This window comes from Panthera uncia (genome assembly GCF_023721935.1).
Source record: "Panthera uncia isolate 11264 chromosome A3 unlocalized genomic scaffold, Puncia_PCG_1.0 HiC_scaffold_11, whole genome shotgun sequence".
Taxonomy (NCBI): domain Eukaryota; kingdom Metazoa; phylum Chordata; class Mammalia; order Carnivora; family Felidae; genus Panthera; species Panthera uncia.
The window spans coordinates 27,653,786-27,710,958 of record NW_026057578.1 but is presented as its reverse complement, the minus strand read 5'-3'; the positions used below and the strand labels follow the sequence as shown (position 1 = coordinate 27,710,958).

The 57,173-nt window shown below is 55.7% G+C and overlaps 2 protein-coding genes across 3 annotated transcripts; one reads left to right on the top strand and one right to left on the bottom strand.

Annotated features, from left to right (window-relative positions):
* Window positions 1–11,380: 11,380 nt before the first annotated feature.
* On the top strand, window positions 11,381–33,258 carry SDCBP2 (syndecan binding protein 2). Of its 2 annotated transcripts, XM_049651027.1 has the most exons (9): window positions 11,381–13,686; window positions 21,313–21,385; window positions 22,043–22,097; window positions 22,788–22,888; window positions 27,486–27,644; window positions 28,232–28,407; window positions 28,481–28,652; window positions 30,764–30,855; window positions 31,095–33,258. In XM_049651027.1, exons 2-9 carry the CDS (start codon window positions 21,332–21,334, stop codon window positions 31,147–31,149), a joined length of 864 nt encoding a protein of 287 aa, XP_049506984.1. In that variant the 5' UTR covers window positions 11,381–13,686; window positions 21,313–21,331; the 3' UTR covers window positions 31,150–33,258. The 2 variants fall into 2 exon arrangements, with proteins under 2 accessions (XP_049506984.1, XP_049506985.1); XM_049651028.1 differs by lacking the exons at window positions 11,381–13,686; window positions 21,313–21,385; window positions 22,788–22,888.
* A 24-nt stretch (window positions 33,259–33,282) lies between these two features.
* On the bottom strand, window positions 33,283–44,386 carry SNPH (syntaphilin). The gene is made up of 4 exons (XM_049651026.1): window positions 43,955–44,386; window positions 43,160–43,366; window positions 39,575–39,724; window positions 33,283–36,555 (listed from the first exon to the last, which is right to left on the bottom strand). Exons 1-4 carry the CDS (start codon window positions 44,134–44,136, stop codon window positions 35,385–35,387), a joined length of 1,710 nt encoding a protein of 569 aa, XP_049506983.1. The 5' UTR covers window positions 44,137–44,386; the 3' UTR covers window positions 33,283–35,384.
* Between the last annotated feature and the right edge of the window lie 12,787 nt (window positions 44,387–57,173).

Sequence of the window (57,173 nt, the reverse complement as noted above, 5' to 3'; positions counted from 1 at the left end):
AATGTGACTTAGAAGTATTAATTCATTACTGTTTTCCTTTTCCTATTTACAAAAGTATAATTTTGTGGCATTTAGTTTATTTATTTTTTAAAATTTTTTCATGTTCATTTATTTTTGAGAGAGAGACAGAAACAGAGCATGAGCAGGGGAGGGGCAGAGAGAGAGGGAGACAACAGAGTTTGAAGCAGGCTCCAGGCTGCGAGCTGTCAGCACAGAGACCGACGCGGAGCTCGAACTCAACAAACTGTGAGATCATGACCTGAGCCCAAATAGGTCGCTCAACCGACTGAGCCACCCAGGTGCCCCGCATTTAGTTTATTTTTGACTGCCACCATTATATATGTGTGAAGTCCAATAAAAAAATGTCACAATCTGCTTTTTTTTTTCTGCCCATTTTCCTTATTATTCATTTTATTTCGTGATTATTAAGGTCAATAATTATGTCGCATAGGGGCAAGGGAGGGAGGAAATGGCTGTTGCACAAAGGCTCTATGCCAGGTTGTGATCAGCCCTGACCTTTCCAGAAACTTCACGCTGACCCCATGAGATGGGCTTTTGTAGCCCGTTTTACAAGGGAGGACGCTAAGTGGCAGAAGGGGGATTCAAACCCAAGGTCGGCCTGACTCCAAAGTGCACGTCCGAAATGCCAGCAAACGTTGAGATCCTGCCGGAGCAAGGTGTGGGGAGGTGGGTGGTCAGGGACAGCTTCTCGGAGGATGCGGCGGCGGGAGAGATGCCCACAGGGGCGGGCAGTGAAGCATGAGGACATGTGAAGAGTCAGGGAACAGGCACTTCCAGCCTGAGCTCTGTCACTCCCTGGCTACATGGCCTTGGACAAGTCCTATCTCTTCCGAGGCCTTGGTGTTTTCTCTCTGGAGTTTTCAAAGACCCAGGGTTCCACAAATCAGACCAAGACACTGAGTGTCTGGGCAGTGAGCTTGGCTGGTGAGTGAGCTTGACATTACCCTGCCCCATGTCTAAGAACTGGGCCCCCAAGTCCCCCTGGCCCAGCCCAGCCTACACCCTTGGAGGTGACCTAGGACATGCCCCCTTCTTGCCTCTGATGTCAGGGTCCTAAACCACCAAGTAGGATTATCCTGTTGACCTCCAAGGGTAGTTGTGAGAATTAAAATATCAATAGCTGATACATATCGGACAATCCTTATATGCCAACGCTGTGCTAAGAGTTTTACACTGATGTTTCTCAATAAATCTTCCCAGCACCTCTGTGAAGTTGTTATTCTCACTGACAGATGTGGCAACAACAGAACCAGAGTGGTGATATTACTTGCCCAAGGTCATATCTCTGTCCTGCTTAGCTTGGTGCCTGTCCCGCAGGAAATGGTAACTCCATCGGAACTAGTTCTGACACATGGGCCCCACACTGGCATCTTAACATTTCTGGAATGAGGATGTTGCCCCACAACTGATGTCCGAGGAACATGTGAGTCAGCGGGCGGAGGGTGACCAGGGGACTTCGCTGTCTGCTGTCCGGTTGTTCAGGGAGCTGCAGTCAAGCCTGATGGAATTTTACCAGATTGGGTCCTTAGATGTCACTTGACGTGACTTCTAAATTGATGCCGCGTGGAAATACAAGGCTATGAAGTATACAGAAGGCTATGGCCAGACAGACAGTACAATTGGAAGTACAACGTGCCGAATGGACCCAAAGAAAGTTTAGACTCTGGATGTGAAGAACTTTGATCCGATCACCAAAGGAGACGATTTCATAAATAAAAACATACTACTGTCAGTCTTTGAAGGGCTTTGATACGCTTTTGTCATCAAAAAAGCTCTTATTTAAATGGGTATCATATTTGCCTTGAAAAAATGACCTTCCTATTGATGGCGCCATAGAGTCAAGAAAAATCCAACAAAGCAGTCGTGATGCTTCCGGTTGTGAGCAACAGAAAACCCACTTCAAACTGGCTGGAAGTGACAAAGGCGTATTGGCTCCCGGTCATGAAAAGCCCAGGGCAGTTGGCTTCAGGCACAGCTGGACTGGCGGAGGAAGCGAATGGCAGCAGGTAGATCTCTCGGCCCCCAAGCTCTGCCTTCTCTGCCGCGGCTCCAGTCCCCGTGGAGGCAGAACGGATGCCAGCGACGCCAGCCGCCAACCCTCCCAGGTTTTACGCTTCCAGACTCCTCAGCATTTGGGACCAAACCTGAACCTGACGCCGTTGGCTGGCATTGGGTCACATGACTACCCTGGACAGCTCAGGGAACGGAAGGTAGGCATTGCCCCGTCTGGTCACCTTCCTCCCAATGGACTCAGGCATGGAGTCCACTCCACTCACTGTACCTGGCCAAGGTGGAGGAGGGAGGCTCCTCCCAAGGAAACTTGGGGGCTGCTACCCTAAAGACGGGAAAGTGGATGCTGGGTGACCCCCAAGTAGCAGCCGTCCTTGGAAGGCAGTAATTACCGGTGAAAGGAAATTTCGGAGAGGTGACTTCTACCAGATCATCCCCCTGACAGCTCAGGTGACCCCAGAAAGAAAAAGCACCACTGCCAGAGCACCCATCAGAGCGGGAAGAGCCCTTGGAGGTCCCTGCCGAGGTAGGATTGGGAAGCTAGAGGAGGGAAGGACTGGTCCAAGGCCATAAGACGGCCCATAGTTGGGAATGAAACCAGAACACAAATCTCAGGTTTCCTGGTTCCACACCCAGTGCTCCCAGCTGGCCTGTGAGGGCCAAAGGGGGCTCTGGAAGGGGACCTCAGCTGGTTCATCACTCTTGGATGAGAAGCCCCTCCACCTCTCCCGAGAGTTTCTCCCAGCAGCCTTAGTGGAGTGTCTTTAACAAGTCTCCTGGGGCACCTGGATGGCCAAGTCAGTTGAGCATCAGACTCTTAATCCCAGGGTCGTGAGATCGAGCCCCGAGTTGGGCTCTGTGCTGAGTGTGGAGCCTGCTTAAGATTCTCTCTCTCTCTCTCTCTCTCTCTCTCTCTCTCTCTTTCTCTCTATCTCTCTATCTCTCACTCTCTCTCTCCCTCTGCCCTTCTTCCCCAACTCGTGCACTCTCTCTCTAAAATAAAAATAACAGGGACGCCTGGGTGGCTCAGTTAAGCATCCGACTTCGGCTCAGGTCATGATCTCGCAGTTGGTGGGTTCAGGCCCCACATCAGGCTCTGTGCTGACAGCTCAGAGCCTGGAGCCTGCTTCAGATTCCCTCTCTGCACCTCCCCTGTTTGTGCTCTGTCTCTCAACAATAAATAAGTGTTAAAAAAATTAATAAAATAAAAATAACAATAATAAAAGTAAATGAAAAATAAATAAAAAGCCTCCTGCTCTCCCCCCGCCCCCACGGCACTGGGGTCTCCCAGTCTGCCTCAGATGGAAGGGTGAGAAGTGCCCTAGATTTGCTCAGGCATTCTCTGTCATCGATGGCGCTGATCTAAGCCCTTGATCTTACGTAAAATGCAGGAAGCACAGCCCCTCTTCCAGCTCCAGCTGTCCCATCCTTTCTGGAGCTTCTGGACCCCCCCACCACCCAGCCAGGCTGGGCCTTTATGGGTCTTCCGTGGCCCTGGGCCGGACCCGATTCTAAGAAACCTTCAGTGTGTCCACATATTGTGTTCAAAGCAGGACACCTGGTGAGCATGAACCCACCAGCCAGGCTGTCTCCAGAACTCCTCTGGGGGAGGGGCTTGGACGCAGCAATCTCATGTGGGTGCGGGAGGGGGCCTGCCTTTAAGCCTCCTTTGCATAGTAAGCAACTTCTATCCAGAAGATGCATCTGTTTGGCTGGCAGAAGGGCTTTTCTGATGGACATGAGGAGGGGGTTAAGCACCCATCCGTCCACCCCTTGGCGCCACCATGGTCATCATCAATTTAGATTAGAGGAAGCCTACCTTAACTCGATGACAGGGTGCCAGTGGTGGGAATCCAAGTCCCTTAGCGGGTGGGGAAGATGGGGTGGGGCGGGGTACAGGACGAGATCTTCCCTAGCACGTCAGGACTTTGAACAAGGATCGCTGAGGGCTGTATTTATGACACAGAAAGCTGTCAATGATGTAAGTGAAAAGGAAAAATATGAGAAAGTACATATATATATATATATATACACCATGAGTGTGTGTGTGGGTGGGTGTGTGTGGGTGTGGGTGCGTGCACGCGCGTGCAATAACTAAGAGCTCAGGATCTGGAGCCAGATTGTCTAGGTTCAGATCTCACTTTCACCTCTTCCTTACCTTGGGCATTTTACTTAAAACTCTGTGCCTGCATTGCTTCATCTGTAAACTGGGGCTAAATCATAGGGGTAAGAGGAGGATCCCATGAGATAAACCAGGTACGGTGGAGGCAGGTCCCGGAAGACAGTAAGGGCTCAGACGGTGACATCCGATAATCTCGTTCGTCCCCTGAGCAGGGACCCCGTTCTCAGAGTGCCGGTGGCGGGGCGGGCCGCACCCTGGCTCCGGAACCGGGGCTCCCCGCCGCTGTCGGCCCCCCATTGTTGCGCCTTCCTGCTCTGCGAATCCGCCGCCGGGGGCAGCTCGGGGCCGGGGCAGGGGAGCATCCGGCCCGGGCGCCCTCCCCGCGCCGTTCTGGGCGCTCCGCCAAGCCCCTCCCGCCGCCAGCGCCCGGGGACAGAGCACTGGACTGCGAGTCCTGGGGCCTCAGTCCTACTCGGCCCAGCGTCTCTGGCCACCCGGAAAACAGCGGAAAAGCCTACCCTCCAGGGCCGCCCGCGGGTTAAGTGAGATCGCGGGTGCACCGGGGCGGGCACCTGCCCTGGCTCCCCACCTTGAGCACGTCTGTCCTCAGATACTGTCTTGCTCGCGTGGACTTTGAGAATGCTGCTCGCCCGCCCCCCGGGGTGCAAGGGGGACCGATGCAGCTCCTGGTGTCTGGGCCTGAGTGAATTTCTCAGAATATCCTGCCTCTGCTAACCCCGCTCAACCTCTTCCCGGCACAAGGCAAAAAGTGGGTGAAAGGGCTGGGCAGCTTTCCCAGGCTGGCAGCCGGCAGAGACCAGGATCTGGAGTCCTTGCATCCTGGCTCTGCTGCTGAATTGCTGTGTGACCTTGAGCAAGGCCTTCCCTCTCTGAGTCCCAGCCTCCCTCCTCTAATGCTACGGGAGGACAGGTGTGGCCCCTCACCCTGGCTGCCCCGCTGGCTGCCTGGGGCACCACGGGAAAGTAGTTTGATCCCCTGGGCTCAGTTTATCTTTTCTGCAAAATTGTTATGCCCACACAGATTCAGCAGATAACACCTGATCTTGAGATGCCTCTTTCTGCTGCTCTCTGCCCTGTTTCTCTGCTCAGAAAGCGATTTGAGTCTTCCAAAGGGGAACCCCAGCCTCAGGATTGTCCCTCTGCACTGGGCAGGACCACGTCTGGCTTTTGATATGGGTTCTCCCCACCCCCCAGCCCCAGGAGGCAGAGGGGCTTCTGTGGCCACAGGTTGGCTTTCAGTGCTGATGGTGCAGGAGTGAGCCACCCGTCAACAGAGGAAGTTTACTCGGGATTTAAGGAATGAGAAGGAATCGGGGCTTACAAAACCTGTTCCTAGAGTACCCTCTTGCTGCCTTCCTTCCCCCTGCTCCCTTTTCTATCTGCCCCCTGGTCTTGTGGACTGCCACAGAAACCCCCAAACCCTCTCTGTTATGCCAAACGGTTGATCTGTTCCCAGTTTCTATGGGGGCAGCGGGGGTTGCTTGGATACCCCCATAATCGCCATCAACCCTTTCAAAGCCGTCCCAAATAAAGTCACTCCCAAAGAAATCTTAGGAATATATTGTGATTTTGTAACTGCCCCCCATAACGCCTCCCCCCAAGCCACTCTCAGCCGAGCTTCTGTTCTCACATTTACCCTAATTCATCAAAGGGCTTAGTAGGGCAAAAAGTTCTTCCACCAAAAAAGTATCACCTTCCAGGGACAGCCACTGGGAGTATAAAGGCACATTTCCCCATGTGATCTTCACTAAAATTCCACCTTTTGGGAAATGCTGTTCCGATTTTTACGGAAGTGGCTGGAACTGGAAGGTAGGACTGTCAGGCACCACAGCCCCGGGCTCTGGAACGTCGTGTCTTTCCTTCTCTCCAGTTCCCCCTCGCCCTAGGTAGGTTCAGCTGGGCTGTGTGCCGCACCCCAGGGCACAGCTGCTCCCCCTGCCCGAGCTCTGGTGGTCACAGCTGCCTGGCAGACACCCCAGACGGAGGCCTGAGGTCCTTGTTAATGTCATTCTCCATATTCCTTCCCATGCTCTGCCCTTCATGCATGTGGTGGGACTACGCCTTTCTGTCCCCTGAGATTAGGTGGGGTCATGTGACTAGCCATGGCCAAGGAAGTGTGAGAAGTGACATCTGTCACCTCAGGGTGGGACATTATTGCCAGGTGGAGACCCCGTGACTACTGACAGCTTTTGAGATGGTGGCTGCTCCATTGCCCTGGGCCCCGGAATGGGAAGCGGTTGAGAGCCCTCCAGCCCTATGTGGACATGCCATGTACATGAGAAATAGTGTTAGGAGCCACTAGGATGTGGGGCTGTTTGTTAGTGCAGTGTGACCCAGCCTACCGAGACTGGCAGAAATCTCCAGAAAGCAAAACCAAAGTGGAAGGGAGAAACAGTGTGGGGGACATTCTGTCCCTAAAGACCTGTTTTGTGTTCTTTCACGAGATGGTCAGTCTGGTGAGAACACAGAGGAGACTTGTTATTTATTATTATTATTTTTTAAGTAATCTCTACACCGTGTGGGGCTCGAACTCACAACCCCAAGATCAAGAGTCGCACGCTTTCCCAACTGAGCCAGCCAGGCGCCCCAGAGGAGTTTCTAACACTCACAGGTCCTAGAGACAGGAGGCAGGAGGCACACAGGCCATGCAGGACCTCGTGGAAATACACCAGGGTAGGCGGGAGGCAGAAGACAGGAGGGGGTGTATCTTGGACCACGGCATTTATTGGGGTTTCCATGGGAAAGGCAAGACGGGGCAAGGCGGACAGTTTAGGATTGGCTAGTTTGAATGATTTCGGGGGGCTCTGAGCTGTATGGGTGGTCTCTGTTTGCCTGATAGCTGGCTCTGGGGTGATCGAGGAGACGAATACTGCCTCCTGGGGCTCACAGGCCTGAGAGAGGAGGTCTGGCACGGGTCTAGAATACCAAATGCCCAAACCGACTCTACATGGTGCCCCAGGACCGGCAGGGACCGGGGTGACACTGGGCTGGCCCTTTGTTGGATCTTAGCACGTTGGGCATGAGCGGCTGAGACGGATCGCTGCCCACCCAATATCCATGTTCCCCCTTTTCCTTCATAACAGAACCCCAGTGTTACCTGGCAGCATGCCCAGCCCGCGGACTCCATTCCCAGATCCGCATGCAGCTGTGTAGCTGTGTATCTAGATTCTTGCCTAAGTAAGTTGAGGTCTGCTTCCAGGTGGGCTTCCTGTAGGAGGCTGACCCAGCGGGAGGTGTCGTTCTTGTCCCGCCCCCTCCCTCCTGCCGTCTGGACTGTAGCTGTCGTGTCCGCAGCACTGGCCGCCGTCCTGGACAGTGTAGGTCCTACGCAGTGAGCGTGACAATTGTGAAGGGCAGGGAGACGTGGCATAGGATGAATGCTTCACAAAACATCCTATAAAAACGGACTCCCCGGGAAGGTGTGCCACATGTCTCACGTGGTTTGGGGCCCAGCTAGAGAAGGCCCGCGGTATCAGGTATGTCACAGAAGGGCCTTGACAAGAGGGATCTCTGGGCAGGTTGAGGGGACTGGGATCATTTTCTCCAGGAGCAACTGGACAGCCCGGGGAGTGGGGCTCTGAACATGCCTTCTAGAACTTTCTTCACCTTCATTTCTGCCCCAGTCCCCCAGACCTCCACCCCACAGCCATCCCCAGGACTACTGCTCTGCCAGGCAAACATTCGTTGTAGGGGGTGGTTTTCCCACCTGGGTTTCCATGCAGGTTGCAGAAGGGCGGCCAGGATGTGAGGCAGAGAGAGCTGCCCAGTGGGGAGAGACCCCAGCTCTGCACTGACTCCACCGTGAGCCAGATAAGCACCCCAACTGTACTCAGGTTTCCCGTCTATAAAATGGGGCAATAATACCAGCCCCACGCCCCTCCCAGAGTGCTGGGGGATCATCCTCCTCTGTGCGAGGAGGCAGGCTGGAGGCAAGGGTCAGGCAAGCGTGCAGTCGGGCTTTGTGGGCTAGTCTCAGTCCCAGGAGGCACAAGGCAATGACACATGCGTGGGTGGTCAGGAGCCCTGGCCACGTGTCTGATGGACTTGGGGTCAATAGTGTGACCCGCCACTCGCACGAGCCTGAGCTTTCTCACGTGTAAACGGGGCATTATTCCTGTAGACAGGATTAAAGTAACGGATGTGAACCACTTAATGCAGTGGCTGGTGCACAGAAGCCCTCAGTGACTGGTGGGTCAGCCCCACCCCTGGTCTTAGTGGACACCTGTCATTTTTATTGGCTGCCCTATTTTCAAAGCCCCTTCCCGTATCAGATGAGTCCCCCACCTAATGATGCTTCCAATAGAGGAGCCCCAGTGTACCAGCATGCTTTGCGGTGAGGGCCTGGGCACATGACCCAGGTGCGACCAGCCACAGGCCCCTGCACAGACCTTTGGAGGAATCCGTGACCCAAGGAGGCAGGGGCACATAGGCCCATTCTGGTGGTGCCTCCGTCCAGTTTCTGGAGTCATCAGGGACAGAGGTCTGCAGGGACTGACCACGGCTGGGTGTCAGCGGGATGGGCTGCCCACTCAGTGCCCCACGCAGGGGGCCGAAGCCATGAGAACTCCAAGCTGGGCCCTCTGACTCTTCTAGCCCGTTGACTCCCCAGTGGTGTTCGGTAAGTTCCTTTCCTGCTTAAGTAACCCGCGGCCGGTCTCTGCTGACCGCAGCCACAAACCCCCGCTGGCTCTGCTCCCTGCGCCCAAGTACTGACCCTCCCTTTTGAGGCTCTTCCCTGAATTGCTGGCCTTCCCTTACCCCAAGCTCCCTGTGTGTTTGGTTGCTCTCTCTGTGCCTCCAGCCAGAGCCTGGCTGGAGCAAAACCAGCTTTTGCTGGGAAATCCCAAGAGGAGACCCAGGCCCAGATCTGGGGTTGGCACCAGCACCTTTAAGGATACACATTCGCAAGGGGAAAGCATGCAGGTTTTGGGTTCCAATCCCCGTTCTGTGACTTCCCGACGGCGTGACCCTGGCTCCACGGCCTACCCCTGAGCCTTGGTTTCCTTTCCTGTTACAACACTCTGGAGGTCGCCTTTTGATAGATTTGGGGGGTCAGAGGAGGTTGGGGAAGGGAAGCCCCGCACCCAGCGTGTTGTTGGCATGGGACTGAGAAGAAACTGGGTCAGGAAGACGTGGCAGAGGGTAGCGTTCGTGTAATTCATGTCAGAATCACCTGAGAGGGGACTCAAAGGCAGATTCGTGGACCCCACTCCCAGAGTTGGATGTGGCGAGGCTGAAGGGGCCCCCGGGATCTGTATTGTTAACACATGTCCCCCCCCCCCAGAGGTCTGTGCTGCCAGTGGCGGGGGCCACTGCTCTTGGGAAGCAGAATGGAGGGTGGTGAGGGCCCATGTGGCTGAGCCAGCACAGTAGTGGGGCCCCTGACATTGGTTTCACTCTCACCAGAAGCTTCTACAGTAACCTTCTCAGGCAGAGTCCAACTTGGACTTATGTTCCAGAAAGGATGCAGGGAGTTTCTGCAGGGTTCATCTTTGATCACATTTACAGCAGTAATGGATCCTTTTCTCACTTCAGCAAGGCAGTAATCCGATAACATAGATACTAGAATGGTCCAAGTTTAGTTAGCCCTTCCCATGAGCCAGGCATTATGCAAGTACTTTATCTGTGCTAATAATAAATACAAGGTGAAATTTTTCTCCTCATCTCTCAGGTGGGGAAACCGAGGCCCAGAGAGGTAAAGTCACTTGTGTAAGGTCGCGTGGCCCGAGTAGGGATTTAAATCCAGGCAGAGTGGGATTCCGCATCCATACAATAAGATACCACCTTGGGGTAGTGTGAGGGCGTTAGAGGTTGGGGTCTCCGGCAGGTGCCTGTGTTTCCAGGAAAGGGACCGGCAGGTGCCTGTGTTTCCAGGAAAGGGGCTGAGGTGGTGGGTGGGACCAAGCGGGGTACAAGTGCGAGGGAGTGTGGGACATCAGCCTCCTGGACCTCTGACTCCCTAGGGCCGCCAGCTACCACCTCAAACTTCTATGGCCAGTTGCTCAGGAATGGGAGACTCTGAGACCAGGAAGCTTTGTTCAGTTTACAGCCAAGGTCTGGCCTTACCACTCAGGCTGTGTGGCCCTGGGCAAGGTACTTCGCTCTCTAAATCTGGGGGCCGCTGGGAAGAATCGGAGATGCCCAACATGCAGAGGAGCTCCACAGACAGCTCTGCCAGCCAGCATTCAGTGGCGTGGGTGCAGCAGCGGGGCCCCGCCATCCGGAGTCCACGCAGAGGGTAGGGGCCCACAGCTGGTGCTTCTGTCTGCTCAGCAGCCATTCCTCCTTCTTCCAGGAAGAGAGAGCACCTGCCTTTTCACTTGAGCCAGATGACTTGTGTTCCGGTAACTTACAGCCAGACTGATTCCACGAGGAAGTCAGAAACTTAACATGTGCTGAGCGAGCTGGGTCTTAGGCTGGCAACATCTAACCCTCAGGATGAGCCTGTAAAGCAGGTACCGCTACTTCTATCTGTAGATGTGGAAACAGAAGCTGAGACAAGTGTACTACGTGCTCAACGTCACAGATCTGGGCCTCGGATCAGATGCCCCAAGGCAGCCCATCTGTTAAATAAGGGTGAGCCACTGCGTTTGTAACTGATAGAGGGGCATTCGTTTGTTCGTTCAGCAAACACTTCAAAGAGCCTACTGTGTGCCAGGCACGGTGCTGGGCCCTAGGGACAAGAGCCCCACAGGCCGGGCCCCTGCCCTCCCGGAGCGCCCATTCCAGACGGCACAGAGGTTTCATCCCACAGGCTAAATCCAGGTGGCAGTGGCTGTCTGCGACATCTAGGCTCCGCGGGAACGGCCGGCAGGGCGCTGTTAGGGGGTTTCTGAGCGTACAGCTGCATATTGGGATACCCGTGTCTTAGACTTTTGAAGATTGTTCACACGCATGTGTAACAGCAGAACTATATCCTGGTCGGAGCACAAGTTCCCATTTTTATCCTGAAAACAGCCGCTATAGATCTAGTAACTAGGCCCTGTCCTCAGGGAGCTTTGGGTTCAACTGGCAGCCTGACGTACACAGGAAGAGTCTGACCCGGAGCTCAGAGGCTGGGAAGGCCCCACGGATGCGGGTGACCAGGGTGCCCTCCTGGAAGAGTGGTCTGGTGGGGCAGGGGAGGCGTTCCAGAAGTAGCAGGCAGGCACAGGTACGGACGTGTGAAGTGTACGTGAGACCGGGGGGGGGGGGGGGGGGGGATTCCGCCTGAAAAGGCAGTAACGGGACAGGCTGTGGAGGCCCCATGTCCGGTCTGGGAGTTCAGTCCTGACCCTTTGGTAGGGAGCCACTGAAGACTGTGGGCAGGGGCATGACCCCGAGAGATCCTCCCGGGTAGCTGGATGCGGGGAGACGTGGGAAAGGGAGGTGGCCAGAACACCGCGGAGCGGAACGAAGCCCCTGCATGCAGGTGGGGGTGAGGGGACCCGAGTTCTTGCCCCAGCTCTGTGCTGACGTGCTGTGTGACCACAGGCAAGTCCCTTACCCTCTGGGTTGGCTTCCTCTCAAAGACCCTTTCAGACTGTGACCGAGTGAACTGAGATGTGTGTGTGTGTGTGTGTGTGTGTGTGTGTGTGTGTGTGTGTTGGGGGGCGGTCACGTGGTTCATTTAGACTCTCTATTTCCTACTTTTCTTTGGCCTTGAAGACCTGGCCTGGTCCATCCCCCATGGCTTATTGCTTCAGACCCATATGGCTCAGCCTTTAGGTATGTCCACACCTCAGCTTCAAGTGGCATTTGTCTCACTGAAGAGAAAACATGACCTTGGAGCCATTTTCCAGCTGTGTAACTTGAGAGGCACTTTGCCTGTCACACCTACTTAGCAGGGAGGATATAAGCCATTGAGACGATGCCTTTAAAACACAGGGGGCAGTAAGTGCTCGATTAGTGGCAACTGCCTTTCTTGCTCCGGTTCCTGTTCCGTTTCCTGCGTAGGACTCTTGGCTGTAAGCCCCCCAGAGGCTGGCAGTGTCTCCTCCGTGGGGCTGAACACCAGCTGGGTCCCCAGTCAGGATGTGACGGACGCCCAAGGCTAGTGCAGCTCTGCCCAGGCCCGTCATGGGGACTATGACGTGAGCCTGCCTGTCCTGTGAGCGGTCTCGATACTCACCCCACCCTGGGTGGGTGCCCTGCGTCATTCCTCACGGGACTGCCCAGCACGCAGGTCCCCAGGCCCTCTCCAGGCACCAAATGTGACAGGCACCTGTGTCCAACCAAACCCAATAGGACCTGAATTATTTTCCTCCCACTTTGCTATGTGATTTTATTTGACTGTTTGGGGGGATAGGTAATACAGTCGGATCTTTCCAAATTTAAGAGGTACCAAAGAGGGTACTAGAAAAAAATCCCCTCCCACCCCAGCACACGGCTTTTGTTGCTCTTTCTGCAGACAACCTATCTAAATTCCTTTTTATTTTTATTATTTTGAAAAGTTTATTTATTGTTAAAAATTTTTTTTCTATGTTTATTCAGTTTTGACAGAGACAGAGCGCGAGCGAGAGAGGGGCAGAGAGAGAGGGAGACACAGAATCCGAAGCAGGTTCCAGGCTCTGAGCTGCCAGCACAGAGCCCGACGCGGGGCTCGAACCTGTGAACCATGAGATCATGACCTGAGCTGAAGCTGGAGGCTTAACTGACTGAGCCACCCAGGTGTCCTTAAATACTTTTTTAAAAACAAACTTAATTTGCTCCCCGCCTTACAAAAATCATGAGCATTCAAAGCAAAAACTAACTTTAAAAGCAAACCCACCCCACCCTCAGCACCTTGGAACACATACCCCGCCATCCAGACTTTCCAGCATTTTAGTACATGTCCTCCCAGACTGTTGGCAATGCATATCCGCTTTTCAAAAAAAAAAAAAAAAACCCGAAAACCAAACACAAGATCAGAATCACAACATTGATTTTTCAATATCTTGCCAGTGTCTCAGGAACATTTCCTTGCTGTCTTCCCTTAAATGACATTAACAGCTTTGTGACCTTCTGAAAGCATGGATGTGTTTAACCAGACCCCAGGGATGGGCATTTGGGATTTCCGGATTTCCCTGTGATAAGCAGTGTGGTGATGGGATCTCAATGCCTAGTTTATTATAACACATTCCTAGAGGGGAAATGCTGGGTCACAACTTACGGCCGTTTTTTAAGACCCCGGATACCCATCAAACCGTCCTCATGTTCAGCAGGACGGGACGTTCAATCCGATTCCGATTTCCTCAAGGCCCAGAAGTCTTGGTTCCTACCCCTCCCAACAGCAGCTGTGTGCCCCTGACCCCGCCTCCACATCTGCACTAAGGCCCAAGCCGTGCTCTGGGCCTTGTGACCTGCCTGGTTCACAGGCCCACGGGGCTCTTACCTGGGTCCACCCGGCTGAGTCAGCTGACAGGGGGCGGGGCGGGCACCACCCTTCCCAGAGCCAGAACCTGGCTGGGACAAGGGCCACCACCCTCCAGGGAGGGGAACAGACTCTCTTGGCAGTAGCCGGAAAAGGACGTTCGGCAGCATCTGGCCGGCAGGTAAGAGCGGGGGCCTGTACTGACTGGGACCGAGTCAGGCTTGCTTTCTCGCTATCCTGACCCTCCTGGGTTCCCAGGCAGCTTCCTTTCAAGGTGCCTCCCTCTGGGAGCACAATGTGAACTGGCGTCTCCTTCTCTGACCCCAGCCCTGGGTCAGTTCGAGGGCCCAGTGATCTTTATCCAGACACCGTGAGGGCTGCGGGCTCCTTCTGACGGCCTGTGCCAGTGTTCGAGAGATGGGACCCCCCCCCCCCCCCCGCCCCACTCTGTTCCTTGAAGTGTGCTTTTGGAAGGCCAGGCAAAGAGTGGGTTTCCACAAGGCACTGGGAGTGCAGGCCTCGGTTTCTGTTACTTGTTTTCTCTGTCTGAAGCGGTTTCTAGCAACTTCCCTACCACGGCAAGGAAAAAGCTGCTGGGGAGCTGGGCCAGTGGCCTGACCTTCTCAGAACTGGTTTCTTCCTGTGGAGACTGGAAACCTCTCCCCCCACTCCCCACACACACCGTCGGGAGAACTGAATGAGCTCATGGCCGTGAGGGGAGAGTCTGTGCCCTCCGCACAGCACAGTCTCAGAAAATGGTGCTTCAGACGAGGCTGCCACACTGGCTCGTTACCTGGGGCGGCCCAAACTAAAACAATTCTTTTTTGTTTTTACCTAGTTTTTCTTTGTCTAAAAATGTTGATTTCCAAACCAGTAACGATTCTGACAGCACCATCGCTGCTTACCGGGGCTCCCTGCGTCCACCCCTGCCCCTCTGGTCTGTTCTCCAAACGTCGACAAGAGGGGGGGACTGTTAAAATTTAAGTTGGACCATGTCCCTCTGCTGCTCAACGTTCTCCAGTGGCTCCCATCTCAGCAGAGTAAATGCCAAATCCTGGGGAACTGGCCTGCTCACTCCTCCTGTGACCTCTTCATCACTGCTCCCCCTCCGAACGATGGACTCCAGTCTCACCAGCCAGATGACCTCGAAACAACAGGCGTGCCCACCTCAGGGCTGCCGCCGCAGTGGCCACGCCCTCCACCTCGTCACTCTTCCTGCTCTTCCCTACCCCTTTAGGCTTTTACACAAGTCACTTGCCACCCCCACCTGGCAGTGAGGCCCTTCTGGACACTCCACCCTCCATCCTGCATTATCTTTCTCCCCATCACTTCCTACCACAGCAAACACACTTATCCAGCTAGAAAGAAACCCTCCTCAAGGACAGATTTTCCTTTTGCTCCCTGCCTCAGTACCTAGAACAGCCCAAGGACGTAGCTACTCAGTAAAGGTCCTGAATGAATAGCTAATGATGACTGCATGCCCTTTACGTGCCAAGTTGCACTCTATACAGATCTCTCTTTTTAAGGATCTTTAATTTTTTTTTTTTTAACATTTATTTATTTTTGAGAGACAGAGCGCAAGCAGGGGAGGGGCAGAGAGAGGGAGACACTGAATCCGAAGCAGGTTCCAGGCTTGGAGCTTGTCAGCACAGAGCCCGACGCGGGGCTCGAACTCACACACCGCGAGATCATGACCCGAGCCGAAGTTGGACGCTTAACCGACCGAGCCACCCAGGCGCCCCTCTTTTTAAGGATCTTTACGTCCCCACGACAACTCTGTGATGCAAGTACTGTCACCCTGTTACCTGTATCACAAAAGGACACTCACAAGGGACTTGTCCGTGCTTATTTGCACCAGCGAGAGGCAGAAGTCCGAATCCAGTCCTGCCTGCCTCCCAGGATTTGCTCCTGCTCTGCCTCTCCAGGGCCTGCATTTGGGAGCACCTGCATTCCCTGTAGACGTTCACAGCTTTTCTCCAGCATGCGGTACAGCCCTGAGGGGGAGGAGGGTACCTGCTGGTGGCCTAGCAACAGCCTCTTCCTTTCTAACTCCCCACTTCCCTGGGCTAATCTGGCCTTCTAGGAGCTATTCCTCTGACACTAACCCACGCTTCCCTCCCGCACACACTGTCTTCTGAAGGGTGGATGAGCTGTCCACAGGAACAAGTAGGAGTCCTGTAGTTTCAGCCGGTTGGAACAAGGTGTGCCAAAGGAGTGTTCTCATCCCAAAGTCCAAAGATGGAAGCTGACGCCCTTGTCAGCCCTCTTGATCTCCAAGGACCTGACTGCTGGACTGTTGTGGGTGGTGGTATTGCTTATATCCAAAAAAAGCACAGAAACTCAGGGATGGAAATTCTGTGAAGTGCAGGGGGAAGGAAAATTCCTTTGAGAGAGATGGGTTATTTTCCTTTCAGAGGAGCCAATTAATTGCAGGAAGCCGGTACTGAACTGAGCACTGTCAGATCGTAGGAGGCAGCCTTTCAATCTACCTCATCAGGGCACTGGTTTGTTGTTGTTGTTTTTTTTTTTTTTTCCTCCCTTTCTAGGCCCAGGGTTTCTCTTCAAAGGACTTTTTTTGGCTTTCTCTTCCCCCTCTGTCTTTTCCATTCCTTTAAGAGACAGTAGCTGGATGCCTGCTGTGTGCCAGGCACTGGGGAGGGAGATAGGCAAATACAGCACAGCACAAATCCAATCCAGGAGGGAGGGAGGAAAGAGGGAAGGGAGGGAGGTAGGAAGTTGGTTCAAGAGGGTGGAAGTGGAGTGTGCTACTCCAGGGATAGGGAGGCCCAGACCTAAGGGTCCAGCTGCCGTCCAGATCTTTATTACCTCATTTTTTCCTAGCTTTGCTGCCCTCTACAGCTGGCTACCAAATCCATTTCGTGGCCTGAGCCAGAAATCTGGTGTGAGTTCACCTCAGCTTCTGTGCTTGGGAGCCATACCCAACTCCTGCCCTCAGGATAAATCTCTAAATTTCAACGTGGAATTCACATCTCCGTGACCTGACTCTTGTTACCGTCTGCAGTCACACCTCCTCACTTTCCACACTCACCCTGCATTTCATTCATTCCAGACTGCCTTCTGATACTAAAACTCACTCTGCTAGTTCATGCCTCCATGCCTTCTCAGGTGCTGTTCCCTGTCTTGAATGCCATTCATGCCTTCTCCCTCCCCCTTGTTCCTCTGGTGAACTTCAATTCTAAACTTTCTGTTCCCTCAATTCTAAGCTTTCCCCCAAATCCCCCCACACGCACAGAATTAGGCAAACCTCTCTTCTCTAGACCAAAGAATCTCATAGTCACCTCTTCATCATTCATCCCAAACCATCGGGCTTTCCTGGTTGCCTTAGCCTTTTGTCCTGCATCCCATAAGCCAAACTGCCCGAATCCCTTATAAGAAGCAGTGGGTCCAATTCGGCTGTGGGAAGTGATCTGCCCGGCCAAGCACAAACCCCTATCCTGGGTAGCGGGGCTCACTCAGCCACTATCGGGTGGGATCCCAGGGTGAATCTGCGTAGGGGTGGGGGGACACCTGCAGCTAAGCACCTGGTCAGAAGTCAGCGCCAGGCAAGGAAAAAACAAAACAAAACAAATAAACGGCGAGAGAAAGAGTGGGAGGGCCGACGATGTCACAACAGGTAGGAAATACTCGAGAACTGCTTCGGCAGCCTTGGCGAACAAGAGGGACCTTCTTCTCCAGCAACAGGCAGCGAGGAGAGGGGAGCGCGGAGCGCAGGAGTGTCTTTACCCTTCTCCCCTCCCACAGCTGCCTTAGAACAGAATCTTCTCAGCAGGAAACGGATCAACCGCCTCCTCCCTCCTCTGGAGGCCGTGAATGGCCCTCTGGAGTCAGCGGCATGGGGTACGCGCGCTCCTTTTAAAGCTCGATTTGAGCCGCGCAGCCTCCAGTCCAGTAAAGAGGGGTCAAGGGGCCCGATCGAGCCTTCCCATCCCTTCCTCTGCAGCTTTACCTGATTTCTTTTTGTGGGTGCTGGCACCAGCCATGAGCACCTGGATAAGGCGAGAGGCCGGCTGGATTCTAGCAACCCAGCCAGCTTACCACCCGCGCAGAGAGAGGAGACCGCCATTTTCCACCCCGCTACCGCGGGGCAATCTGGGAGCAATCGCGGGCGCCGCGCGGGCCTGGGTGGGTGAGGCGCATGCGTTCTAGATGCGGCAGCGAGCCCTCGCGGCCTGGCGGGGTCTCTGCGCAGGCGCGGTAGCCCACAGCGGCCGCGAGACGTCGCTTCCGGGCCGGTTTGAAGCGAATGGTGCAGCCGCCTGGGAGTAGTTTGGAGATGTTGAGCGGTGTGACAGATTGGGAAACTGAGGCTGGGGTGAAGAACAGTCCCTCGCGACCAGCGGGGCCTTCACCGGTCCCCAGTGCGTGGAGTTTGTGCCTACCTGCGGAAGTCGGGGAAATTGAGTCTGAGAGAGGAGGCGGATTCGTCCGGAACGGTGGTTCCCCGGGGGTGAAATAAAATCAGTATGATGCCCTGTATTTGTTATAAAGGCGACACACGGGCAATGAAAGTAATTTATAGTAAAAGACTATGCACCTCACTTTGTAAAGGCTGGAACTGGATTACACCAGGTGATGTTTGTGCCTAACGTAAAATGAGTAAGTTTGGACTTAAGACAGTGTTCACCTGAATTTTGCCGACAGTTTGTATTTGACTTCTCAAGTCAAAGGCTAGATATTTGTATACAAATGTGTAATTCGGATGACAGCCACAATGCAGACACACATGGGCGTGTTCTGGTGACTCACCGGTGGTGAGAAGGACTGACACTGATTTTCCAAAATGGTGAACAAAACAGAGTACGACCTCCCTTGATTAGCCTGGTATATGCATTTCTGGATAACATATTGCATATTAAAACCAGGAAAAACTCACTGTATTTTTTTTTAAGTTTTTATTTTTGAGACAGCAAGTGGGGGAGGGGCAGGGAGAGAGAGAGAATCCCAAGCAGGCTCTGCACTGTCAGCGTAAAGCCTGATGTGGGGCTTGAACTCACAAACCCCTGAGATCATGACCTGAGCCGAAATCAAGAGTCGGTCACCTAACCAACTGAGCCACTCGGGCACGCCAAAACTCATCGTATCTGTATATAAGATAGGTTGCAAGCAGGCTTTTTTGCCCACATGAAGGTTTGGAAGGACACTGGGAAAATTGCACAGGATGGAGGACAGTTTTTTATGGTGAACCATTCTGTGCCTTACAAGAGGTCCAGGTGTCTGCTCGCTGTGTCTTAAATGTTATTAGTGTCCCCTCAGTCTTGTGACACCCCAAGTCCCCACACAAATTTCCGATCTGTTCTTGGAAAACCACTGAGTTATTCAAATAACAGTTTTTGCCACCATGCATGTGTGGTGGGGAGGCACAGTGTGGTGAACAGACACAGCCCCTGCCCTCGTGAGGTGGGGTCTAGTATGAGAAAATACCCAGATGTTAATTGTGTAATATGATAAATAACTTGATGATAGAGGCAGCACAGGTCAGGGTTAGGAACACATGGAGACCCAGCCAAGTAGCAGGGGGTCCGATGGCCTGAAAAAGACAACCTAAGAAACAGCATTGGAGCTAAGCCTTTAAAGACCACCACATAGCAAAGGGTGGTGTGCCAAGCAGAGGGACCAGGACGACTAAAACAGGCCCAGGGTCCCCGGCACGCCGTAGATACCCAAATGCTGTCAGTGGATAGAGGGATGATTGAATGAGACCCAGCCTATTTGCTGGCTAGGAGCCATTCCCCGCTGTATCATAAACTGTTCAAAGTTGGGGGAATAGCTGCTTCTCGGTTCTGCCCAGAGCCCAAAACTGAGGTGGAGCTCGCAGAAGGTGGCAGTGGCGAAGGTCCCAGACGCAGAGAAGGTGTTGTGTGGTCCTGGCCTGGGGGTGACTTCCAGGAAGTGGATCTCCAATTCTGCTCTCCCAGAGGGCAGCCGCTAAAAATATAACTGCTGTGCTGCTTCAGTGTTAGAAAAAGCAGGGCAGGGTTGGCCTCTTACTTTCATATCTGCTCTTCATGCATGATCCTGGAAACAGTGACTTGTTTTTGACAGATGGTACCTGCTGAGGACTGTCCCAAGATAAAAATCTCCCCGAGTGTGTGCAGGGGAAGGCCACAGACAAAGGGGTCTGTTCCCCCAGTGGGTCTAAAGGGGTTCAGAGCCAGTCTCCCTCTCCCCCTGGGACAATCTCTGTTCCTTTTGAGGGTATCATTTCTGCTCCAAAGACTAGACTAGGGCAAGGGTCTGGAGCAGCCTGCCTTCAGGAGCCAAGCAGGAAGTGTAAATTGCCAGCTGGAAACTTTGGGAACCAAGAATACACAGGCAGCCCCGTCTAAGAGGCAGAGATTGCAATGCGACCTGGACTGGGTGTTGCCATGCACGATCTCTGCTCTCGTGTTGCCAGCTGTTTTTGATTTTTTTTTCAATACAAATTAGAAGTGAAGAATCTTATTTTCCCAGACTTTAAAAGGTCGGCACTAGCTCAAACTTGAAAAAACAAAAAACGAGACTGAGAGGTGAGCGAAACATATTTGGGACCCCTGGTCTTCATGTCCATCCTAGGAAGGTGGCGTCATCAGGACATCAGAACAGCTGTACACAGTAAAGGGGTGGCGGGGGTGGTCACAGGAACTGAGTGGGCTGTGTGCCAGGGGTGATGGGACACCAGTCCCGCCTGCCCAGGTGCAAATCCTCTGGGCATCTTCCCTGAGTGACCCACAGGGGCCAAGGTCGTCCTCATCCATCACTGCTCCTTCTCCTTCTGCACCTACTGCCTTGACCCTTCACGCACACCATTCCTTCTAATTTGCCATCAAATCCCTTCTCTCCCGCATCCCACCCCTAAGCCCCAGGCTGTTGTGCAGACCTCCCCACCTTCCCACCTCTCCCCAGGGGCTACGACATCTGCCAGTGGGCCTTGCCTCCTCTCTAGTTGTTCTCCACATGCAGCCAATAGGCCTTCCGCATGAGCCTGGGATGTCTTACCCCTGCTTCAAGCCCCCTGGTGGCTCCCCACTGCTCTCAGTGTCTAGTCCACATTCCCTGAAGTGGCCCATATGGACTTCTGATTCCTCCAGAGGTTGGAACTGGTAGCTCACAGGCCAGATGCAAACAGATTTTATTTGACCTTGCAGAGTACTTCGTACATTCAAATTGGGCTACTGCCTAAATGCAAAACTCAAGACACTGCATTTCATGAGATCAGAGGTTTACAAGGAGAAGAGTGGAAGCCCAGGCTAAGATTAAGGCTGGAAATGGGTGGTATACAGTAGGAGCTCAAATACCCAGAGATGAAGAGGGGTGTGGAGGGTGGGGGAGGGATTCTCAAGTACCCTGTTGCCTTTCTGTTGTAACTAAGACCCCACCTACTTTAACACTGGACTGAATTCTGTGTAGCTGTGGGATGGTGTTGTGCACACCCCTAACAATGGCCAGGTATGCAGAAGGTACTCGCTATGAACCTGCCAGATTGAATTTGGATCCTGAGTGATCAGACCTCATAAGCCCGCCTGACCTTTGAGACATGACTGGGAAGGACTTGGCCCCTAGTCCTCCTCTTCCTGGCCAATATAGCCCAGAGTCAGGTGAACATGGTGGGATGGAATTTTGCAAGGGTGGCGATCACGGGCTTGGGAACAAAACAGACTTGGGTTCAAACTCAGCTCCCCCATCTCTAAAACGGGGACAATGCCTTCCCGATAATCTTTCTCATCCTGAGAGTCCTGAGTGGTACACATGGATGGGAGGTAGATGCCCATGCTTCCTGTCACCCCTCCTCACTTTCTGTGCCCTGTAGAGTGTTCCAAGGAGCAGACATGTCCACGCTGTACCCATCTCTGGAGGACCTAAAGATGGACCAAGCCATCCAGGTAAGCCACCGGGCGCGTGTTAGCCTAGGCCCCTGATGGGGCCTTTGTGACTGCCCCAAGGTAAGTAAGGGAGGCTTGCTTGTCTTGGAAGGTGTTGTGTGTTGAGGGCCCCTGGGCATGCAGGTCGCCACTGTAGGGCCTGCTGGTGGACAGGTGTCCAGAGGTTAAGGGAATGGAGTTAACAGCAGGAATGGAAAAGTCCAAGCAGCTGCAGCAGACAGGCCTCTCTTGTGCCCACTCTGTCCCAGTGCTTCCTCCAATTGGGTACAGGTAGACTCCGTACTGTAGACAGGCTTCCAGAGTAAACCCCAGGGGTCTGGTGTTTTGCCAGCTCATCCACAGAAGCTCCTCTTCTTTCTATCCACCTGTGGTTCCAGTGGGTTTTGGGAATTTGGGACTTCTTGACTGAGAATTCGGTTGGGAGGGGCCTCAGTTGTTCTGGCTGTCCCAGGTAGTACGTGGGACCTGACAGTTGGCGGGTCACAGGCTGTGAGGAGAACCTCCCCCAGAAATAGGAACACCTAGAGAGACCGCATCTACATACCTCCCAGGTTCATGGACACCCCACCTTAGGCCCACCAGCATAACCAATGCCCTGACCCTCAGCCTCAGGGAGCCCCAGGCCACAGCTGACCAGTGCTCCCCATCTGTCCCCAGGCCCAGGCCAGAGCTGCGCCCAGGATGCCCGCCCTGCCAGTCTCCCAGCCTTCAGGTGAGTGAGCAGGGCAGGGGTGTTCCTGACTGACAGTGACCTCTTGTGGCCACTTCCAGGCACTTGCCTCTTGTCTGTCGCTGTGCTGTGGGCTTCCTGCACATTTACTCCCAGCAGAACCCTTTGAGGGGGGACCCGAAGGCCACTAACTCCCCTGATTTGGGGCTACCTTCTGTGGCCTAGTGAGGAGACCAAGATGTTTGTGGTGGTCCTTTGAGTTGTTGGTGGAAGTCGTGATTTAGGTCCTGTAGCAGCTCAGTTGACTTCAGGCCACTCTCTCCCTCCTGGCCACCATGCGGTTTCCCTGGAGCTGCCCTGGGGTCCCACACCGGCCTCCCACAGCCCCCACAGCCCGTGGATTTCCTAGAAGCTGGGGTGTCACAGCCCCAGCACCACCCCTGCGTCGGATGTCCAGCTAGTGCCAAAGGAAGTCCATTGAGTTGAACAGCAAAGTGATCTATGAGGGATTCTGTGTCCCAGGCTGCTCCTGGGGAGACCCCTGCCCCTCAGCCCTTCTGAGGGGAGAACCCACATCACCAGCAAGTGTTCTGTGCATTCTTGGAAGTAAAAAGCATCCCCAGGCCCTGTTTCTTAATACAAACGAGTGACCACATGGGAGCCAGGCAGGTGTGGCCAAGCTCACACTCTTGAGTAACACCTTTCCTCTTCCTTCCCTTCCTTTCCCGTCAGTTTTGTACCCAAGCCTGGCGGAATTGGAAAATTATATGGGTCTTTCCCTCTCCAGCCAAGAAGTCCAGCAGAACCTGCTTCAGATTCCAGAAGGTGCTAGTGTAGGTATTTGTCTCTTGCCTAATGTCAGCACAGAATCTCCCAACTCTTCCTCCTTGTTGGTCTGGCATTCAAACCGACTGGAATCTCCTCTTCCCCAGCATGCCTGTGGCTCTGTTTCTTGATAGCACTTTTCATTTTGAACCATTATTAAAAGTGCTGTGGGGTTTCCTGCAGACCTGGGTGCTAGAGGGCCACTGCCTGCCCTTTGACCTGTGGCTTCAGGCTGCTGGCCTGAGCCCGCTGGATGAGAAGGGAGGGCAGGGCATTAAACCCAGCCCAAGCCTGCAGGCTTCGAATGAAGGAGCTGCCTGTGCCTTGAGAGCAGGTGCATGGACGGCAGAGCCGAGGGGCAAGTAGCTGGTCACCCAGCTCCGGTCCCCAAATAAACCATAATGCTTGCTTGATTCCTTCTCTCCATGGTTTTAGGGAGCAAGAGAAACCTTGACACAGAAATGTTCACTCCTGAAAATAGGTTCACTTAGAGACTCAGTCCTCACTGAAACCCCCTCCCAAGGAGCTCCAGCATCTCCTTGGGCCTTTGTCAGTGTGCTTGTCTGCCGTCCATCCCTGAACTGGTGAAAGTCAGTGGCAGAACCATGATGGGAACCGCTGCGGCCACACACACAGCCACTGGCGAATGAGGGCCTCATGGGAGAAAACCCATAAGGATGAGGGCGTGTGGGGCCCTGAGCAAAACTGGTGACACCTGGGTGTTTCTGCCCAGTGACCCTTGACAGTCATGCTGTAAAGTACAGACATGAAGCAAGGAAAGTCATGTTCTATAAACTTCAGTTTGAAGCCTTTGATTTGATTCCTCTCTGTTACCAGTAATTAGGACACGAGTGTGTTTCACCTAAATATTGATAAAAATATGACAAATGAATTCATTTTTCTAATTTTTTAAAACTTTTAATCTTTATTATTATTTTTATTTAAAAAAGGTTTTTTTAAATGTCTTTATTTATTTTTGAGACAGAGAGAGACGGAGCATGAGCAGGGGAGGGGCAGAGAGAAGGGGAGACACAGAATCCAAAGCAGGCTCCAGGCTCCGAGCTGTCGGCACAGAGCTCCAAGCGGGGCTCGAACTCACAGACTGTGAGATCATGACCTGAGCTGAAGTCAGACGCCCAACCGACTGAGCCACCCAGGCTCCCCTAAAACTTTGTATCTTTAAATAATCATAGATTCATGGGAAGTCACAAAGATAGCACAGAGAAGGGTACAGAAGATTGTACCCTCCCTCCAGTTTTCCCAGTGGTTATGTGGGAAGTGGCTGCATAACTACAGGGTAAAGAAAGGGGGTCTTTTGTGTTGCTACAGTGAGTGTCTGCAGTGGGATGTCACTGTTATCACCTGCATAGATAGACTCACGTAAGTACCAGTGCAGCTGAGGCACAGACTATTTCATCATCACAAAGGTCTCCCTTGGGCTGACCCTTCATAATCAGGCCCACCTTCTCCCCCTCACCATCCCTCATCCCTGGCTGCCACTAGTCTGTCTTCTGCCTCGATAATTTTGTCTCAGAATGTTATATAAATGGAATCCTTTCCAGATTGGTTTTTTCCACTCAGTATAATGCCCTTGAAATGTTTCCAGGTTATTGACTGTATTAATAGCTCATCCCATTTTACTTATTTGTTTTTATTTCTTTATTTCTTTACATTTTTTTTAATGTTTATTTATTTTTGAGAGACAAAGACAGAGCACAAGCAGGGGAGGGGCAGAAGGAGAGAGGGAGATACAGAGTCCGAAGCAGGCTCCAGGCTCCGAGCTGTCAGCACAGATCCCAATGCCGAGCTCGAACCCATTGAACTATGAGATCATGACCTGAGCCGAAGTCGGATGCTTAACCGACTGACCCACCCAGGCGCCCCTGTTTTTATTTTTTAAAATGTTTGTTTATTTTGAGAGAGAGAGAGAGCATGTATGTGTGTATGAGCAGAGGAGGGGCAGAGAGAGAGGGAAAGAGAGAATCCTAAGCAGGCTCTGAGTTGTCAGCATGGAGCCCCACATGGGGCTTGATCTGATAAACCTGTGAGATCATGACCTGAGCCGAAGTCAAGAGTCAGATGCGTAACTGACTGAGCCACCCAGGCTCCCGTTTGCTTTTATTTCATTTCATTTCATTTCATTTTAATTCCAGTGTAGTTAACTTACAGCGTGATATTAGTTCCAGGTATACACTACAGTGATTTAGCAGGCAGTTCCATATACATCACCCTGTGCTCATCATGACAAGTGTACTCCTTCGTCCCCATCACCTATACCCCTGCCCCCCACCCACCTCCCCTAGTTCACCCTATTTTGTTGCTGAGTAGTATTCCACGGTATGGAGGTACTGAGGTTTGTTTAACCCACTGAGGGTCGTTTTAGTGGTTTCCAGTGTGGGGCTATTACAGACTAAGTTATCGTGGGTATTTGTGTACAGTTTTTTGTGCAGACATACGTTTTCATTTCTCTGGGATAAATGTCCGGCAGTGCAGTTGCTAGGGTATATGATAAGTGCATGTTTACATTAAAAAAAATTTTTTTTTTACTGTTTATTCATTTTTGAAAGACAGAGAGAGACAGAGCACAAGCAGGGGTGGGGTGGAGAGAGAGGGGGACACAGAATCCAAAGCAGGTTCCAGGCTCTGAGCTGTCAGCACAGAGCCCAACACGGGGCTTAGAACTCACGAGCCGTGAGATCATGACCTGAGCCGAAGCCGGATGCTCAACCGACTGAGCCACCCAGGCGCCCCTATAAGTGCATGTTTACATTTTTATTTATTTATTTATTTTTATTTTTTTAACGTTTATTTATTTTTGAGACAGAGACAGAGCATGAACGGGGGAGGGTCAGAGAGAGGGAGACACAGAATCTGAAACAGGCTCCAAGCTCTGAGCTGTCAGCACAGAGCCCGACGCGGGGCTTGAACTCACGGACCGCGAGATCATGACCTGAGCCAAAGTCGGACGCTTAACCGACTGAGCCACCCAGGCGCCCCATGTTTACATTTTTAAAAGAAACTTCTAAACTATCTTGAGAGTGACCGTAGTGGCTGTACCATTTTATTTTCCTGCCAGCAACACGTGTCACTCCGGCTCTTCCTCACCAGCATCATCACTAATTTTAGCTGTTATGACAGGTGTGCAGTGATGTCTCATCGCGGTCTTAGTTTGCATTTCCTTGATGGCTCATGATGCTCAACATCTTTTCCTGTGCTGTTTACAAGCCGTAAATTCTTTTCAGTAAAATGCTGTTCGTAGGTTTTGTTCATTTTCCTCAATGGATTGTTCGTTTTTTTAAGTCCAGTTTGGAGAGCGCTTTATTCTAGAGTCCTTCGTCAGACATGTCGTTTGTAAAAATTTTCTCTCAAATGTAGCTTCTCTTTTCAAGCTATTAAAAGGATCTCTAGCAGAACAAAAGTTTTTTAATTTTGATGATGTTCAATTTATGGATTTTTTTTTCTTTCGTTGATCAGGCCTTTCTGGTCTATCTAAATTTTAGTTAATTTTTGTGTAAGGTGTGAGGCTTAGGTCAGGGTTCATATTTTTGTTCTTCTGATCCATGAATAGAAAATACCTTTCCATTTACTTAGATCTGCTTTGATATGTTTTATCAGTCATTTCTTGGTTTTTGTTTTCAGTATACAGTTCTTACATATGTTTTGTTGGATCTGCTCCTGTTTTTTATTTTTGAGTGATTATAGTTGGTATTGTACTTTTTAAAAAGTTTTTATTTATTTTGAGAGAGAGACAGCATGAGTGGGGGAGGGGCAGGGAGAGAGGGAGATAGAGAGAAACCCAAGCCCTGATATGGGGCTCGAACTCATGAAACTGTGAGATCATGACCTGAGCCAAAACCAAGAGTTAGACGCTCAACCGACTGAACCACCTAGGCGCTCCTAGGCGCATGAGTTTCCATGCGTTCACTGTTAGTATATAAAAAATACAGTTGATTTTTGTGTGTTGATCTCGTATCCTGTGACTTTTCTGAACTCAGTGATGAGTTCTAGGAGTTTATTTGTAGATTCCTGGGAATTTCCTAGTAGACCAACATAGCATTTGCAAATAGGGACCATTTTATTTCTTTTCCAATCTGTATGCCTTCATTTCCTTTTCTTGCCTTATTCTTCTGGCCAGTTGTTCGAGTACCGTATTTAACAGTAGTGGTGAGAGTGGGCATCCGGCCTGGTTCTTGGCCTAGGGGGAAAGCGTTCATTTTTATACTTTTTGCTTAAATTTTTTTCAAGACAAAAACCAAATTGAGCCTCCCCCCCCCCCACCCCCAGTTGCTCACTATTTGCTGTGAAATTTTCTTTTATTTTTAGGTGGATTTTAAAGGGATCCTCTCCTGATGCCAATGTACCTTGCAAAATGAGGGTCCCCTTTCTGTATACTCATCCTCTCTCTGTCTCTCGTCATTTCCCTGGCTGTTTTTCAGCGGTGTAGACTTTGACGCCCCCTAGTGGCTTCATGGAGCCATGTCCCCTAGCGGCCCCCACAGAGGAGTGTGGTCTGGGGATAGGATAGGGCCCAGGGACCACTACATCTTCCTTTCCCCATCCTTACGAGGCCCCAGGGGCCGGCTGACCCCACCCTGGTGTGTGCAGATGGTGGGCTCTGGCCCCTTGCTGGGCCAGCTGGTGGCACCGGTGTCTGGGAACAGCCAAGGTGCGCGGCGTGCAGAGATCAAGCCTGGAATGCGCGAGATCCACCTGTGCAAGGACGAGCGTGGCAAGACGGGCCTGCGGCTAAAGGCCATCGACCAGGTAGGGCTGGGGGCTGGGCAGGAGAGAAGGGGGCATCCCTGAATGTATCAGCCACCGGCCCAAGATGGGGCAGCGCGGGGCCCTGTCTGCGGTAAGGAAGGTACAGAGCAGGCAGGGGAGCCGAGGCGCACCCAACCCCAAGCCCAGGCTCTTCCTCTCAGTCTCCATCCTGCAAGGCCCTAGGGCTGACACTGGGCTCCAGCAGCAGGGACCCTCCACCTGCCCCTCCTGGGCTCCTGCTACTCAGAGCCTCCTGCCCTCCCTCCCCTCCATCACAGGGATCTGGCTTCCAGGCAGCTGTCTGTAGACAGTGGAAGCCAGGGGTGCCGATGCCATCACAAGAAGCCATGCAGTCCGGGGGTTGGGGGTAGAGCCTCCAGCCAGGGTTGAAAGCTGCTCCCTGGCTACGCGGCCTGGAGCGTTTCTTCCCCAGGAAAGTGTTTCCCCAGGAAAATTGCTGCCCTGCCCACGCAGAGCTGTAGTCCCCGTGCCCCGTAGCTCCTAGGCGGTCAGGAGGAGAACAGCAGCACAGGGACCTGGGCACAGACCGGGCCGGGGAGCTGACCGTGGAGCCCCGCCTCCCCCAGGGGCTCTTTGTGCAGCTGGTGAAGGCCAACAGCCCTGCGTCTCTCGTGGGGCTGCGCTTTGGAGATCAGATCCTGCAGATTGATGGGTGTGACTGTGCCGGCTGGAGCACAGACAGAGCCCACCGGGTGTTGAAGAGGGCATCGGCCGAGAAGATCGTCATGGTCGTTCGGGACAGGTGAGTGGCCTGGCCCCCGGAGCCTCTCTGCCCCCAGCCGCGTCCCAGGCAGCTCATTGTCTCTGCCCGCCAGGCCGTTCCAGCGGACCGTCACCATGCACAAGGACAGCACGGGCCACGTTGGCTTCGTCATCAAGAAGGGAAAGGTCGTCTCTGTGGTCAGAGGGAGCTCCGCAGCCCGCAACGGGCTCCTCACCAACCACTCCGTGTGCGAGGTGAACGGGCAGAACGTCATCGGGCTGAAGGTGGGCCACACGGGACCGGAGGGGCTGGGAGGTTGCCGGGTGGAGGGGAGGCTTGTGTCTGTGGGCAGGCTGCTGCCCTGTCCGAGCCTCCATTTCCTCATCCTGAGGTTGCTGCGAGGGTTCAGTGAGACAAGGAAGGTAGAGCTCTGAGCACAGTGCCAGGCGCGGGCTAAGTGCTCAGTAAATATTCCTGTTGTCACTACCACGTGGAGGCCAGAGGAGAGGCAGAAGGAGGGGCGAGAGGCGAGAGGGCACGTGCAGGACAGGACGCCGGGCTGGGCAGCTGCTTGCGGGGCACCTCCCCCCTCGGCACATCTACTTGCACACTGGCTCACGGTCAGTAATAGGGATGCTTTAGAAAATGACTGTTCGGAAATACACTCTGACCTCTGTTCATCTTTTGAGGGTGTGTGTGTGGTGAGTTTCATCTTTAAAAAGCAAGAAGGAGGGGTGCCTGGCTGTCGGTTAAGTGTCTGACTCTTGATTTCGGTTGAGGTCATGATCTCACAGTTTGCGGGATTGAACCCCGGGTTGGGCTCTGCACTGGCAGGATGGAGCCTGCTTGGGATGCGTTCTCTCTCTCTCTCTCTCTCTCTCTCTCTCTCCCCCCCCCCCACTTCCCCCACTTGTGCTCTCTTTCTCTCTCTAAAAAAATCACTTTAAAAAGCAAGAAGGAGCAGGGGTCTAGGGTCTAGTGGACACGGACTGAGGGGTGGGCACCTTCAGGGAACAGACCACAGAGATGGCGAGTCATGTGGCTTGAACAGGTAACCCTGAATAGTGGTTTGATCCTGACTCACTGCACCTCGACCGAGAGCAGTTCTGTCGCAGGTGTGATTTAGAGTGAGGGTCCCTTCCTCACCCGAGGCCAGAGCTCCAACCTCCCCAAGCCCCCGCCCCCGGCAGAAGTGGCCTGAGCAGCGGCTTCTCACTCCACAGCGGGCACAAGCTTTTCAGCCCGTTCTCGGCCCCTGTCAAGGGCCGGCGTCAGGCCATCCCGTCCCTTATGTGCTTTCCATGCTTGACAGTCTCCCCCCTTCTTTGGAGGCTTGCGCTCTTGGCTCATAAGCATTGTGGCCAGGAAGTTCTTCCTGATGTGGGTCTAAGATGCCCCCCACTGCGTATTCTCCCCTCCCTTGGGGGTCAGGCCTTATGCCCCCAAAATTGGCTACACCAGTAAGGATTGCGAGTGGCCGTTGCTCTCGGGTCCTAGAGAATCCACTCCTTTCCAGGCCTTCCAGTTCTTTGATCTTCACTATTCTGGAGAACAGTCAGTCTAAAATGTGCGGCAAATTCTTCCTCGCCAGAGGCTCAAGGCATCGTCATGAACTTGTTAGTTATCCTGGCAGACCATGGTGCTGGTTGCTCTGAGGACTGGGTCTGTTTCCTGAAGGGCCCCAGGTCGCTATGCTTTTTGAGATGGTTTGCTTCTCAAAGCTGATCTAGTTCCACCCTGTCACTGTCACCAGTCCGATCTCACATGTCTTCTCCACTTGTCCCGCGACAACTAAGCGCACAGCCAGGTTCGATGTATGTGAAAGGTCAGCGGTCTCAGAGTAAGAGCCGAAGCTCTTCTGTGGCCGTAGCTTTAGAGTTTGATCTATCTGGCCCGCTTTGCATGGAGGCTTGTCCTTTCTTGTTCTCCATGGTCTGAATGGTATCTGTAGGCCTTTCTCTTTTTACTGGTCAACCGGATGTAAGAGGAAGAGGTCCCACGAGGGCTCGGCTCAGCTGGCTGGCTGCCAGGAGCCCACTGGGTGGACAGGTGCACCTAATAGTCCCTGCACGTGGTAATTTTCCTTGTGCTTTGGGGCCAGAACCTGAGTGTGACTGCGTCAGGGAGATGGGATAGAAAATGTGGGCTCTGGGAGCTCTCTGGTGGGAGGGGCGAGCAGTGCTGACACCCTGGTATGTTCGGGCCCACAGGACTGGCCTTCAGGGTGAGGGTGGGCAGGGGTCCTCAGGTCAGCGGGCCTGCGTTCTTGCTCAGGCCCGGGCCTGTCCTGGGTGTCTGCCTGGGAGTCTCACCTAGAGGCAGCAGGTCCTCCGGCTGGGGCCGCGCTGACCCTTCCTCTGCCCCCGGGGTGACTGCTCACTCACCTCCTCCCCAGGACAAAGAGGTCACAGAGATTCTGGCCACGGCCGGGAGCGTTGTCACCTTGACCATCATCCCCACCGTGATCTACGAGCACATGGTCAAAAAGTAAGGCTGCCCCCCTCCTGCCTGCCCCCTCACCCCCCTGCCCACAGCCATACCAACCTCCTCAGCCTCCTCAAGGCTCCCGGCCTGCCCTCCCCTGCCCTCCCTTCCAGGGGGCTGGTGGCTTCTGGCGATTTGAAAGTCTCAGAAATGTAAATAAAGGACCCCGTGGGGGATGTATGGGCTAGTGGGGAGGAGAAGGTGCTGCCGGTTTGGGCGACTGTCATTGTTGCTGTATCTAGGTTGTCCCCGACCCTGCTCCACCACACCATGGACCACTCGATCCCAGATGCCTGACGCCAGGGGAGGGCAGCGCAGCCCTCCCACCCTCCTGCAGGGGAGAGCAGCGTCCTGCGTCCTCCGGGTTCCAGGGGCCTGCTGCCGGGGGCGGGGCCATCTGGAGGGGGCGTGTTCCACGCAGGGTCACGTGGGGCGGCCACCGATACCCGGCCTCCGCTGAGCCTCCGACTCTGAGCTGGACTGAGGCCCACAGGCGGGGATTCTCTGTGCGGGTTTAGATGCCGGACACGTAGGCAGGTCGGCGCAACACTTCTTAAAGTTGCAGCTGGGGCCCTTGCAAGATTTTCGCCTCCATCAGAGACACAGTTCCACGTTTTGAGAGAACAGAACTACATTCTTTGAGAGGATTTTTTCTTTTTCCTGTACTTGACGTGTGTCACAAACTGGCCAGAGTCCTAATCCTTCACTTCTTTTGAATAAAGATTTGATTTTGAACAGAAGCCCTTCTTCAAAAGTAATTGAAAATTCCAGAATCCTTGGTCCCGTGACCCACCAGGCCTGGTTTTCTTCTAAGCAGTGGTGAGACCGCCTCTTTTTTAAGACACACAGGTCTCTGAGAGCCTGCCACCGTCACGTGCTGCCTGCCGGTCCGAGGCAGGGGTGACTGGAGCCAGGGAGCGGTGCGGGGCTCTGGAGGAGGGGCACCGGCTTCGGAGCACCCCTGCTCAGCCTGTGTCTGCATCTGCCGAGCAGGTACGAGATCCACTTTGGGAGGGGCCGCAGGGGAGGGGACGGGGTGCATTTACAGGCCCCGCCAAGTCTGACCCTGAGGCAGGCTGGGGGACGCCCGTCTGGATCCTTCACCTGACCCGGGAGGGGAGTGATCCCAGCTGCCGCGACAGATGCATGGCTGCACGGAAACTGCACGCGGCTCTCTGCTTCCCTCCAGCTCAGAAAGGATCTCTTTTTGCTCAGCTTTTCCCAGCATGCACCCTGGGACTCCCAGATTGGCAGGGACGGTTTGAGTCCCCTTCACCCCTCCTCAGAAAACAGACACGACATAAAGAAAACAGGCCGAGGGTCTTGCTGCGTTTTCATGCTTTAATTCAGAGCTGTCTGCTGCAGGTACAACTCTGTCTGAACAGGACAAAGGAGACAAAGTGAAGACCCTCCCCACCTCCCCCCTTCCCGTGTCCCCTAAATTCTCTGTCGAGGGGATGGCCGAATGGAAGAGTACGCCGTGACATGTTTGCACTGTCCCCCTAGGTCAGATGGGGGTCATGAGTTCCCTGGGCTCCGGCCCTCAGTGGGCCCTGGTCCCAGAACTTTGTCGATGCCTGCCCCTCCCCGGGGCGCTGTCAGTTCCCCGGTGCTAGTGACGACTGGGAAGGGTGTTCAGTGAAAAGCTTAAGTTATCCCCTTGGGAGATGCTCGGAATAAACTCCGCCGGAGGCCAGCTCTCTGTGCAGAGTCCCAGCCCCAGCTCTGATTCCTGCCTGAGCCTGGACCAGAAGAGCAGCAGGGAGGCCCAGGCCCGGGCCCTCCAGCTAAGCGGAGGCCACTTCCGGCTACTGGGCTCTAAGGGACCAGCAGTTCCAGGAGGTAGTTCCTGGGAAAATGTCCCTTAGGATCCAATCAGCTCCAGCTGGAGCTGGGGAGAGGGGAGGCCCCGACGATTTCTGCTCCAGAAGCCGAGGGCAGGAGGGGAAGGCCACAGCCCAGCAGGAGGAGGTATTAAGCAAGAAGGAAAAGGGGAGCTTTGGAGGAGGAGCACTGTGCGGGCGGCCCGGGCCCCTGGCCTTGCCCTCCGGCCCCACGCTCTGTGCCCTGCGTCACCAGGGCTGGGAGCCCGAGCCGGCAGGCCGCTGTGCCTCCGGCGCCCGGAGCCGCACACGCAGCGCTGCCCCTCTTGCATAGATGCGGACACTGAGCACACACACGCACACACGGAGGGCCCCCGGGCCGCCAGCCAGGGGCCCCCCAGGGTCCGTCCCAGGGCCGCCGCCTCTGCTGACACGGAGAAGTAAAGCCCCTCCAAGGCCCCAAAAGAGAAGACCCTCAATGCTGTGGGCGGGGGCCCGGCAACCCGGAGCAGCAACAGATGGGGGCAGCGGCCCCACTCACCTCATGCGCCGCCCTTGGCGAGGGCCTTCTCCAGCAGCCCAGAGCGGGCTCTGGCCCCAGCCCGGACCACGTCCACCAAAACACAAGACACGACAGGAAGGCCACAGATAGCAAGACACAGACGAGAGCAGAGGGGCTACGCGGCTCGACTAGATTCCAGTGGTGAAAAATATATAGATTTTATGTTGTCAAATATAGCCATACATTTATTTTCTCGGCAAAGCTTTGACTGTTTCTAAGGAGACGCTACGCAGCTTCGTGAGTACACGGCACAGGAGGCTGGGTCCACGGCCAGTCCCGGCTTGGCTTTGGATTGGGTTTGTCCACTGCCCCTCCATGTCACGACCCCAGTGTCTGTGGGGCAGCCCCAGCTGGGCCCCAGGAGTTCAGGTGTGGCTTGGCTGGGGTAAGGGTGCTCCACAAAGGATGGCTGGTCTGAGGCCCCCAACCGGTGGGGGGAGCTTTGGAGGCACAAAGCATGTGGCAGAGGGGGCTGTCGCCCCCATGGTTGGGCTGGCTGCCCACGTCCAGTGCATGCAGGTGCCCCCCCCCACCCCGCCCCCGAGTGGAGGGCGCAGAGAGGAAAGGCGGAGCCCATAAGTCAGGCAACGGCTGTCGGAGCAGCTGGGGTGGGCAAGCAGCCTTGGCAGAGAACCGGAGGGGCCCCTGGGCCGGAGGGACGAGTAAGACACGGGGGTCCCACCAACCCCTCCCAAATGCGGGGCCCAACCTCTGAAGGAGGGGCGACCAGATGGGTGTAAGCCCCACCAGGGAGAAGGAGCGGTTTACTTTGTAAAATAACAGTGGTGGTAAAAGGTCAGCAGCTTTGCCGGGGGACCAGATGTCCCAGGGAAGGAGGGGGGCAGGCCAGGGAAGCTCCCAGGCCAACTGGCCTCAGGCTGTGAGTGGGGAGGCTCAGGGCACCCCCGCTTGCCCCGCCCCATCCCTGCCTGGGAGACATCCCAGGGCACCCTGCTTTGGCCTGGACGAACATCATGGCTTCAGTATCCCATCTTGCCATCCATCCTGCTGGAATTCCTTCCAGAGGCAGATAGGTCAAAGTTTAGGAACCCTCGCCCTCGAAGGCAAACAACCCCTCAGTGGAGACGCTGGGGTGCGTGAGAACCGAGCCCCAAAGTGAACATAGTGCAAAGCAGAAGTTGGGCCTGAAGCCCCCAGAGCAAGTCTGGGTGAGCTCCAGGGGCGGTCGTGGCCTGTGGCTTCTCAAACCAGCTGAGGACTGTCCCCACGGTGGCGGGGCCTCATCTCGGAAGGCTGGAGGAGCCCCCTGGAGCCGCTGGCCCCTGCCTCCTCCTCGAGTGCTGGCAGAGGCTCGGGACGGGACGGGAGCTGGGCTCAGGTGTGCGCTCCGGCCCCGGCGCTGGCCTGTGTGGCTCGGCTGTCGTGGGAGGAATGATCTGCGCCGAGAGGGGACCGGATCCCAGGGAAGGTCTAGGACGAACAAACACAGAGAACCCACGCTGCGCTCTGCCACCTCCTGCCCGTCGCGGTCTTTCCTCTGGCCCGTGCCCACGGCCTGGACGACGCTTCTGAATCCCAGCGCCAGGAGCGGCCTGAAGACGCCAGACCGGGTGGCTGCAGACACGGCTCCGAGTCCCGGGCCAGCTGCCTGTACTCTGGGAGGCGGCTGCCTCCGCGTGAGGAGATGATGCTGGCCCAGGAGGCTGGACCCAGGGCAAGGGGCGGCCTGAGAGAGAAGGCGTGGGCGGGAGGCCACCAGACAGGACGTGGGGGTGGGGGACAGGGAGGCTCCAGGCGTCTCAGGCCCAGCCTCCCCAGATCAACACACCAGAGACACTGTGGGCCAGGGCCGCCCCGCGGGAAGGTCCAGGAGGACAGGGCTGGGCCGGGGGGACCTCGCTACCTCCTCTGTCTGCAGTTCGTACAATCGGCGTGCCTCCCTGCCTTCGGTCTCTCTTCCCTTGTCTCCCGTCAAAGTTTTGGGACGCCTTCCCCCCACCCCGACTCTCAGCCCCCTGACACGGTTCACATCCTGAAAAAAAAAAAAAAAAAAAAAAAAAAAAACCACTTCCAAACCCGAGACCAAACAAGTAAGATGCTGCCCTCCGGGAACGAGCGAGGGGGAGAGCGGCACCCCTACAATCAGTGGTCGGGCCGCCGGAGCCGCTGGCGGGGACGCGGACCCCTCACAGCTGGGAGCCGCCGCCCGGCCCGCCAGGGCCCTGCTGGCTCAGCGAGCGGCAGCTGATCCTGCGGATGGAGTGCAAGGCCACCGTGCAGCAGCCCCGCAGCAGGGAGCTGATGTTGTAAATGGGCTGGCCCTGGCGTCGCTGCGAGCGGCACAGCCAGGCCACCGTGGGCACGGCCGGCACCACGACGGCCAGCAGATCCACGATGTAGTGGCGGCTCCAGTAGCTCTTGGGCTCCTTCTCGGCCGCGGCCACCTCCTCCTCGTCTTCCACGGGGCACGCCACGCTCACTGACGGGCTGGGGTCGGCACCGGGCCGGTGCGGGCTCGGCCCTCGGGTGATGGGCTCGGGGGCCTCGAGCTCATCACCCACCGTCACCACCACGGCCGAGTCGGGGTCTTTGGGCCCCGGGGGGCGGGGCTCCGGCTCCGGGCACCCGTGTCCCGATTCGGGGACCGCCCCGCAGACCTGGGCCCTGGTCACTTTCTCCAGGATGGTGTCCAGGTCCGGCTGGTACTGCACGAAGTCTGTCTGGATGGCACGTTCCTGCACGCAGCTGGCCTGCACGCCGGCCTCCGTGCCACACAGCAGCTTCTCGTAGGTGTTGCTGGCAGGGAAGCGGGGGCCCAGGCTGAAGCCGCCGTGCAGCGAGCCCTCCTCGGGGCCGCAGTCCACGCCCGACGACAGCAGGCTGCTGGCCTCCAGCGCGTCCGTCCGGCTCAGCGTGTCGTCGGTCACCGCGAAGCCGCTGTCAGCCCCGTCCTCGCCCGAAGCCCCGGGCTGCTCGCCGGGGGGCCGGTCCCCGCACACGGCCGGGTCACTCAGCTTGGTGTAGGTGGAGCTGCGGGTGAGGGAGCGGGCGGGGGACCCGCCGGCCGACTCCCCGGCGCCGTCCTCCTTGGCCATGCCGTCCTGGGCCACCTCCATGCTGTGCAGCAGCGTCTCCAGCTTCTTGTTCTGGATGTTGATGTCCACGAAGTACTTCTGCAGCCCCTTGTCCTTGTCAATGAGGTTGTTCTTGACCGTGTCAATGACCTGCTTGAGCTGCTTGATCTCCTTGCGGGCCTCCTTCAAGGCCAGCTGGGCCTCCACGCGGTGGCACTCCTCCTCGATCCAGTCCTCCTGCATGCGCGACAGCTGTGTCTTCAGGTCATCGATCTCCGTGTCCCTGCGAGCAGATGACACACACACGCTCACTGCCTGGCCCGTCACCACCACCAAGGGCAAGCAAGGAAGGGGCCGTCACTAAGGACAGAGGGCTGGAACACACAAGGCCTGACTCAGTGCCTCCTCCTTGCTCCACGGGGGGTAAGGGGGCGGCCAAGGGGGCCTTCTCTTGGGGGGGAGAAGACACGTTCGGGCCCCTCTGCATCCCCAGCCCTGGAGGCCGTAATGCAGACGACTGTCCCCATTTAAATCCATCACCTACAGAAGAGATTAGACAAGAAAAACGCTCAGTGTATACATATATGCTGCTGCTATAAAAACCAAACACATCCACTTTAAAATCTTAACGTGTGACAATAAAAACTAAACCTAAAATCTCCGCTCTAGGGGAAGGAACACGGCCGCCTATGAAATCCGGTGCTGAAAACTGTCCGCGGAGGGACACCGGGCCGGGGATGCGGGGGCAGGCCGTGGGCCGCTTTGCTTTGCTGAGGGATGTTCCAGTCGCCATGTGGGGGGAGGCTGCCGATTTCACACCTTCCCTCAAGTGGGGGGATGAAGAGTGGAGGGTGGAACAGAGGAAAGTGATGACAACAGATGGCCCTCTTTTAGTCACACTCAATGTCTCTGCTGTGTATCTACTATGAAGAGGGTGGGCCCAAAAGATGGACAAAAACGCACGGGCCACTCCCAAGAGGCGACGCACGTGCCAGGCACACCAGACACAGGCGTCTGAAACCCCCGAGTCACAGATGAATCCGGGGTGCGGGGGACGGAGGCGAGTTAGGCAAACATCCTATCAAGTCTGGAGGTAAAGGCAGCGCGAGATCGGACAGGACGCAGCAAAAGCAGTAAGGACGGAGGAAAGCCATTCCTGAGACGGGAAGTCCTGTCAGGGGGGTGCCCACCGCAGCATCCCTCCCAGCCATGCGGCCCACGTGCCCCGAATTCACGGAAATGCAATCCACGCGTGGCTAGACCATCACTCTGAGGGTCAGGAGTCCACCAGGGACATCATTCCAGATCAAGCGCCACGCGCTTTTCAGAGTCAGATGGAATGTGCAGTTCAGGAAACGAGGCCAGGACTCATGGTCACAGGGACTGGGATGAGGGGCTGTGGTGGCCGTGAAGGTCGGCGATGGCATTATCTGGAAAGCAGCGGACTGGACCACCCAAAAGGACACAACTCCGTGATGGAGCTGCTCAGAGTGGCAATACTAGATGTACCAGCAGGCACGGGGGACCCTAACTGGGACTCACTCTACGGATACCCTCTGCACTGGCGTGGAGTCCTGGGAGGGAGAGGGAGCTTGGAGGAAGGGACTGGGCATGCTCAGTGTGGCCGGGCCCTTCCCCTCTCTCCTTGGAGCCAGTAGGACCCCAGGCCAGGGAGCTGTGGCTTCCCCACCCCATCTAGGACGTTACATTTGAACCAAGCCTCGAAGGAGGAGTTCGCCAAGGAAGCAGGACGGGGGCAAGGCCATCTCGGGATGTGGGGACACGGCAAACAAAAGCACAGAGTCTAGAAGCTTCTTTAAGGAGAAGGTAGGTGACTGCAGGAGGCAGGTATCAAAGCGAACACACGGAGAGCCGGCCGTGTGGCAGGGGGGCAAGCAAAGAGCCGCCGCAGGTTCCCGCAAGCGTGGCCAGGGATTTGAGGTGTCGGCACGTCCATGCCAGGGCGTCGTGCCCAAACCACACAGGGCAGACGTCTGCTCCAGCCGCTGGACCAGCCCCAGAAAGGAAGCGACGTGATGGGCTGTCTGCTTCCTGAGGACATTAGTGCAAATGGCCAGGCAGAGCCAGGGCATCACTGAGAAGATGATGGGAGCTAAAAATAGAAATCCCAACTCTACAGACGAGGAGGCCCACAGAATGCCACCTGTAACTTCCTGTGGTTCAAAACCACAACAAACCCAAACCGGATTGGCTACTTGGCAGAGCACTGGTCACGGAAGGGGTGCTCACGCATGGCGTATGCTTCTCTTTATATGCCGTGTCCAGGATAGACAAATCCAGAAAGACAGAAAAGATTAGAGGTAACCGGGAGCCTGGGCCGTGGCTGCGGTTGTGAATGGCGTTTGTTTCTGGGGTGATGGGAATAGTCTGGAATTAGATACCAGTGATGGGGGCACGATCCTGTGACTATACTAACCATCACTGAATTGTACACTTTGGATAGGGAAACTGTAGGGTTTTTTAAAAAGAGGAAAGAAGCCATGCTCGCGGTGGCCTGCCCCGGCCCTCAGTGCCCGGCACAGCGTGGGATCCAGCTCCCAGCGGCTGCGGATTTGAACTGACACAGCGCAGAGGAAATGATTAAGGTGATGAAGAGATCAGAGGGCAGTCCTGAAGCTTCAGTCATAAAGATTGAAGCCGCTGGCCCAGAAAGGTAGCAGCTGAGAGGGTCACGGTCTGCCCTCAGGTCTGGAGAATGAGCTCAGATGGGACCGTGGGCGGCCGGGGGGCTGGGGTCCCCTGGGCTGGGTAGGAGCTCAGGAAAGGTTTCTCAGGATCTCACATCGTCTGTAAGTAGATGAGCAGAAAGGCTTATGGGACCTGAACTGGTGGGCCCAGAGCCCCCACCCCCCCACTGGTGACTCCTTGGGTGGAAACAAACAGGGGCTGAGGGGGTGTCCCCCCCCCAACAGGGAAGGTGAGCCAGGAAGGATGCCCTGTGGCCCTGCTCCCCAGGTGGAAGGGAGCCAGGGGGTAAGAAGTGGCCAAATGGGGCTGCCAGGCCCAAAGTGGGAGAGCACCACCTTGGGGTGTGGGGAGGACTGGCTGGCTGTCAGGGGAAGCTGCCTGCAGTCAGGGAGAGCAGCTGAGGGGAGCATAGGGGCGGCTGAGGGCTCTGGAAAGGGGCTCCCCCAGGGCTTTGCCGGAAGGAAAGGGCAGGCCGGGTGCCGGGAAGCCCTCAGCGGCTCCTTCCTCCCGGAAGTGCCCCAGGGCCCTGGGTCTCCAGGGCAGCGTGTCTCCAGGGCTGCCCACCCACCCCCAGCCCTCCGCCAGCGGCTCACCGGTCCTGGAGCCGGTCCTGCGTGTCCTTCAGCCGCGCCTTCAGGTGCCGGATGCACACCTCCTTCTGCTGCAGTGGGGTCAGGTACTGCTCTGGGGTGGGGGGCTTGACGCCGTGGTTGTCGCTGCACAGTGTGTACTTCATGGAGCGCCTGCGTGGGGACACATGTCAGCGCGGAGGGAGGAAGAGGTCCCCAACCATCACCAGACAGCTCCGGGCCAGGCTTTCCTCCAGGAGCCCGGGTGGGCATGAGAACACCCAGACCTTCCGGAAGGTAGGTTCTGTTAAAGCTCTTCTGGGGGCACCTGGGTGGCTCAGCCGGTGAAGCATCTGACTTCCGCTTAGGTCGTGATCTTGCGGTCGGCGAGTTTGAGCCCCGTGTCGGGCTCTGGGCTGACAGCTCGGAGCCTGGAGCCTGCTTCGGATTCTGTGTCTCCCTCTCTCTCTCTCTCTCTGCCCCTCCCCTGCCCACGCTTTGTCTTTCTCGGTCTCTCAAAAATGAATAAACGTTAAAAAAATAAAAACTGTTTTGTGTGAAGACCACAGTGGGGAGCTCAGGGGTCCTCTAGTTGGGGTGGGGACACATGACAGCACGCGCATAGCCTGGCACCGTGTTCTGTGCCCTCCTGACGCTATTGGTCAGCTCAGTCCCAGTGGCGATCCCAGAATTCATGTGTCCAGGCTCCTAACCCAGAGAATGAGTTTGGGGGCCAGAGGCCGGCGTGGTCCCCCTCCCTGTGTCATTCCCCCAGGGTCTGCGTGGCGGCAAGGACTCCCCCCCGCCGCCCCTCCGCCGTGCAGGAGCAAACACCCCCCAGAGCCGAGAGCCGTCACCGCCTGGCCTGCAGGACCGTGGGGGAAACAGCAGGTGCAGACACGTGTGCACGCACAGCAGTCTCCAAACACACTCTGACACCCTGCTTGCCATCCTCACGGACACACGAGTTTGCACGGCCATGCACACGTATTTCCTTGGAGTACACATCTGAGTACGATTACCCCAGTCCGTCTGTGTCTGCGGGCCCACCTGCGTGTGCGCACACCCGTGCCCGTGCGTCCTGCCACCCCACAGCCACCCTCAGGGGCCACTCACGCATACTAGGACGCCGGCCCACACGCGGGTGCACGCAGATGCACGCAGACCCTTGCCACCCGCATACGCGCTCGTGCTCTGAGGGCACACACAAACGCACGTGTGATCGCTCACCAGCTCGGGGTTTCTCCTCATTAACGGCTGAACCCCGAGCTGGCAGCAAGCCAGGTGCCACATGCAACCTGGCCCCGGGTGGCACAGGTGTGTGTGTGTGTGTGTGTGTGTGTGTGTGTGTGTGTGTGTGTGGTGAGCACGCCCTGGACCCAGCTCAGCAAAGGTGGAGGGATTCCCACCCAGTGGAGGGCGGAGGGCCAAGGCTTGCACCCAGCGGAGAGCACCCGATTTCACCAACACACGCGGCCCAGCCACCTCGACTCACAGCTTCCTGCCTGTGGGTTGTTCTGTTCACGAGGAAACCTCCTTGGGTCCTGTCTTAAAAGCCTGGGCACGTTCTCACACGGCCTGGCAGAGGCCTTGTGGCCGTCTGACTCCTGCTCCTTTAGGGGCCGGCCACCCCTGCATCTAGGGAGGGGCAATGACATCGCCAGGTCTGACCCTGGTTCGCAGAAGCAGCCACCCTGGAGGGAGTGTGAACGGCTCTGTGGGAGCCGGATAATGTTTGTGGAGGAAAGAAGTCTTTCTAAACCGTCAGCCATCGAAGAGAATGTGTAGACAGAGGCAGAGAGAAAGAGAAATGATTCTCCTCTACTTCCTCGCCTCGTGGTCCCTAGGTTTAACTCAGGTCACATCACACGCTGGCCTGTTTTTCCGCGTGACAAGGGGCAGAGGGGTGGCGTGGGTCGCGAGCCGGGGACTCCCCCTCTGCGGACTCTAAGAATCTCCTTCCGAGAGAGAAGGCAGCCAGCGGGGGCCAGGGCCCCACGCTGCGGACATCCCGGCGGCTGCCACGCAGGGACTCCAGCTAGAGGGGCGCCGGTCTGTGCCGAGTGACAAGGGGCTTCTCGCGGGGCCCCGGGCTCCAGGATCAGTTAAGCCAGCGCAGTTGAGAATTACAGAACAAGTAGCCATTCTCACGCTTCCCATGCGCTTTCATGGGTTTCTCTCTAATGTGCTTTTTTGCTCTAATGTAACACTTAACACTCATACGTTCTTAGTCACTAGCTCTATCCTTGAAGGGGAAAAAATATGTTTATACATAACCGAGAAGAAGAATACACCGTGATTCACGGCTCTCCACTATTCACGCCCCGGAACACCTGGCTGTTTGCACCGAGGCCACAGCCAAGGCCCCGCTGCTCACCCGCAGCTGACACTGTCCACATGGGCAAGGAGACCCTCTCACGGGATTTCTCAGCCTCGGGGCTGGGGCCGCCCCCGTGGACTGCCGTGATGACACGCATTGCAAAAATCTGCTGTGAAGAAGTATTAAAGTTGCCCGTCATATACTTTTCGAAGGGAACGCATCCGTCAGTGCCACTCACACCTGCTGCGCGCCACCCCGAGCTGGGGTTGCAGCCAGGAGGCTGAGGCGTGGGTCCTGCACACGTGTGTCACCCGTCACGCGCGTCGTGGCGGAAAACTCAGAACAGCCGTCTCGGCCTGATCTGAGCATCACTTCGCACCAATGACACCGTCTCTGCGGGAAGGCCAAGGCCAGCCTTCGCCAGCCTGGCGGCCCAGGACCCCCAGGTGGGACCAAAGTCCTCATGAGGGCAGCGGCCAGTACGGGCCACCTGCAGACATCAACCCACAGAGACCTGTGGGATGTTGGCCCCTCTTTACAGATAAGGGAATGGAGACTCAGAGACGGGAAGTACGAACGCCAAGGCCGCGCTCCCCCGGCTCCACTGGGGAACGAGGATGGGCCGCCATTACGGCTGTCCCTCCCTGGTTTTCAAGGACGCACAGCTTCCCTTCACCTGTCTCCCCAGCCGATCCTGCTTTTCCCGTTACGTTCCGCCATTCCCTGAGGGCACAGCCTGGCAGGTGCCACGCTGTGACACACTCCGCTCTCCTGACCAGCTCCACCTCGGTCTCTCTCACAGGGGCCCCTCAGGAGAGCGGGATGGCAGATGCCGCGAGTGGCTTGTCCCTACCTATCTTGCCCGGCACCACCTGCCCTGCAGCCACGGCCAGTGCCAGCTGGCAAGGCGGAGACAGAAGTCCCGGGAAAGGTGTCCCTCCTCAGGAGGCAGGAGCGCCTTGCACTGGGCCCTTGTTCCTTCTGGACCCGATGCTGGCCTAATGCCTGGAGGGGTAGGAGCCTCTTGGAACGGCAAGGACAAAACCGTACCCCAAGGACGGCGGGGCAGGAAGATGGGACGGGGTCCCGGACACTTCCGGGCCCTCGCTCTGAGAGCATCACAGGGTGATGTGCGGCTGGCGGTGTCACATCCCTCCCTCAAACAGGAGGAGCTGAGGCTCTGGGACAGTGACCCGCACAGCCAGTGACGCCGGAGTCCTACAGCCCCGGCCCGCCCAGGGCGCCCAAGTGCGCAGCCAGCAGGAGACCAGGCATAGGGGAGGCCTTACCTGGGCGTGGGGCTGCTGTCGCTGCCCTTGCAGGAGCCCGAGTTGCTGCTGCTGCTGAGAGAGGAGGTGCCGTAGGCGTCCCGCACGCTCACTGGCGGAGAGGTGCGCCTGGAGGCAGGGAGAAGAGGCAGGTGCTCGTTCTGGCTGGCGGGCAGCTGCGGACACTGGGCGAACACCGCCAGGCCGCTGCGGCCCAAAGGGCCCCCGCTGCGGGGTCGGCACCGGGGAGAGAAGCAGAGGGGAGAGGGGGACGCACAGACAGGGGTGACAGAACAGACAGCGCAAATCAAGATGGAAAACCAGGAGCAGACCGGTCCTCCTGGCTCCCCAGGACAGGAATGGAGGCTGGGCAGGGCCAAGGGCAGCAGAGGGGGGGTCCCATCTGTCTCGCCAGGGGTCCTCAACTTTCAGGGTCCCCCAATCCCAGAGGAGGGCCCTGAGTGGGCCGAGACAGGTGGGGCAGAGCAGGGCAGGCAGGGGTAGGGACAAAGATCAAAGTCAAGGGGGCAGGGGGGCCCGAGTGAGCCAGAGTGGATGACGGCGTGAGTCCGGTAACTGTGAAGCGTAACAACAGCACTGGTGATGGTAGGAATCCAGTGGTTTGATTCTTCAGAGAACTTTTATATCCACTGCGTCATTTGAGCCCTTAAATAGTTCCAGGAGGAGGTGAGTGTTGGCCAGCCCAGTTTTAAAGCTGGGGAAATGACTTGCTCACGGACACACTGCATGTTGGTGGCAGAGTGGGGACGGAGACCCTCCCTCCTCCCGCCCTCTGAGGCCAAGGGGGAGACTCACCTGCGGGATCCAGCAGAGGCCCGTCTACTGCCCGGCAGGGACATGGCCATGAGGCTGCGGGTCCGGGTGAGGGGCGGGATGGGCGGTGTCCCCGGGGCTGAGGAGAGAGGGCGCGTTGGGGGGGCCGCGGGGAGGGCCGGACCAGGCCACGTCATCCTCTCGCTGGGGCCGCTGCCTGGCATGGCTCTCCTCTCGCCCTTCAGCAGGACACCCCAGGACCGAGCGAGGGCCCGGCCGGCAGGCTCTGGCCACAGCTCCCTCCACCAACGAAGTTAGCACACTCCTGCCACCTGACTTAAAATCTCGAACGTCAGGGCCTCGGGGGCAGCCGGAAATCAGAGATCCGACCCTGTGTTCTCCAGACGATCGAATGTGGAGGGTGAGCCCGAAGGCCTGGCCCAAGGTCACACGGGCTTCGGGGCAGGGCTCCTGACTCAGCACAGCACTGAGTTCTCTACACTACAAGCTGGGACCCCCGATCCCTGACTCGGACCCCACCCCACGGTAGACAGTCCCTCCTCGGCGGGGGCTGCAGGCTGGAGGACTCCTGGAGCAGGACCAGGAACCCCAAATTAGGCTGGGCTAGTCGTGACGTCACCTTCCCAGGGCGCCCGCTGGCGTGTGGCTCAGGGCTTCCTGTCTATAGGGGAGACAAGACAGACCAACATACCAGCACACGTGTAGAAAGACATACGGATACACACGAATGTGAGAAGGTACTATGTCCCTGCCCTTCTAAGGCAGGCCACACACATCTCAGTGAACATGCTCAGGGCCCGCCCACAATGCAGCATGTGCAGCCAGGCCATCCCCCCCGCCCCCCACCCCCCCAGCACGCATGCCACACACAGGCAAGCCTGCACCCATTCATGCAAACACGCATGCTGATTTGGGCATGCGTCAGGACCTCAGAGCACAGGCTCAAAGCAGATGAGGAAGGGGGGTGAATGGGTACAGAAGCCCTCCTCTGGGGCGGGGGTGGGGGGTGCTTGGCGGGCTGGACCTAGTAGGAAGTGACCAGGCCTGTAGGGACCCTTCCTTGGCACTCTTGACAAGTGGGTAGGGGCTTAGGCTCCAAGGGCAGCCCTAGAAGGGTCTAAGGAGGGGAGAAGCCCCATGGCGGGCTGAGCGTTGGCTGTTGTCGGGAGGCCTCTGGCACTGGGCGTCCCCCCAGACCCCTGGAGTCCGAGGCGGGCGGGCCTGGGCTCTTTGCGCCAACCTGCTAGCCCTAGGCCAGCTCCAGAGACCCCAGTTCCCTCCTTCTTCCGTGCTCAGAGCAGGGACTGAGGCCAGCAGCCTGGGTCCCTGGAGACCTGGCCAAGGACACCATGCCCCAACCTTCCCCCATGCTGGAGAGCAGCTTTCACCGAGCCCCGCTGCGCGCAGACCCCGTGCCAAGCACGTTACGTACAGTGTGCCATTGACTCCTCCCAAAAACCCTATGAGGAAGTGCTGTGATTAGTCCCCTCACAGATGAGGAATCCGAGCCTCCCAGAGGAGGGACTTGCCCCAGTCACGCCCCCAGAGTGTGGGCAGGGCCAACATCGGAACCAGGCCAACACCAGACGCCCGAGGGCCTGGGTCTCAGACTCCGGAGTCCCCTGGCTGGCCCCACCCCTGGTCACACGGGCCTCCCACGTCCACGTCCTCCCGGGAGCCTGGTCAACCTGCCCGGTGGCGGGGCTGCCTCCTGAGAGGACAAAGGCACTGCTCAGGTGGCCTGTTTCCTGGCCGTGACACAGAACGTGGCCTGTCCCCCCGGAGGGCCTGGACACAGCCAGCATTGTCTGCCCGGAGGTGTCGGGTGCCGGGTGCAGGAGCTGCCGACACCATGCCCGTCACCTGAGCTGCTCGCCCCAGCTCCCACCCATCATGCCCCAATCAGGCAGGGCCTCCGGGCAATGTAGGGCCGACCCCTGAAGGAGGAGCCACGGGACCAAAGACAGTGCTCCCCACACTTGTCAGGAAGGCTACCAAGGGCTCTGGGCCTCCTGGGCACAGCTTGGGGCCGACAGGGGGGTGACGCGTTATCACGTGTGGGCCCCAGCTCGCAGAGCCACAGGGCCTGACAGGCCCTGGCTTCTCGTCCCAGGCAGCCCGGCTGCCCCAGCCACCCTCCCGGCCTCACCCCCTTCCCTTGTCGCTTTTGGGGGGATGCCCTGAAGAGGCTGTGCCTTCAGGAGGACTTTTCAGCAGAGGCAGGACTCAGCAGGACTCAGATCTGAGGACAGGCCTCGCTCTCCCAGGCCAGCTTGAGTAAAGGTTGCTAAGGAGCGAGGAAAGTCCAGGCGGAGTCCCGGGCCTCTGTCCTGGGAGGCAGGCAAGTTGCCTGGTTTGCCTTGGAGCTGAGTGTGGCCTCAGTACAATGACAGCTTTGTCTCCTCTGTCCCTGCTCCTACCTGCTCGGCAACCCCACACCTCCCTCCTCCTGTGCTCCCTCTTCCTTCCTCTCTGGCCCAGGGGGCGGGAAGGAGACAGTGTTTGTACCTGGATGGACCTCCCGGTCTCCTGGGAGGCCAGAGCCAGCCATTCATTCAGGACAGGGGTGGAAGAGGCATTTCCCCTGCTGGGACAGCACCTTGCAGGCGGGGGGGGGGGGGGGGGGGGGGGGGGGGCCCCGGGGGGGGGGGGGGGGACGCCGCCCCCGGGGGGGGGGGGGGATGGGGGATCCCTCAGGGGAGGGCAGAAGCCACCCAGGCCCAAAGGGAGCCACCTCTCCAGGATCCTACTCAGAAGCCTCGGTGCGCCCCGTGTGCTCTCTCGGGTCCTTCCTCCCCCTCCAGGCCCCAGAGAGGAGGCGGGTTGCCATGGCGTCTGTCTCCGTGCCGCCTGCCAGCTCCCCGGAGTCCCACAGCCCTGTCCCCTGGCAGCCAGAGGCTGCCACTTGGAATGAAAGGTGGAAAGGAAACCCTTCACCGTGGGGCGCCGGACTGAGAGTCTCTTCTCGCCTCAACACCAGAGTAAACCCAGGCCCTCACTCCGGCCTCCCTCCATGTCCCCATCCTGCCCACATCATGACCACGCTGCTGCGCCCCCGCTTTGATCCGTCCCTCACACACCCAACGGTCTCCCAAAGGCCTACAATGGGGGTCCAGGGGATACAGCAGGATCCAGGAAACAGGAGACAGAAGGACGTAAAAACAGAGACAGATCTGGGCTCAAATTCCAGCTCTGCCAGTCTCCACACGCATGCCTTGGGTGAGCCACACCACCTCTCTGAGCCTTTGCTTCCTCATCTGTGAGTGGGGCCGTCGTGGGGTGCACCTCACGTGGTTACTGTGGCAGGATAACGCATGCCCGGGGCTCAGCCCAGTGCCCGCCACACAACACACGCTCGAAAGTGGGAACTGCCAGTATAGATAAGTGCAACGCAGTGCGAGCTTCAAAACAGAGACCCATTCGAGGCATCACGTGGCCTCACGAGGGTCAGAGACAGCTCCTCCAAGAGGAAATTTACGCTGGGTCTTGAAGGATGAATAGGAGTTCGGCAGCAGGAGAAAGCGGGTGGGAAGGAAGGAGAAGGCTGGGCAAAGACAGTGAGTTGTTCAACTGCATGGCATGGCTGGAGAGCTGCTGAGGAAACTAGGGGGTCTGGTGAGGTCAGAGGCCCAGTTTAGACTTGCAGTTTAGAAAGCCCCCCGGGGTAGGGGGCCTTTGTGGAGCGTGGCTGGGAAGGGACAGGAATACAGGCAGACGACCAGTCAGGAGGTTATCACGAACTTCCAAGTGGGAAATCAGAAGAGCCTGGGTCAGGGCTGCAGGAGCAATGGAGAAGAGCATCTGGAACCTTGGGAGGCATCAGGGGCCCCCGATTAAGTAAAAATTGGGCACGGCTCTTGATTCTGGCATTCAAGGCCCGCTTATCTATACCCTTGCCAACATTCAAGGCCCGCTCACCCATACCCTTGCCAACGTGCTGTCAGCGGCCTGCTGACCCCCAGGAAAGCCCCATCAGTCACTCTGGCACCTCCACGCGGGCTGTTGGCCCAGCCTGCAGCACCCTCCCTGCCCTGTTCTCATGCACGCATCACACGCCTCCTGCAAGGCTCTGACCTGCACGGCTTTCCCCCTGGACTTTCCCGTCACTTACTGTCATGACCACTTAGCATGCCATGCCTTGGGTTGAAACTCAGGGACCACCACCCTCTGGGGGACTTCATAAAAAACAACACAACCAATGCACAATGGTCTGAGCATGTCTGGTAGGCCAAGGGGTTGGCTTAGATGGTCTCTAAGACACTTCTGGATCCAACCTTCCGTGATCCTGAGCTGTTAAGGAAATGACGGACTTACAATGAAAGCCTCATTCTCCCTCAATGACTAGGGCTCCTGGGTTTCAGTTTCCACCTCGGTAACACGAGGAAGCTGCATTTCTCTGAAGAGACACCATGGCAGTTTACTCAATCAGCGAGTCGTGGGGGGAGAGACCAGGCACTTGGGTTAATCCAATATTCTGGCTAAGTGAAAGTCCCTGTATGTACTATCAATGAGTTTTTGCAACGACTCGGCCATCAGTAAAAGAAGAAAGCCATCCTAAAACCCCAGGGAACAGAACAATCTGTCTCTGATGACTCAGGCCTCCGACAGCTACGGAAAGCAGAGGACGCAACCGACAGAACAGAGCTTGGGAGGGGTCCTCTCTCTGCCAAGGCAACACGAGAATGCCGAACAGTGCTCCCAGCAAACAGCAGAGCGTCTGGTGCTCCTCGAATGCCAGTGTGGTGCAAGCCTGGGCTGGGAGCGTACCAGCAGCCGTACTCCGAGTCCCGGAGGATTAGTGCTCCAGGGGCTATCCGCGGCCGGGGAGCTCGGTAAACCTTCCGCTGGCTTCGTGACCCCGGCTACTGTGGGTGTCCAGCCCCCGAGAAACAGATGGCCTTTCTTCCTGAACCTGGAAAGGCATTTCTCCAGCTCGCTTCCTCCGTCCTGCGCAAGCCGCCCTCAGCGCTGGAGCCACAGGTGGGGGCCATCGGACTCCTTCTTCTCACTGCGACAGCCCCAGCACAGCGGCTGGACGGACCCCCAACCCAGACGCCAGGGGTGGGAGAGGGGTGCTGCCCCAGGCAAGCAGGCCGGGGCTGGGGGCTGCGACGGCCGCCACGCCACAGTCTTCAGCGACTAGACTCAGATTCCGGACCTGAGTGAGCGTGGAGCCCGGCTTGGTCTTCAGACCCCCCAGAGGATTTGCCTCTGGGCCTGCTGAGCGGTGGGCTCAGGCCTCCTCATCACCTGCAGAGGCTCCCCTTCTATCTGTTCCACATACGGAAGGCCCTGCCGTGAGACTGCTTCTCTGAGAAAGGTTTTGCAGGCTTAACCGCGTACTACGTATTTTCCACAATGAGCTACTTCGCGTCTAGTGGGAGGGCTATCATCAGACAGACCAAGACGAGCGTGGGCGAGGCTGTGGAGGAACTGGAGTTCTCACGCACTGCTGGTGGGAAGGTAAAGTGGTGCAGCCTCGGGGGAAAGCAGCACGGCAGCTCCTTGGAACGTTAAGCGTAGGGTTAACGTGTGACCTGTCAATTTCCCCGCTAGGTCGATATCCCCCGGAGCATAGGAAACCGGGGTGCAAACAAGAACTCGTTTCGCAATGTTTGTAGCCACAGCGTTCCGCACGGAGGGAAACAACCCAAATGCCTGCCAGTGTCCAACGAATGCATAAATAACATGAGGGACAGGTAGGTAACGGAGTATCACTGAGTCCAAAAAAAAAAAAGGCAGGAGGTATGGACACCTGCTACAACACGGATGAACCTCGGAAGACGCTAAACGAAAGAAGCCAGATGCAAAAGGCCACACGTTATATGATTTCATTTATATGAAATGTCCTTGGCAGGCAAATCTATAGAGACCGAAAGCAGATGAGGGGTTGCCAAGGGCTGGGGGAAGGAGGAGCAGGCGAGGACCGCTGGCAGGAGTCTCTTTTGGGGATGATGACAATGTTCTGGAATTAGACAGTGGTGATGGATACACACCTCTCTGGGTATACTAACCCTCCCTGGACTGTACATTTTAAAAGGGGGGATTTTATGGTGTGTGAATTATTGTCACAATAAAAAGCACATTTTTAAACTGCCATAATATATATTTTAAGCTATTTTTTTAATGCCTGTTTTTGAGGGAGCGAGCGTGAGCGGGGGAGGGGCAGAGAGAGAGGGGGACAGAGGATCCCAAGCTGGCTCTGTGCTGACAGTGCAGAGCCCCGAACTCACGAACCGTGAGGCGGCCTGAGCTGAAGTCAGATGCTCAACCGACTGAGCCACCCTGGCACCGCCACATAGTATATATTTTACGTGAACAGTTGTAAAAGGACGGGGATGGTCCAAAGAGGGGAAGGGAATCACTGAGATGGGTCAGCCAGTTGCTGTGGGGTGGGAATAGAAGCAGCCCTCCGCCCTCCACCTGACTCAGGCAGCCGGGCCCGGGGGGCCTCCCTGGTGCTCCTGACCCTGGGTCAGCCCAGAGGAGACAGGAGACCGTGGCTGCCCCTTTGGAAGCTTTGCATATCCAACAGCCCATCTGCGCCTCACCGGTCCCCTGCGCAGGGAGGCCCGGTGGAGACGGTTCCCACTGACACATGGGAAACCTGAAGCCGCAAAGGTGGCAAGATTGCCCAAGGTCACACCTTGGCCTTCCAGGTCGTAGGCGCCTACATTTCTACCGCATCACGAAGGTCTCATCACACAATAGAACTGGGACACATATCGTTATGCTGCAGAAAACCAGTTTCCCAGGAGACCCTGAGGCCGTGGTGTTGATGAGGGGGACACCACCGAAACGGGAGGCAAGCAGAGCAAGGCTGAGCGTTGAAAAAGAAATTCCTCCTGTGCCTCTCCCCAGCCAGCACCTCCAAGACCCCAGGCCATGTGCCCTCCTGTATGGGGAGGGGGCGGCAGGGGAACACTGGGTTCCATCCCCCCTGCCTGCCTGCACACACCCATGGGGAGGCGGGGGAACCGAGGGGCTCTCGTGCTGGCCCCAGCTCGGTGGCTGCCTGGCAAGGGGACTCTGGCAGATGGAGACCCTCAGCGACCTTGGCCGCAGCATATGCTTTCCTGGGCTTCCTGGCTGATAGAGCTGTCAAGCCTGAGCCTGGCTCCTCTCCCTGCCTCCTCCTCCTCCTGAACTTCCAGCACCAGAGGAAGAAAAGATGGTGGGGCCGCCACGTCTAGGGACTCTGCCTTTTGTCCAGGTCCCTGCCTTGCCCCCTCCCCCACTCCCACATCTGTCCCCAGGTACCAACAAGGCCAACCCACTCTCAGAATTCCAGGGTGGAAGGGGTCTTGGCCAGACTTCGTCACAACCCATCATTGTACGGAGAGAAAATGAAACCCAGAGGCTGTGATCTCCAGTGATGAGGCTTCTGCACTGCGGCCCATCGCCCCCCCTTCCCCATCCTCCTTTGAATCTAGGCAGAAGTTCCATAAAATGAGAACAAGAGGGGCAGCTTAAGTAAAACAGTCATGGAAGGAAGCCTAGGGGTGAGACGGAACAAGTCCCACCCCGCCCCTGAGAGCAGCTCACAAATGACCTGTAGTAAAATAGACGCCGAAAGCGAGGCTGGGGAAGAAGGGAACGAACACAGCCTGACCACGAACAGCAAACACCGCGGCAATAACGAGGCTCAGAGTCAACTCTGGGCCTCCTGGCTGCCATCGCGATAAAGGAAACCATGCCCAGTGCTCTTGTTCTCATGATTAAGGGAGGGCAAGAGGCAGACCAGGTCTTCCGGGAGAAATAAAGATCTTAAAACAGAGGCTACAAGAGACATTGTTGCATGGGATTTGCTGTGGGGGAGGAAGACTAGGGAACCAACAGGGAGAGTCCTAAGACAGAGGAGAGCCAGTGTCCTCTTACCCAAGGTGTCCTGTGTGTGTTGTGCCTTGGTGATGAGAGACTGAAGGACATGAGGAGCACAAGGACCAGAGGCCTAAAGGGATGTAGACATGTCCTCCGATCTGCCTGGGACCACAGTCCCTTTCTGCGGGGACAGCGCCCTCCTAATCTGAGATCAGCGCGCTTCCTGGGAGGCACATAAACTCATGCTGCCTCTGGCTCCCCCTCCCTCCCTTCCCCTCTCTTCTGACAAGACACGGCATGACAATCTAGTCCAACTGCCACATTGTCCTATAGCCAGAAAACCGCAGACTCGCCAAAGGCCACAGTGTGAGCTGCAAGAGCAGGGGACTGAAGGTGGGCCAGCTGATTCCCATCCCACCAGCCACTCTGGACGTGTGGCTCCTGGTTGAAGCCAAGTGCCATCCGTCTCCTTGCGGCTCCTGGCGGCTCCACGTGGGGACACCAGCTCCGCTCACCCCACTGTTCCTGTTTGAGCCCAGGAGCCGTGCCTGCCCCACGTCAGCGTCCTTCATGTCTCCTCCCGGGTCCCCTTTCCTTCCCAGCTGCCAGCTGCCCGGACATCCTTAGCAGCTGGTCCCTGTCCGGCTGATTTCTACGGGCATTTCTTGTGTCAGGCTGAAGTCTCTCACCTTTGCCGAGGTCCGGGGCCTGCGGCAAGACCCAGTATGGCTCACACTCGCTGTAGGAGGGTAGGTGATTACAAACCCTTCTCTCGGGAAGCCTTCCCTCCCTGGAGGAGCTGCCCAACCCCTTCATTTACTGAAAATGAGGCTTTAAAAACACTTTGAAAAGGAACTTCTGCAAACATCTATGTTCTATTTTAAAAGTCCTTCGGAAGAGGTTAAGAGGCTTAATCTAAACGAAAGAAACCATGGCTTTGGGCTCAAATATACCTGGATTTGAATTCCAAACTCCACCATCCGCTATATGACAGTAGGACTTTACTTCTCTGAGCCTTAGTCTATCTGTAAAATGGGGCTACTTACAGTGTGCCTGAGTATGGTTATGGTTAGCAATGACGCAAGCGAAATGCCTAGCAAGAATCCAGCATACAGAAAGCATTCCACACACAGTGGAAATTATTTACTAACCGAAATCTATTCTCGCTTTTAATCATATATATTAAACCTTTATCCCAGTCCAGAATCTAATCTGAAGTGTTATATAATAGCTGGTATCTCCGGGGTGCCTGACCACAGAATCATTTACACACACTTAGGGTCTAATGGCCAAAATAAAGAAGGAAAAGGAAAAAAAAAAAAATCACAAACCAGTCATTGCCTACCAAACGGCAGAATTTCAGGACATCGTCACTTTGATCCGACAGAATGTCTTAAAAATGAATGTGTCCAAAATGGGAGTTCCTGATGGGAATGTGATGCCTCTGAGGGCCTCCCTGCTCCCTCTCTGGCCCCAGCCACCATCTCTTCCGGGGGGCTGCAACAGTCTCAGCCCTACAACTTCGGCACAGTGGCCAGAGGATCCTTTTAGAGTGTGAAATCTGGTCATGTCTCTCCTCCGCTCAAAACCTTTCCCGATGGTCCCATCTTGGAATAGAAGCTTTGGCTTCTCTTACTTACTCTGGCTGAGGCTGAGCCCTGCATCCCACCCCACCCTCCACCTCTCTCTGACCTCACCTCTTGCTCCCCTCACGCATGGCTGTTCTGTCCACACTCGCACTCAGGGCCTTTGCACATGCCGTTCCCTCCCAGCTCTCTCCCTCCTGCAGGTCTTTACTCCAAGGTCACCTTCTCAGTGAACCTGCCTTGACCCCTTTATTTAAAATACAACTGGGGCATCTGGGTGGCTCAGTCGGTTAAGCATCCGACTTTGGCTCAGGTCATGATCTCATAGTTTATGGGTTTGAGCCCTGCGTCAGGCTCTGGGCTGACAGAACCTGGAGCCTGTTTCAGATTCTGTGTCTCCCTCTCTCTCTCTCTCTCTCTCTCAAGAATAAACATTAAATTTCTTTTTAAATACAACCCTCCCTCCCCTCTTTTCTCTTCATGCTCTATTTTCTCCACAGTCCTTATGTGAAGACATTTATGCATTTACTTTGTTATCTTTGGAATAGAAGCTGCAGGGAGGTAAGGATATTTGTGCATTTTATTCTTTATCTAATTTGAAGCACCTAGACCAGTACACCTAAGTACATCATAGGCCCTCGATAAATATTTGCTGAATACGAGTGTCTGCGTGCACTTGGGTTGAGGTCACCACCCAAGTAAGTGCAGGTTTCTGAGCAAATGAAAACAGGGGCAAAAAAAAAAAAAAAAAAGCTCTATGGCACTTTGTTTGTATCATGACAGTCCTTTCTACACACGGTGTCTTCTTTAGGGGCTGGTCTCTTCTACTAGAATCATCTGAATCTTCAGTAGGTAGCAGGGACTGGAGTGCAACCCACTTAGTAACCGCATCTTCAGGGAAAGGATGAAAGCTGTTATTTAACTGGCATCTTGCCAGGCACCCAGGATTATTCTCTCAATTCACGCTTATGTGTCCCCCACAGGTTGGGGTGGGTTCCCTCCATTTTACCACCAGGGACGCTTAGGTTCCGGGGGCCAACTCACATGTATGAGAAAAGTGTGACAAAGTTAGGACTCAGGACTGGTTGCAGCTGCCCCTCCAAATCACATCTCCACACCACAAAATCCAGTTCGTTGTCCCAACTACTCCTAATCCTGACAGCAGCCCCCGGAGAAAGATGAAGGAAACAGGACTATAGTTGATCCTCACTATCTGCGGATTCTGTATTTGCAAATTCACCTACTCGCTAAAAATGATTTGTAACACCCACAGTCAACACCCACAGTTCTTTCCCGGGAGGGGTGGAAAATGTCAGTTTCCTTGATGTGTAACTTCCCAGCTGGGGTGGAAGGCAACCTTGTTTCACTTCTTATACTGCAAACAAGTGTCCTCTTTGTGCCACATTTTTCACATTTTGGGGCTTTCTGTTGGTGACTTTGCTGTTTAAAATGAAAACAGTGTAGTGCTGAAAAACCGTCTAGTGTTCCTGGGCACAAGAAGGCTGTGATGTGCCTTTTGGGAAAATACGTGTGTCAGATGAGCTTTGATCCGTATGAATTACAGCGCTGTCCGCATGAGTTCGATGTGCATGAAATCAACAGCTGACACTAAAGAAGGTGTCTTTAGACAGAAACACACACAAAACGAGGTTCAGTATTGATCTGTTGATGAAAACGGTGTGACCGGAGGCTCGCAGGAGCCTCGCCCTGTGTTCTCCCTCAGGAACAATGGTTCAGTATTCACTAATTCAGGGTTTGCAGCGGCTTCACAGAACATACTACTGCAAATAACAAGAGTTGACTATACTAAGCCCAGCCATCCAGTGCACAGTTCTGCACACAATAGGTCTAGCTGTGGCTATGCGTAAGCATGTACACGCAGACCCACTCGTGTGTGTGTGCTCCGCTCCATGTACTAAACACTGCCATTAGCACCAGCACTGGCAGGTCCCCTCCGAGGGGTGTAATGACCGCATTCAGGAGCTCGGGAGGTAGAACCAGATGCTCCCAGATCCAAATCCAAGGGCAGCTGGGAGTTGTGTGCCTTCATGCTGGTCACACCCAACTTCCTTGTAGATACGGGAGGTTAATCAGTGTCCTGATGATAAAGAGAGGTTGTGCGGGACAACTGCCAAGCACAGAAGCCACAGCTGGGATACAGTATCCAGCAGGCAGCTGGGCAGAGCCTTTTAAAGCCCATGTATTTGCCTAGGGCAGGTAAGGGGGGCCCAGGAGAGCCACTTAGGGCCACCTCCTCCTGAGCAGACTGGCCTTCCTCCTCTTACAGACCTGGACATCATTCTGCCTAGTATGATCTCCAGGAGCATTTGTAGACTAGGAGTCCAGGAGTCAGAGGGTCAAAGCCAGAAGGTACCCAGGGGCAGGGGACTCCAGAGGTCCCAGACTGGCAGCCCAAAGGCCATATCATGCCTATGGACCACTTTCCCTCAGCCTGCACGTGTATGTGTTTTAATCTGAGTCAACATGAATAAATCGAGACATTTCATATTTTAAAAAAGTCCGGATCTCTGTCTTGTCTTATGCCACCCAAAAGATCTTGCCTCTCTGTGTCTGCATTCCTGCACGGCACTGACCGGCTGAGGCTGGGAGGTGGCTCCTTTTCGCTAGTGTTCTTATCAGTGCCCTTGTACTTACACCTGGACTGTTTTTCCCTTGTTAGCTGCCTAGCACTGGAGTTTGGAACCTCTGGTCTAGTCCAATCTCACTTGACAGGATCTGAACTCAAGGGTGGGTGGTACTTGCCCAAGCCCCCAGGTAAATCAGTGGTGGTGCTGGGACTTGAACCCTAGACCTGCAGCTCTGAATCCAGGGCACTGAGATGCCCAAGGAGGCTGGGGACACGGAACGGGGAACTGGGGTGAGGGGGACATTCTGTTCAGGAAAAGGCTGCTGGGGCCAGAGGGGTAAGGCAGAGAACACCAGCTCTGGCTGCAATCGGCAGAAAGTTCTCTTCTTCCCACCTGCTGGCAAACACTGACCTTCCCTACCCTGTAAGATAAACTCCTGCACGGGCTCTGTTGACACAGTGTTCTCAGGTGCCCCTCTACCTGTCCTGTCCCACCCCCCAGCTCCCCCACCCCTGCCTCAAAGGCAAAGATTTTCATAATCATGGGGGGGGGGCATGCGGAGCCAGAGGTGGGTGGGGGGAGTGCTTTGTCCTAGGGCAAAGCCTAGTTCTTAGCAAAGGACTGACCGCGAGCTTTAGCTTCCTTATCTGTAAAATGGGGGTTTCAATTATGAAGATTTAATTAGATAATGCACAGGAAGAGTCTGGCGCATACCTCCCAGTGAACATTCGCTTCTTTCCCTTATTTTATAAACCAAGGGCCTGGAGACAAGTGAATGATTCATTCCAAGAAGGTCACAAAATGAAAAGGGACTCCCTTAGCTCCCATGGGGTAATTTTAAAAGGTTAGATATAGTTACATTTGTGAAAATATTTATTATAGCTATAAAAGTAGCACACACTTAAAAAAAAACCCTCCAGTTTTGTTGTTCAAAGACGAGCCCCTGATTAGTTTCACTGCTGCTTCTTCCAGTCTTTTTTCTTTTTTTCTTTTTTTAATTTTTTTTAACATTTATCTATTTTTGAGACAGAGAGAGAGCATGAACAGGGGAGGGTCAGAGAAAGAGGGAGACACAGAATCTGAAACAGGCTTCAGGCTCTGAGCTATCAGCACAGAGCCCGATGCGGGGCTCGAACCCACGGACCGCGAGATCATGACCTGAGCCGAAGTCAGCTGCTTAACCGACTGAGCCACCCAGGCGCCCCTCTTCCAGTCTTTTTCTTTTTTTTTTTTTTTTTTTTTTTT

Bases quoted from the DNA above. Each gene is read 5' to 3' on its own strand.
- SDCBP2 (XM_049651027.1), top strand. From the start codon at position 21,332: ATGTCCACGCTGTACCCATCTCTGGAGGACCTAAAGATGGACCAAGCC. The intron at 22,098-22,787 runs GTGAGTGAGCAG...CTTTCCCGTCAG, and splicing joins GCCAGTCTCCCAGCCTTCAG to TTTTGTACCCAAGCCTGGCG. The intron at 28,408-28,480 runs GTGAGTGGCCTG...TCTGCCCGCCAG, and splicing joins GTCATGGTCGTTCGGGACAG to GCCGTTCCAGCGGACCGTCA.
- SNPH (XM_049651026.1), bottom strand. From the start codon at position 44,136: ATGCCAGGCAGCGGCCCCAGCGAGAGGATGACGTGGCCTGGTCCGGCC. The intron at 39,725-43,159 runs GTAAGGCCTCCC...GTCCCCACGCAG, and splicing joins GACAGCAGCCCCACGCCCAG to GCGCTCCATGAAGTACACAC. The intron at 36,556-39,574 runs GTGAGCCGCTGG...ATCTGCTCGCAG, and splicing joins CAGGACCGGCTCCAGGACCG to GGACACGGAGATCGATGACC.